Genomic DNA, 53,900 nt, shown 5'->3' on the forward strand with positions numbered 1-53,900 from the left:
ATTATCCACATGTACATTGAAATCACCTGTAATGACTAAACCATCAAAGTCTGTGCATACGACTGAAAGAATCTCAGTAAAATCATTTTAGGATTGCATTACCTGTGTTTTTGTCAAGCCTTGTTTTGGTTAAAAGTCAAGATTAATCAAAAATGACATAAAGATCTGACATTGAGCACAGCAAGTTTCAGATTCGTTTCAGTAGGACTGGATGTTATCTGCTTACAGGGAATGTGAACTAAATGTCTCTGATTGGACAGTTTAACTGTCCTTCTGTTAATCAGTCTACGTGGTGTAACTGCAGATATAGCTCCATCACAGGGCCTCCGGTGAGGGCCGAGGAGATCGAGCGGGGGGGAGTCTGGGTGAAAGACAAGGGGGTGTAGGTGGGTATGGGGAGAGTTCAACATAGTTGATGCCAGAACTCTTAATTGCACTATATTAGGTGTGACGGGAGCCATCTTAATTCCTGATCTGATGAGGCTTTCTAGATGGTTTGGAGGGGCAACAGGTGAAGGTGGGGAGGAAAAGGAGAGAGGAGAGTCCCTAGAGGGAGTAGATGTAGCAAAGGGGGCCCAGAGCTGGGCTGTGGGCAGGAGAGGTGATGGCGGCACTGCTGGGGCTGAAAACTCTGCTGGGCCTGGTTGTACTGCTGGTGAATCCTTCACTGGGGGAGATGGTTGTGGTGCTGGTGAATCCTTCACTGGGGGAGGTGGTTGTGCTGCTGGTGGTGGCTCCTTCGCTGGGGGAGGTGGTTGTGGTAGTTGTGGTGCTGCTGGTGGTGTTGACACATTGGTTCAGTCTCTGGCTGGTGCAGCAGGGATGCTTCTCTCATTCCTCTTTTCTCTCATTGGGCCAGGACCCTGTCCAGGCCGGTTTCTCAGACCATGGAGAAGGTTCTCCGTTAGCACTCTTACTCCACCTCTGCTCAGATGTGGGCCATTTCCCTTGAACAGATCCTCTCAAAGTTCTCAATGTAGTGCAGTCCTCTGACCGCACATGTGTTGAACAGCCACGTGTTCAGATGAAGCAGCCGGGTAAAATTGTTCATCTTCCTTCTGTCTATGCTGGGAAGAGGTCCACTGATGAAAGTCTTAACCTCCACTCTATCAAGCTTCTCGAAAAATTTCATGAAATCCTTTTTCCAGATTTCAGTCTGTTCTGTAATCTCAGAAACAGTGTGACTGGGGTAAGAGCATGTTTGGATTCCTCTGTGGGTCACATCTCTGATAGCACAGTCTCCTAACAGCAGTGTATCTCTGACCTTGACGTTTGGCACAGATCACCTGTCTGCCACTGATCTTTTGCCACCGTCATTGCTCGTGTTTTGTAACAAAAATCAATTTTCTGTTTGTATGTTAACATCAACATTAGTCTAAAACAGTGGTAAAAAGTACAAAGTTTTGGAAAAGACACAGTATCACTCACGTTTAAGTTGAAAGTAGCAGACAGATACACTTTTTCTTTCTTGCCATCTGGCATGAAATCAGGCTAAACATTTTCAATTTTAGGTCAATTAGGATTATCAAAATAATTTCTATTTGCTAAATGTCAGAATAATGAGAGACTTCCTTCAAAGTCAGATGTTTACTTAAATTTCATTGGTATTTGGTACCACCAAAAACTGAACCAAGTCCACATTTCTCTTCCTGATATCTTGGCTGATTTCTTTTGACTTTCCCATGATGTTACACAAATAAGCAGTGTGTTTCACGTATGCCTTAAAATACATCCACAGGTGTCTGTAATTAACTCAAATGTTGTCAATAAATCAATCAGAAGTTTCCAAAGACCTGACCACCTGATCATCATCTGGGTTTTCCCAAATACCGTAGCTTAAAGGCATAGTAATCTTGTAAACTTCTGACTTTGAAAAAAGTAATGATAAATGTCATTATTCCGGTATTTAGCAAATAGAAATAATTTTGGTAATTCTAACTGAACTACAACAGGAAAAGTTGAGTCTGATTTTGTGTCAGACAGTGAGAAATAAAAGTGTATATGTCTTTGTATATACTGTATGTACATTTCTGGATACAACTGTACAAGGCCACATGGTGATATAAAAGAAAGTACTATGATTTAATGTTGTAAATTACATTCTATTGTCTAAATAGAGTGTTTTTAAATTGAGTATTGCATCTGTTCCTTAGTATCGAAATTGAGATTGAAATGTTAGTATCATGACTACATTACTTACTTACTACTTGTCACGGTGTCAGATCTGCAGGACTTTTACACAGCTCACAGTACAGTACACGTCATGGTTTCAAAGTGCTGATAAATAAGTACGAATGTGAAAGTAGCACACTCATTTATCCTGGAAATTCAAGTCTGGAGAGACGTTCAAAATACTCATACAGCAACAAGAGTTTGACCCTGTGCTTTCCATCCTGAAGCAAACCCACAGAGCCAAGATTTTTACAGAGCCTTTTATAGTGTAAGTGCATATGCCAGGTGAAGTGAGGTAGTGACCATAATTAAATTTAACATTTAGTTTAAAGGTCCTGTATTACACAAAACTGACTTGTGAGCTTGAAGCCATGTTATAATGTTGTTACCTCCCAAAAGACATATCTGGAGTTGTGTTTTATTTCATTCACACATGTTTGTGTCATATTGTCTACATTTCCAAAGTTTCCAAAATGCTCTGTTCCACATTGTGATGTCATGTAGGAGTGGTTTTACCTTTAGTAAAGTAGAGATTGGCAATTCCAGATCTGAAATATTTCTAGTGAAGATGTATTGAGTTTAAAAACACAACAGAGCACTTCCTGTATTGCCACATGACATCACAAGGTGGAACAGAGTATTTGAGAGAAGAACTCAGCCTAAATATGGAGATATTTTGTGTTAAACATGTGTGAATGAAACAAAACACAACTCCAGGTCTGTTTGTGATGAGGAAACAACATTATAACATAGAACAGAAAGTATAGTAATACAGATTCTACAGTATACATTTGATTTTTTTTAATCCAAGGTAAACTGTCAAAACCAGACTTAGAGAGACTTATCCATTCATTTGTCTCCAGTAGGTTAGACGACTGTAACGTCCTACTCACTGGCCTCTCCAAACAAGCGTTAAGATAGAACAGTACACCCAGAACACTGCTGCTCAGGTCCTGACTAGAACCAGGAAGTACTTCACACATCTGTCCTGTGCTCAGGTCTCTGGCTCCTGTGGCTCAGAGAATAGACTTTAAAGCAGCTCTGTGTGAACACGTCTCTCCATGGACCTCCTCTACTTTGACAATTTTTAAATCCAGGCTCCAAACGGTTCTGTTTAGCTGTGCGTATGACTGCATATGTTAATTTTATGATGATTTTTTTTATTTGTTGTATTTTGATTTTAATGTCTTATTCTGTAAAGCACTTTGAATTACTTTGTGTATTTAAAGTAACTGAATATTTCCTATAAAAATAATCTTGTCTTGCCTTACAGTAAACCATCATTACAAGTTTAATTTAGAGGGCTATTCTTTACTGCCGACATAGGCCTATATAAAATCTTTTTTAAATCAAAACTGTCTTTATAATAATACAATAATGTGATCTATTTAAATACAGACTGTTGTTGTGTCTTCAGGCAAAACACCTGCCCCATGAATGAGATTAGTTTGAAAAGTCATGCATACATCTAAATACGTAAATATTTACTATTTAACTTTGGTTTGAAAGTGCTGACAGATGGCTTGTACTTATGAATATGAAAGTAGCACACTCATTTAGTCTGGAAATGCAAATGTTCACAGACTTTCACAATACAAGTTCACTGGAATTCAACCCTCCTCTTTCCAACCAATGCACCGTAAAAACTTAAAAGGCCCATATTACACTATTTTCTGATCTCTGTCCTAATGTTGTTTCCTCTTCACAAACAGACCTGGAGTTGTGTTTTGTTTCTTTCACACATGTTTAACACACAAACCTGCAGATTTATCCTGTGTTCTTATCTCAAACTGAAGACACTTAGTTCCTCCTTGTGATGTCATTAAGTGGTATTACAGTTGCTCCACTGTGTTTTTAAATGCCATAAACTTCCACTACAATTATTTGGATGATTTTAGCCAAACATTGTAACTACAGAGATCTGTTCTGTTGAGATCTGTTCAATTGAGGGTAAAAATAGTTCTTAATTTGAAAACTACCACTTCATGACATCACAAGTTGGAACAGAGCGTTTTGAGCTTTGGAAATGTAGACAGACTAATAATAAGCACAACTCCAGGTATGTTTTTTGAGGCGGTAACAGCATTGTAACATGGCTCAAAGCTCACATTGAAGCTCCATTTTGTATAAGATAGGATTTTGATGAAAAATAATACAAGAATAATAATTTGAGTTGTTTTAACTTATAAAGGGCCATTAAGTAACTTTTCTGGCAGAAGTTCTGTCACATGCTTGTTTGATGAAAATTGGTATGGAAAATTGTTATGGCTTTGCCTGAAATGTTTCAGTATTGTAGAAACTTCATTAAATTCAAATTATTTTTAATGCCAAAAAATAAATAAATAAATAAAAAAATAAAATAAAATAAAAAAAAACTTGGGCTGTGTCTAAAGTGTGCTAAACTCTGTTAACACTTGATCCCTGTAATAAATAATGATCAGACTGGACTCCCACACAAGTATTTATGGACTAATAATTAACCATGCACGTTTTTGTCAAGATCGATCTCACATAAATGGACTGGATTGTTTACTTTTTGTTTAAAATGTAGAAAGGATCTTTTAACAGTTCAAGCTAAGGTAAGCAGCTAACACTGGCAACTTTACACAGTAACAGTTTCTTCAGAATCAGGATCCACAGTGAGATAAACCAGCTCTTCTATCTGCTTCATTCATGTTGTGTCCAGTTAAAGACCTGTCACTGTCACTGTTGTTTTTCCAACTCTCCCAGTGCATTGTGGTCTACATTGACCGCTCTAGTGACCAGTGCAGGACAATACTTTACTAAATGCATTGTGGGAAATTGTAAGTGACTACTTATTCACTCTCTGGATATTCAGGCACAACTAAAAATTAAGTTTGAAATTTTAGTATGATAACAACACTACAAGCTGCTGTGTAAAGCAAGTGCATAAATGACAACTTTTACATCATGGTCTGAAAGTGCTGACAAACGCACCGCTCTGGCCAAGATGAAAGTAGCACACTCATTTAGTCTAGGGCTGCAAATGTCAACAGATGTTTAAACAAATATACAAAACAAGTTCTTCAGAATTTAACCCTGCACTTTCCACCCTGATGCAAAGCGAGAGGAGTCAGACCTGAGTCAGGTCTGCGGAGCAGCTGCAGCGGGGACACTTCTCAACATGAGTCACAAGGTTGTACTGAGGCTGTGAAAGCATAAACACGGGTGGGTGGAGTGAAATACCCCAGTAAAGTTTTCAAGAAAGAGTACCTCTAGTAATATTTGTGTTGTATAAATAAGATTTTTCAAGCTTTAACCGTGATATAATGGTGTTCTCTAGAGGTGGTCTTTGTTTTGCAAGTCCCAACTACGTCTAAACACTTTTGCCTCAAGTCTGAGTAAAAGACAGTCAAGTCCAAGTCGTGTCCAAGTCCTCTGCTTTGAGTCCTTTCAAGTCTTTAAACTGAACTACCAAAGTACAGCTTGTAAGTATATGGTTTTTGTCCAGGTTCAAGGCTTTTCTTAAAAAAAAATCTTAAACACAAATAGTTTGCTTCTTTAAAATTAAGTAGAGAAGAGTGTGAAGTAGAGAAGCATCAAGTCATCTCAAGTCACAGGGTCAAGTCCAAGTCAAGTCCCAAGTCACTAACCCACAGGTCCAAGTTGCGTTCCAAGTCTAAATCCATTTTATCAAGTCAAGTCTGAAGTCCTCAAATTAGTGTCGAGTCCAAGTCATGACTTGTAAGTCCCCACCTCTAATGTTCTCTCATCATCAGTTTACTTAAAGTTGGATTTCAAAAGATTCTTGCATGTTTGAGTAATCCTGTCTTGTCCCGATTTGAGGTTTGAGTAATTTCTGTTCATCTACTCCCATTTTCTGATCTGTACCTAGTTGTTAATGTGATTCTTGTTAAAGTGGAACTAAACACTAAATCCACTTTTTGCTACTAAACTGTGCATGTGGGGTTTGAAAAGCATTGTCTACTGTTTCTAGTTCTTTTTTGGTCATTTTTGTGCAAATTAGGTCAATTTGCCGCTTTCTGGTCAAAAACAAAAACGTCTAAACCTGCCTTCAGTGGCCTCTGCAATTCCAAGTAGTTGGTGACATTACACCAGACTGCCCTGATTGCAGCCAGGTGTTTCTGATTACACAGTGCAAGTGGATTAATTATGGTTTAAGTAAGTTTTTTTTTTTTTTTTTAAGTGACATGAACTGTTCATGAATCCAGTGACAGAGGAGAAGAAACCGGACCATCGCCTCCAGCCTGAGGGGAGGAGGTGATAAATAGGCAACACACGACAATACAAAGAAAAGTTACATTGGTAGAAGGTGGATTTTTTGCTGTTAGTGATATGACCTAATGGAGCTCAACAGTGACTGCTCATCCCCGGTTCTGAAAGAAAATTTCCCATTCAATTTTCTCATAGACTTTCTGAAAAAAATAATAATAAAAGTTTGAAAGCTTGCTCAGGGTTAATAGCTCTGTGGTAGCTAATGACCACAAGACCTATCGTTTCATTTAAAATCTGTTTCTGAAACTTTATAAACTGCCAAGTTATTAAAACATTTGGCAGAATCTTGTATTTTAAACAGACTTTTGGACTTAAAACAACTGCATTATGGATATTAGTTAGCATGTAGCTGGTTAGCCTCTGCGATGCCTTTGGACTCTTAGTCTATGGGAAAAATGAATGGAAAAGTGCGGACTTGGAAGTGGGCGGGACTGTGGAGCTCCATACCCGAATGAACACTGCAGCAGTAAACAGCAGTAAAAAAGTATCCATGGTGTACAACAGGAGGTTATCCAGTCATTAAACACTATTATTACACCTACAGACTTGTTCATGTGAGTCATTTAGAAGACCACGGCGCATAGCTCAGATTCCATGTAGGCTCCATCAACACGTAATACCACATGTCTGTTCTTCTTCTTTACGTCACAGTTTTGGCCTTTGCTAGCAAAGGTTTGCAAGTCTCAATGTAAGTGTCAAGTCTTTGGCCTCAATCCTGATTCAAGTCCTAAGTTAAAGATAGGCAAGTTGAGGTCAAGTCCCAAGTCAGTGGCCCCAAAGTCCAAGTGGAGTCCAAGTCCTCTGCTTAGAAGTAATTTCATTTCAAATAAAACACAGCTTGCATTTTTGTAATGTATATGTTTATAAACTAAATTGTGCTACTTCAAAAAGTCATGCAACAAATAGGGATGTGACAATATCCAGATATCACGGTATGATACTTATTGTGAAGAGGCAAATTCAATTATATATATATATATATATATATTCCCCCAGTTTGTGAGAGCCAAGAACTGCGTGTCTGACCTCATGACATGCAGTGTGGGGGTGCCCCAGGGCACTGTCCTCGCGCCCTTTCTTTTCACCCTCTACACTGCAGACTTCAGACACAACACGGATAGCTGAGTCCTGCAGAAGTTCTCTGATGACTCTGCCATCATTGGCCTCATCAAGGATGATGACGATGTGGAGTACAGAGGACTAACACAGGACTTTGTGGTCTGGTGTTGGCAGAACCACCTCATCATCAATGCAGAGAAGACCAAGGAGATGGTGGTGGACTTCCGCAGATGCCACTCTACTGCCCCCTCAGTGAACATCCAGGGAAGGGACATTGAGAGAGTGGAATCATACAAGTACCTGGGTGTTCATCTGAACAACAAACTGGACTGGACTCACAACACAGACGCACTGTACAGGAAGGGCCAGAGCAGGCTCTATCTCCTGAGGAGACTCAGGTCTTTTGGAGTGAGAGGGCCACTCCTGAAGACCTTCTATGACTCTGTGGTGGCATCAGCCATCCTGTACGGTGTGGTCTGCTGGAGCAGCAGCATCACAAAGAGGGAGAGGAAGAAGCTGGACAAGGTCATCAAGAAGTCCAGCTCCGTCCTGGGCTGTCCTCTGGACTCAGTGCAGGAGGTGGGGGATAGGAGGGTCCTGGCTAAGGTCATTTCTATGCTGGGCCATGAGTCTCACCCCCTGCAGGACGCTCTGTCTGCCCTGGAGAGCAGCTTCAGTGACAGACAGATTCACCTTCGCTGTGTGAAGGAGAGGTTTCGCAGGTCTTTCCTTCCTGCTGCTGTCAGACTGTACAATGAACACTGTTAACACTGAACATGTGTCATTCAAACACACCTATGTGCAATACTCAAGTCACTTTACGGAGATGTTACATTAGAGTCTATTTTTAGTTTATTTATAAGTCTATTTTTTAAATTATTTTAAGCTATTTATCTATTATCTTGTTTTATTGCATGTACCATTTTCCTTCTGTTCTTTAACTGTGCGGTGCAATACTGGAATTTCCCCACTGTGGGACTAATAAAGGTATATCTTATCTTTTATATATATATATATATATATATATATATATATATATATATATATATATATATATATATATATATATATATATATATATATATATATATATATATATATATATATATATATACACATATATACACACACACACATATATGTGTGTGTATTATATATATATAAATGTATATATATATATATATATATATATATATACACATATATGTGTGTGTGTATTATATATATAAATGTATATAATACATACATATATATATATATATATATATATATATATATATACACATATATACACACACACACATATATGTGTGTGTATTATATATATATATAAATGTATATATATATATATATATATATATATATATATATACACATATATGTGTGTGTGTATTATATATATAAATGTATATAATACATACATATATATATATATATATATATATATATATATATATATATATATATATATATATATATATATATATATATATATATATATATATATATATATATATATATATATATATATATATATACATATATATATATGTGTGTGTGTGTGTGTGTTTTATTTTTATTTTTTTCACAGCTTTACCATGTCAGGGTCAAGAAATGCCAAAAGTGCAAACTGATCAAAGCGTGACTATATGACTAAGTGGTTAAGAGTTTAAAACAAAATTATATATATGTGGATATTATAATTGGAAATTGGAAAAAAGTCCTCAAAATATTGCATAAAGGAAGCTGAAACTTACAACCGAAGGTTGGTTACTAAAGCATTAATTACCGCTGTCAGTTATGACACTAGTAAAACTCAAACTAAACAAACCTAAGCACATGTTCACACACACACACGCGCGCGCGCGCGCGCGCGGTCTGTCGCTTTAAGTTCCGTAGGTTCGTGACGTCATGGATGTGGAGCGGGCCAGGAGCGCGCGGAGGCGGGGGGCGGGCGCGCGTGAGCCGGAGTGATCCCGAGGAGGACACGGAGGAGAGGATGCCCTGGATGAGAGAGACACTACCCCCGCTGTCCCCTCCCTGCTCCCCGCTGTCCCCTCCCTGCTCCCCGCTCCTCCTGTGCGCGCTCCTCCGGTGAGCTCCATGATCCGGGCCGGGGCTGGGACGGTGGTGGTGGCGGCCCGCAGGATGCCCTCCTCGATGCGGCGGAGGAGCGGCTGCTGGATCGCCTGGTGCCAAGCGCTGCTGCTCGGCGTGTCGGGGCTGGTCATAGTGGCCGAACGGAGCGCTCGTAAGTGGGCATACCGGGCCATGACGGGGACTTACGGCCAGGACGGGGGCTAACGGCCAGGACGGGGGCTAACGGCCGCGCGGTTATAAGCGAGTACACGGCGCGCGCTCTGTGAAAGGCTGACATCATGCTAGCTCCAGAATGACAGTGCTAACGTGTTTTGGTGATGTTTAATGCTAGCTTACCTCGACAACACAGGCTAAAAGGTTAAACATCACAAAAATGTACCTAAAATACATAAAAACTCCCATATATAACCACTTTTCGTTTCATAAACCCAATTTATTTAATTTAGTCCCCAGAGAACAGGCTGCTGTTGTCATTATGGAGCGGGTAAAATGTGGCTGTTGATTCTCTAAAATCGGGTCCCTTCGTCCTTGACTTGGCTTATGTCACACACGGAGGGTCTGAGTGTCTTTCTTTTTTTCATAACATGTTTGATTATAATTGTACTTTAGTTGCACACATGATCCGCAGGCTACAGTGGTAAACACAGTGGAGCAGGTGCCACAGAGCTGAGTCAGCAGATCAATGATGGGACAAGACAAGGACAGAGAGGAGCAGGGCAGTGTCACCTTGTGTCCATCTAATGTGTGATGTAATAGGACTATACACACTATTTTTTATTTTAAGTTTTATTGCTCTATTTCTTATCTGTGTTGTTTCCTCATCACAAACATAGTATAAGGGTCAGTTAAATAAAATAAATTATGCAGGCGCTACAAGAATAAAGTTGTAGCATTTTGACATTAAAGACATAATATTACGAGAATAAAGTCATAGCCGTAATTTTATGAGAATATAGGCTGCTGTGCATGAATGAGTGACTAGTGCGTTATGAAGAATTTGGAGCTCTGCTGGTAAAGTACTTTACCAGTAGAGGTGGGCTCTGTGGTTCCTCTTCTCACTGTAAGTCTAAAAGTGATAAAAGCTTTATGTTCACGATATGAAGTTGACAGTTGCTCTTTAATGAACTCTTACTGGAGTAGTAGTTTTAGCAAATACTTACCAAAAGAAGTAGGAGAGTTAATATATTGTATTTGTGATAACATTTTTAAAAGGAGGGAAAGGGACAGTTTTGGACCAAAGATGAGGTGCTATTTATTTGGTGATGGGTTGTGGTGGTATAAAGTCTTGCTACTGATAAGCAATTACAATTACATTTTCTGAACAAAGAGGACATAAATGTGTATTTTTGTGTTCTATTGAATGGCCCAGTCCCGGTAATTACAGAGACACTAACCATAAGCCAATTCAAAACATCCTACCCTCTACCTCTAACGAAAGTCACTACATCATGTGCTGGCAGCCTTTTCATTGATTTTACCATTAACACGATCAAAATAGGTCAGACTGAACTCAACTGATGTCACACAGTGGAGTCACTCTCTCGTTATGGCAGAGATAAAGTCCACATGCAAACAAAGTGTTCAGTCCATCAGAAATGTGCTAAATCATGCCTGTAAATGTGCTAAATCTGTAAATGTATTCCATAAAGTGAATGGACTGTAAAATGGATCACGAAAGTGCAGGAATATAAATCACTTATATGTTTGTAAACTCACTCTGCAATTATCTTATCTTTTTGACTTTTTATTTTACTCGTCTTTGCAGGTTTTGACAAATTTCTTATTATAGACGATAGCTGATACATGCTATTCAAAATTTGCATATCTTTAAAACAGCAAATTTGATATTATTTTGTATTAGGGTTTTCAAAAGTTTGGAAAATTAGATACTAATTGATAAATGAAAAAATGAATATTGAAACTAGGTACTAATTTGAGCAAGTATCGATATTTAAAAAGCCACATTTACAGAAATGAACCTTTCCTGAATAGCTTTAGAATGATCTTCAACTGTATTAGCTCAAGTATTAGACACATAGACTAGTACACACACATGGACCACTATGAACCTATTGGATTACACAGATATAAGGACACATGGGAATAGAAAAGAAAGTACTACCATTTAATGTTTTTATTATCATTGTGCTATCTAAATAGGTATCGAGTATCAAGTCTGTTTTTTTCATAATCAAGTTTTTAGCACATTTCATCAATTCTTCATCTGACTGTTGTAATTGTGAGAATTAAAAAAGAGGATTAGTGATATTGTATTTCAAACTTCTAACCCTGACTGTTGCTCCTCTGCCCTGTCTTTGTGTACATGTTGTTAGTGATCTACTGCATGGGCTTCTACCTGTGGAACGAGGAAAGCCAGTGGGCCGGCCTGACCCTGGGCCTGTTCCTGCCCGGCACCGCGGTCCAACTGCTCAGTATGAAGTGGTACTACGACGATGGGGACAACCGCCGCTGCTACCTCTCCCTCATACACATACTGCATCTGGGTATATTCAAGAGGTAGGGCCCTTCATCGTAAAAAAGATAGGGGTCTACTGTCTTTTATTTTAGCACCGATGTTTCCAGTTTTGTATGTCCTTGAAATGTATTCCATTTTTGGGAAGCAAAATAATCTAAATCTTTTTTTCCCATTTCAGTTTTGGTGCAGCCAGTTGTTAGACGTAGACAATCATGAGATGTTGTATTAAAAGTTTCCATATCAAAGTTCAACAAACAAGTGAGACATTCAGGCAGTTTATCAAGTAGTCCCTCATAAATACATTTTATACAGTGTTGTTCTCTTCTGACAGGCCAACCTGCTTTTTCATAGAGTGAACAATGATGTGTTTAAATTCATCTCCTGTTATGAAACAAAGGGTTGAGTGAAAGAGTGAATCTAGAGGTTTCAAAGTAGAGGCTTAAGTCTGCATGTATATTATATCTCAAATAATCCAATACAGAAAGAAAGCCTTCTTGAACATTTTCTGTAATTCAATGGGATACAAGATATGTCTCTATAATAAAAAGACATTTTTTTAAACTGTTATATAATTAGATATGTTTTTAAAGGATACATTTTCCTCAAGCCAAAAAGATATTTAAAAGTGTTGATTCTTTTAAATAATTAAAAGTGTTGACTCTTTTAAATCAATATACCATTTAGTGTATAAAAATGTGCAGCTTTCATTTCACTTGAATGAAGAAAAAATCATATACTTTATTTTTTATATGTTTTATTTGCAGTGATAATTTAAGATGTTGTTTTTGACCCATTTGCCATTTTGAGATTGTTTGTCAAATCAGATCTTGCAAACGTTTGGAAATCTTATTTCATCTGTTTTGTTTCATTTAGTTAACATAAAAGTTTTGGTTTTATTGAGTTGACTGTTACACCTCTAAAAATAACAAAAATTCTGCAACATTTAACAATTTTCATAAGCTTAAAATACATAGAAGAACATTATGACCTTCTGGCTCGGTCTCTAGAGATAGCTCGATACAGGGATTTGTGGGTAATGTCATTATCAAAACAGATTACACTCATTGGAAAGATTATAATGAATGAAAGTCTTGTCGTGACTCTGCACCGCTTTTGTGTGTGTCTCCCTCTGGTGTCAGGCTGTGGGACTGCATGCGTTTGGTGTTGCACATGCAGGACTCTCTGGCTGACCTGGGAGCAGCGGTGATGCAGCAGGCCGACGTGGCTGCCCTCTGGCTCCTGGAGGCTCTGGTCCTGACCCTGCCCCAGAGTCTGCTGCAGGCCTATGTGGTGGTGTCTACTGATGTGGGCATCATGTCTCCAGGTAACAACACACAGCAGGTTTATAAGGTTTGTGACAGTTATCTGTTACAGTGGTGTAACTAGCGCTCAGCAGTTTGATAACCTAAAGCCACGGTATGTAACTTTTTAGCCATAAAATAGACAAAAATAATATATTTTTCATTTTTATTGCATGTGTCCTCACTTTGAGAGGGTTTGCACCACAAACTTTGTTCTTGTTTCCATGGAAATTATGTTCTTTTTACTATAATGTTCCACAGTTTGGCATAAAACGTCTCTATCTCCATGGAGAATGTTCAGAAGTATGGTTTTAACTTTCTATTTCTAACTCTTGCCGGTGGTGTGCTACCTCCAGAAAGTTACATACTATACCTTTAAAATACATTTGACATTCATTTAAGATTCGAGTTTGACTTACACAATAGTTATTATGTGACAAATAAAATGTAACAACAAATTAATATTTATAGTGTATAAATTGTTTCTGCGTTTTGGAAAGCAATTTGTGCAGTGATGACAGAGAGGGATTCCTTTTCAGAACTCAGCTCTACTTCCTGTAAGTTTGAAGTTTGAATTCCAGTAATTATCACAGGTTCTTTTGAACCAGATAAAGAAATAATAATCTCTTATCTCTTAGGGAAAAGAGTAACATAAAAAATGACATTGGTCGTATCAAAGAGTGGTCCTTGCTCGTCCCTCACACACCCTCTTTGTCTCCCTCCAGTGGCGCTGTGCTGTGGCCTGTGTGTGCTGTCCCTGTCCTGGGCTCTGGTCCTCTACAGTAGGGCCTGTTGTCTCATCAGACCTGGACACTTGGCTATGCCCCCGGCCGCTCTGCTCTGTCAGCTGCTCTGGAGGTTTGGCATGATCGCCTCCAGAGTCACCTGCCTCATGTTCTTCGCCCGCGTCTTCAGCTGGTGGGTCTGTGGAGTGGTAGGTGAGTTCAAAGGGCATCGTGGACATGACATTCCAGTGCATTTTATTATTCCACATTAGGAAAACATCATTTTAGTAGAGCTGGGAAAATGTGCACATTAATGCATTAAAATGAAATGACTCATGGATTAATTTAAGCCTCCTCCCTTCCTCTCCTCTCTGTATGCACACACAGGGGGAGAGAGGAAGTGAAACTTTGTCAAGTGAAACTTCTTTAGGACCGCTCTGCACGGCTGTTTGGATTTTGACTTGTGGTTTGTTATTATGCTGAAAAGTCTCACAGGCTGAGCAGCACCTGCTCGTGTTGGACAGGAACAGGACCAGTTTTTTTCAACATCATATGTGTAGAGCTTATTAAAAACAGTTAATGAAGAGGAATAACATAAAATATTATGTTTATTTATTCACAGGTGCGTGTCTTTGAAAGGACAAACATTATAAACAGCTTTGTGACCGAACACATGTTAAATTGTTGTTAACCTCTTATTCAGTGTCTTACAGTATGTAATCTGTCTAAAGACACAGTTTGGTGCATGATCATTTTATAATGTGATTAATCCACTGCAGTTAATCAGGGCCTGTTCTTAATTGTGATTAATTACAATTTTTTCCTTGGTTATTTTATTTAATTGATTCCCACCCCTAAATCTTAGTAAATTTTTGAAGCTTCTAATTTTTTGTGTATTATGGTAAGAAATGTATTGTGCAGTTCTACACCAGACTCATTCAACTTTGCTTCAGTTTGCAGCTCATCAACACACGTGTGGTCCACAGCATCCTGTTTATAGCTGATATTTTTAAGACTTTTTCCCATTCAAAAGATATATTTTGTGTTTAATTGTTAATTGCTATGGAAATTGTGCAAAATTTTCATCACTCTGACACCCAAGGTAACTTTATATAAAATAACTTCATTGCCATACTTTCTTTCTAACATTTATAACATTACATCACATGTTTTTAGGTTGTACAAAAGTATAAGAGCACTGCCAAGGTATCAAAACAAACAAACAAAACCAAACTTTGCCTAATATAGGACATGATCCCATGTAAAAACATACCTGTAATATTTGATTTCTTTCACATATATCTAACTGTTGTCTTCTCTTCTCTCTGGTGCAGGCTTCCACTGGCTGACAGCGTCCTTCTGGCTGGTGTCTCAGCAGCCGGACATCTGCACGGGCCCCTGGTGTTGGAGGACCTTCAACGCCGTGCTCGGCCTCGTGCACGTCTTCCTCTTCCTCAACGTGAAGGACGGCCCCTCGCGCTTCCGCATGGCCAGCTTTTACGCTGTATGGACGTGTTCATCTAGTTTAGTCATTCACATCTGACTTTTGATGCAATGTGTCAATCTTGCAAGCTTTACAATTTGAATTATTTTTGTTAAAGGGCCTATATTACAGTATCTTCTGATCTATATCATTATGTTGTTTCATCATCACAAACAGACCTGGAGTTGTGTTTTGTTTCACTCGAGTAACACACAAACCTGCATATTTGGGTTGAGTTCTTCTCTCAGATGGAAAACACCACCTTGTGATGTCATGTGGTAATACAGGAAGTGCTCCAGTGTGTTTTTAAACTCCACACACCTTCACTAGAATCATTTGGATAATATAAGATCTGAAATTGTCAATATTTTCGGAACAAAAGCTAAAAAGTAGCTGTTAACTTGAAAACCACTGCTTCATGACATCACAAGGTGGGACATAACATTTGGAGGTTTGAAGATGTGGACAGATTAATAATAAATGATTAGTCAAACATGTGTGAATGAAACAAAACACAACTCTGATTGTGTTTTTGATGTGGTAGCAACATTCTAATATGGCTTAAAGCTCACAAAGAGTCAATTTTGCACAATATAGGAGGCAAATTCTGAAATCTACATACAGGTCACAGTTTCATTACAATTCTTATAGACTTGCTAAAGCTTTAGTAATTTTGTTGTTATTGGTTAAATCCACTTGTCACTCATTCATGCATGATGAGGTTGACCAATAGGAGGAGTCAGAGGAGCTGTCTGTATTTGAACATAGAGAGAAGCGGTAAATAATCACCATGTGACTTTGTAAATGCTGAAGTAACACCAGGGCCAGGGCTGAGCCTGTTGGATGGGAGACCGCAGGGAATACCAAATATCACAGTGGAGGCAGCAGTGACTTTAGTGCAAAATGTTGTAGTGTCTTCAGGCAAGACACTTCACCCACATTGCCCAGTATGAATGTGATGTAGTGGCCCATGGCACAGATAGGCAGCCTTGCTTCCATCAGTTTATCCCAGGGCAGCTGTGGCCTCAATCATAGCTTACTAAGTGTTGAATTAAACTTTGAGCGTCTGCAAAACTTTACAAAACTTATTTATTTTTAACCATCACATTTTAATTTTGTTTTGGTACCTTTTAAAGCACATTTGACAGATAAACATATTTTTTGATGATATAGCACCTGTGGTAAATATTCACCATAGTTTTACACCAGTTAAGTGGCAGTTTGGGAAAAAGGTGAAAAGAAAAATACAAAAATGCAGGCAAGCATCTCAAACAGAATACCTGACAGATATTGATTTAACAAGACAAATGTGTTGTCATTTATTTTTAATATTCCAGTCATAACTATTGTGCAAGTTAAGTTTTGACCCATAACATTATGGTTGGTTATGGTTGCTAGGTAACAGGAATTACCTCTGCATATGTTATGTCTGCGGCCCATGTCCAACCAAGAAGTAAAATTATCACCTTCACCAAAATTTGAAAAAATTAGGGAAGATCATTTGTAAAATCTTAACTCTGGTTTTGTAAAATGAATAGTCCAGCCTCTCATATGTAGGTTAAAGCAATATAAAAAGAAGATATTGTAGGCTTTGGTACTGTGGCTTGTCTATCTAGACATACATTTTTGCTTGCTACTAGCTTTTCTGTTCCACATTTACTGTACTTTGTATTTTTGTACTGTGCAGAGGAACACTGTGTCTACATTCACAAAGTCACTGTGCCCTCCTCAGAATGCTGTGGTCTGATTGCTGCTGTGTGCTCGTGTGTTACAGTTTATGCTGGTGGAGAACGCTACTCTGGTGCTGGCTGCTTCCGATTTCCTCAGTGAAGCGTCCTGGGACAACATGACCCTGCCCACCACTGTGCTCTGCAGCTTCCTCCTGGGTGAGTCCTTCTGCGAGCACAAGCCGAGGACAGGACACATATCGATCAATGAATTCATTAAGGGGCAGTACCTGATTTCAAACCCAAACGTGTTTTAGTTGAAACTTTTTGCTCCGCACACTTAGTCCTTTCTGCCTGAAGTGGACTGAAGGAGTGTGACGTCACCCATAGCGTTCATTTGCAAACAAATGAAGCCAATAGAGGCTAGCAGTTATAGCAGTTAATCTGCAGACCAAGGACCATATTTGGAAAGCCAAATGGTGCCATGCTAAAGTGTGAAGCCAAACAGCCTATGAGGAGTGACGTAGTTGAAGGTACACTCCCCTTCCTGCCCACACACCTGGTTTTACAGAGGACGGCAGCGTCCTTGGGGAAAGAAGGCACCTTATTTGTCTGTTATTAATGTTCATATCTTTTATGGGCACAATAGAGATATAAAAACACCAGGATTATTTAGAGCGGATTAATACCAACATTTTAAGGTCAGAATGACGAGCCTGACAGCAGCAGTTGAAGTTGAAGGGTGAAGTCTTTTTTTTTTTTTTTCTTATTTAGGAGCTTTTACCATACAATGCATGTTGTAAAGAGCATTTATTTTGACAAGGTTAAATTCAAATCAGGTACAGGGCCTCTAATTAGCTCTGATACTTGGAATAACACAAATAACACAGGGGTGAGTGTGAATGGGCAGCTATAGTTAATCCCAAATACCCCATGCGACCTTCTTTAATAGCTTGACAAATTCCAGCAGCAATGAATCTTTAAAGGTCCTATATTACACAAAATTGACTGTTGTGAGCTTTAAGCCATGTTACAGTGTTATTACCTCCTCAAAAACAGACCTGGAGTTGTATTTTGTTTCATTCACACATGTTCGAGTAACACTTTATTATTAGTCTGCCTACATCTCCACAACTCAAAATGCTCTGTTCACCCTGTCATGAAGCAATAGTTTTCAAGATAACAGCTCCCTTTTACCTTTACGTCCTGTATTACCACATGACATCACAAAGTGGAACAGTGTTTTCTGTTTAAGAGAAGAACTCAGCCTAAATATGCAGGGTTTGTGTGTTAAACATGTGTGAATGAAACAAAACACAACTCCAGGTCTGTTTGTGGTGAGGAGACTGTAACATAGATCAGAATATAGCATAATATGAGTCCTTTAAAAAAATGTAAGAAATGCTTGGAACATGAGCAGAAAGAAATTAGATGGCTTTCAGTTTACAGGTAATTTTAATACAACAAAATAAAACAAATAACTAAACAAAATCTGTAATCTGTAATAATCCGGTTTTGTAAGCACAGCCAGTTACATTGAATAATGTGTTGATATGATCTATTGACACTACAGGACCATGAAAACTCGTATTGATCACTGCCTCCAGAAAATGTGTTTTTTAAATCCATTTTGTTTTTTTCATGAGTTTTTGCCATGTGTTCATTGTGTCACCATGGTAACTTCTGAACATTTTGTCATAAACATACATGTTGCTCCCCCCAGCAAGATGCCACCTCAAATTATCAATATTACACTACATCTATCTCCATGGAGACAAGCAAGTACCATTAATCTAATGTCCAAGTCAGATCTGTCAACAAAAATGTTAATCAAGTAATTAATTACATGCAATAAAGATAAATTCATTACCATACTGTGGAACAATTCAGGTGAAACATTTACTTCATCAGGACAGAGGATCCTCCACCAGAAAAGGTACATAGTTCACCTTTAAAGCAGAACTAGTCTGCAAAATCAACTTTTCAGATCTTTTAACCATACTTGTTTCCCCTCAACATTTACTTACTCAAAGTTGTATTTCTTTGAGTATTCATTAATTGCTTATTTTCAAGATACTGTACTGACCATTAACCTCCATTTTTTTTTCCATTTTTATTTTCTTAATCGTTGCATAGGATTCGGCAGTGTCGTGTAGGCATTTTGAAAATTCGCTACTAGCTAGCGTGATCTGTGGCCATCCATCGGAGGAGATGACAGACTGCAGATCTTTGCTGTGATGACATTTACACCGTCGTCGGCCCCCATTGTGCGCCACAGTTTTCTAACATGGACTTGTTTCTTTTATTAAGGCCTTTTAAAAGAATATTGTGATTTTAAATGTCCAAATTATAACATAAAGATCCACAGGTGTCATAGATTATAACTATAAAGCAGACACAAGCACAATACGTCGTCTTTAAGTAATTGTGAACAACTAAAGTACATTTCTCTGCTTACCAGGTCTCATTTGTCTGATCCTGTACTACTGCTTCCTCCACCCCAAGTCCACGGAGATCTCCCAGGGCCGACTGCGCCGCCATATGGGCAGCACGTGCATCGAGCAGGGGGACTCTTCCTTCTCTCTGGGGGACAAGAGCCTCCCAGCGCCCTCCTCCCTCCAGAACCACGGCAGCTTCTCCCTGTCTGGCGTAGCTGGCTCCCTCTTCCAGCACCCCGGCTCGTGTGGGGTCAAACCCAGCAGCTCCTGTCCGTGCTACCACCACCACTGGCTCCTCATCCGGCTCGCACTCAAGACCGGAGACCTGGGTAAGATCAACCGCGCGTACGGGGAAGGGGGAGCAGCCGCCATCTTGGATCTGGAAGAGTACAATGACTTCAAGAGCAACGAGGGGCTCACCATCACCGCAGGAGGGACGTGCGAGGGGGTGTCCATGTCAGATTCGCACGAGAAAGGCATCGCGCCGCTCTCGGATTGCAAAGACGAGTTCCAAAGCGTGAGCGAGCCATCTTCGACCGGACACGAGGACAGCTTGGAGATTGAGAGCCCGATGGAAACGCCCACTTCAGATTTCAAACGCAGCTCGCCAGAAGGGAAGTCGGTTTTCGGAGACAGCCCGGAGCCGTACTTTTGCCCGACGGAGTCCAGCTCTACTTTGTATTTTAGCGCTGATCCACAGTCCCCCAGCAGCGCCAGTAACCCACGCTTGGACAGAGGAGGGGGGAGCATGGAGGGGGTGCACCTGAACTCCATCCCCAGCGATCCGGCTCTCCACAGGGACATCCGGAGCTTGATGGGGAGAGGGGTGGGGCCGCGCTGTACCTCCACTCCCAAACTGGACTCGGGGGCGGGCATGGAGGCGGCGGCCAGTGTCCCTCACCTGTCTGGACCTCGCAGGCAGCTCATAATGTCCCGTAGAGACCCGGACGAGACCTTTTAGGCACAAAGGTTAGGACTTTAGGGCTGCACCGTATGAAATGTACATGTGATATTCAGCTATGGAGAAAATTGCGATGTATAGTTTTTGGGAAAAATTTGATGCAGGTTTCGTCAAAAAGGACCTATGCAAAACCTTTTGAAGGTTTTAGCCGTGTTATAATGCTGTTTCCTCATCAAAGTTGTGTGACTTCATTTGCACGTTTCAGTAATCTTCCGTTTGTACATGGTCTTGTTCTCTTGTACTTAAGGAAATACCAAGGCTAGAGTGTACAAACCAGTATAACAATGCATAATCCGTAACATAAACCCCTTAGAGGTACAGTCTGTAGTCTGCACTATTGCTGCTAAAAAAGGAAGTACAGTTATACCTGAACCTGGGTTGCCCCCAGCATTTTGTCATTTTTAGTCTATGGACCAGCCATGCCTCATGTGAAAGCTCAGAACCTCCAGAATTCACTCACTGAGCTGCAGAGGCTGCACTAGCACTGACTCATGATTGGCTGCAGGTGCTGGGGTTTTGGTAGAGACCATTCAAATCAGAGAGGTTTAAACCAACTGGATTCCAGCATTGAAAATGGCAACCCAAGTTCAATGCCCGATGTTTCTGTAATTAAGAATAAATCAGCATTACAGTTGTTATATGTAAGAGAAGATAAAAGTTTACTGAATCATATTGGAATGAAACAAAACACAACTTCAGGTATATTTTTGATGAGGACATTATAGACAGTACATTATAACATAGTTAAAAAAGTGGAAAACAAGGCACAATTATGACACGATTAAAGAACATATGAAAGAATGTGACTTCTTATCAAGTGAAAACACAAGAGCGGTAATGCTAATTTAGCCTCATATTGTGCAGCTCTAAGTGGGACGTGGCACGCCTCTCCTCTCATGTAAAGTATATGACTTAATCAGGGAACGACAGCAGCTTAATATCCAAACATGGCACCAGCTTTTTCTATCTGCTCATGTAGTAGGAGACACATAGAGGTGTGTCTATAAGGGCCAGGCCTATGGAGGCATTCAACCCTCATAATAAACATTACAGAGGGATTCATAGCATATCGACCTATCTACGAGCTATCTATTTTGTCTGATATTACACCTAATCTAATACAAGGATTTTAAAGGGCAGGTCCATGCCTTGCAGAGTGAAGCTCCACTACGTCAGATCCAGCTGCATCATTAAAGAGGCTGTACCTGATTTTTGTCATGTACCAAAGTCAAATGTGTCCTGTCCCAGTACAGATATATTGTAAAAGCAGCTCTTAGCATCAAAATGAGACCTCTGTGGGATGTCTTCATCTAGAGTGAACCACGAAGTGTGCTGTTTTTATGCTAATTGTTATTAACATTATTGTGAAACCAAAACTCTGCTCTGGTCCCTGAAAGTTGTGAAAAGCACTTATAAACTCATTGTGGTGAGTAATTAGGATTCTCTGAATGCATTAGGAAAGTGAGAAGTAAGGAGCACTGCACAAACTGTAAAATGACCTAGTGCTGTTTTTCATATTAAGAATGTACAACACTGTTGTAGCACCTTCAAGGTGCTGTAGTATAAAGGTTTGTGTTTGAAAAATCAAGTATTAAACCCCACCGGAAGTGGAGGCAGTGGAGCTCCAGTCTTCTCATGGCCTTTACCAAGACTCTCCTCCACGCTCTTGCATTTAAACACAAAGTAGGAGTGGCTGACTTTCCAGGCGACAGAAATAGGCCGATAACACAAACCTCTGAAAGAGAAATAATAAGTCATATCTAATCATCCTGAGTGAATCTAGTGCGTAGTTGAGTAGATCTGGCCCTTACTATTTCCTATACACTGTGGGCATATGCTAACTGAACCATTAGTGATAAGTTGCTCAAATGCTGGAACACACTTGTGTGATATTAAAGGCCATAAAGGTGTACAGAGCTATATAATGTATTTTCAGTTCATTTAGTAGCAGAGGTTTTACACTATACTGTGCAGATCTGGCTCTACCAGACTGGAATCAAATATTTAACAACCAGGAAGTGTTTTCTTTATGATCTACATAATGTGAATAATACATAAGACACTTATGAGTATAGAGAAGCTATTTCATAACATTTTGGACTTTTTATCATTGTGTTGCAAAGCAGAGTCCATAAAGCACAATGTGTACTGTACATTCGTTGCTGTGTTTTTGTTACTTTTATTGAAGAATAATGATAATTGTGTATTTTTTGTATGATGAGTGATTTCTTTGATTGCTGTGTGAAGCTACATACTGAATTTAAAGGTCCTATATTACATTGGAATTGACTCTTGTGAGCTTTAAGCCATGTTATAATGTTGCTACTTCCTCACATACTCTGAGTTGTGTTTGTTTCATTCACACATGTTTGAGTAACCTGTTATTATTAGTTTGTCTACATCTCTACAGCTCAAAATGCTCTGTTCCACCTTGTGATGCTATCAAGTGGTAGTTTTCAGTTAACAGCTCCTTTTACCATTTGTTCAGTAGAGACTGGAATTTCCAGGGTGAAATTATCCAATGATCCATGATTCTAATGAAGGTGTGTGGAGTTTAAAAACACAGTGGAGCACTTCCTGTGTCACCACATGACTTCACAAGTGTGTTAAATATGTGTGAATGAAACAAAACACAACTCCAGGTCTGTTTGTGATGAGGAAACAACATAACATAGACTGGAAAATAGTGTAATATGGGCCCTTTAACATCTTAATTTACATGTTGACCATGTAACTGATTAAGAAGAGCTTAGTGAAAACTCAGGCACTTGACGGACTTTGATTTTGAATTGAGAAATAAAATGTAATTATAAGCTGCAGTAGGCAATTTTAAACATCGACACAATTATCAATATACTAGCAGATTTGCAAGCCGCTTTCTGCACTTAAAGAAGCTGCACTCGGTAACTTTTCTGCTGGTAGAATATCTGCCACCTGCCTGTCTCCATGGAGATGTTATTGCTTTGCTGTTCCCCAGTATGGCATTAAACATATCTATCCAGCATTTATATCAGTATGAATGTTTTTATTGCTCAAACATAACCTTGAAAAACATTCAGCATTCTTACTGTGAGCTGGCTGGCCTCTCCACAGACCTGACATGTAACTTGGCCTAGTAGTGTCACCTGCTTGTCTCAGTAGATCATAGTTTGGATTAGGGCTGCAACAAGTTAATCGTTTAATCAGAACTAATTGATTTTTGAAATAATCCGCAACTCATTTAGTAGTCGAATTATCGTTAGCTGGTCTCTGAAGAGAAGAAGCACTTAGACATGAAAATACAGGAAATATGTTTACTCTGTGCTTTTGATTTTAAAAACTGCACCAGGCTGTGCTCAAGCGGTGTCACTTCAGCTTTGTTCTCGTCAAATATAGAACAAAACTTATATTCATGGCCTTTTGCTTTTTAAACAACTAATGGATTAACTAAAAGACATAACCAATAGGTTAATCGATTAGCAAAATAATCGTTAGCTGCAGCCCTGGTTTGGATCATTCTAGGCAAAACAGTATCATCTCTATGACGACAAGCAGGTTATGTGCCTTTCACCAGAAAAGTTATATAGGCCACATTGAAAAGAAAAGCTAAAACTAAAATGATACATTATGGACTGTGGAAAAAGCTCATAGCCTCCAGAGTTCACACAGAGGCTGCACTAGCACTGATTAATGATTGCTGGGTTTAGGTTGTAAGGATTGTTTTAATTGTTGTATTCATTTGATTTTACAGGCCTACATAAAACCAAATTGCCTACTGTAACTTGGTGTATTTTAGTGAGTTGTTTTGATTTTGTAGTGAAAGGGCTGGACTGTATGAGCAGATAAACAGTGTTGCTCTGTGCTGTGTAAAGGCCACCGATGGCTCCAACAAGCAATAAACTCACATACTGTTTTGATGTGACTAAACACTGTGGAGTCATTGTGCATTTTTATGACTGTTGGTGTTTGTGTCATTGCTCTGTTTATAACCAGACTAGGAAGTATGTACTTCTGTCCCACTAAATTTAGTACTTCAGAAGAAAATGTAAACCCCCAGTCTGACCGAAGTATTCAGCACTGACTTATCAGGTGTGGCTGACCAGACGAACGGGCAAAAAGACTGAAATATGAACTGACAAGCTAGTACAAGAATCACATTTCAGAACATATTTGGACTGATCTAAACTACAGGGTCAGACTTTTTTTTTTGCAGAATAAGATATTTTGTTGTTTGTGGATAGAATGATGGTACTTAAAATGTATCCATTCATTTGGTTGTGATTATTCTTGCAGCTCTATTATTAGGCTACTACTTTTGCACTTCTAATGTTACTATGGGCTATGGTCGACTATGGAGGTAAAGTAAATAACACACGGGACAAATCTCACTCTAGTGTTGTTGTGTCCTTGTGCAAGATATTTCACATGCATGCCTATGTGCAGCTCATTCTGGTGGAGGTCAGCCACCTGCTTGTCTCCACAGAGATGTTACTGAGTTGCTGGTGTCCCACAGTAAGGCATTAAACCACATGTGTCAAACTCAAGGCCCGCGGGCCAAATGTGGCCCTCCACATCTTTTTATGTGGCCCTCGACAGGGTAAATTAAAAAGGTATGCTGGTCTTAAAATGTAATTTTATCAGGAGATGCACAGTTACAGAGGCATATTTTTACATCTAGGCAAATGCGTTTACAATATTTGTAAGTTGAATAAGTAATAAATACAGAAACAGTTAATTAACAAGTTAAAAAAGTTGTTACATTTATTTTACATCTGGCCCTTTGAGAGCAGCCCTTTTGGTAATGTGGCCCTCGGTGAAAATGTGTTTGACGCCCCTGCATTAAACTAACAAATCTTGCTTTTTTCCCTGTTTTATTGCCAAAAGTAACTTGACAGACATGTATTCTTATTGTGAGTGGGATCAATGCTCCACAGATATGACTTGTAACTTGGTCTGTTGATGGCCTTGTCCCCATAGACCTACGTTTAAAGCCATATTGTGGAGCATGATCTGGCTGCAGACCTCCACCCAGAGGACCACCAGGAGGGCTCTCCTGCGACTCACCTCTGTACACAGGTCCCTAAAAGTAAACAAACAGAGGCCATGCCAAAAGTCCGCCAAAGTCCACTGTTTCCTGACTGCGTTACAAAAGTTGACATTGTTTTACAGTAAAGACAACCCCAAGCTCTTTTCCTAACCATAACTATTACAGATTTGTGCCTGATCTTTGCTACGGCAACACATTCACGGACAATCTACATCTACATTATTTGTATAGGGCCCGTGTTAGGCTATTTCTGATCTATGTTATGATTTTATATTATCTTATGTCCTCATCAAAAACATACCTGGAGTTGTGTTTAGTTTCATTCAGACATGTTTAAACCACAAACTCTGCATAATTAGGCTGCGTTCGGAAAGCACTCCACCTTGTGATGTCATCATGTGGTAATACAGGAAGTGCTCCACTGTGTTTTTAAACTCTGTACATTTTCATAAGAATCATTTGGATGACTTCAGCCCTGAAATTGCCAATCTCTACCGAACTAAAGGTAAAAGGAGCTGTGAACTTGAAAACTACCACTTCATGACATCACAAGGTGGAACAGAGCATTTTGAGCTTTAGAGATGTAGACAGACTAATAATAAAGGGTTAGTCAAACATGTGAATGAAACAAAACACAACTCCAAGGATGTTTTTGAGGAGGTAACAACATTATAACATAGCTCACAAGAATGAATTGTGAGCTATGTTATAATGTACGGGACCTTTAACAACTCCTTTCTTTTTATATGTATGAGTCCAAATTGTCAACCTCTCCATAGCTGTCATGTGAGCCTCCTAAAACATAATTTAAAGCGTAATCCCTGGGAGTAAAATGATTTCCATGAGCCACTGGAGCATCTCGTGTGCAAATGTCCCGCAGGAGGTATTTACTGCACTGGCCCTTTAAGACCTCGCGCATGCGCACCACACTGACAAAGTTACCTCCTGAACTTCGTAGATTGGAGAAAAAAAATCTCACACATTTACCCCAAATCAGGCTAGGGGAGCTTTAGTGCGGCCGCCCGGCGAAAATGGCATTCCGCCGAAGGAACAAGAGCTACCCCTTCTTCAGCCAGGAGTTCCTCATCCAGAACCACGCAGACATAGTGTTCACTTTGGTCATCTTTATCCTGATCGGGCTGATGTTTGAGGTGAGTGAGGAGGCGAGCGCAGCTTTTTCTTCCCTCTGGGCTCAGCTGTTTGGCGGACACGGGCTGGTGCAAAGTTAGCGAAAGTTTGGCATGAAAATCGATACAAAACTGCGGTTTATTTGACGAATGGGCGACTTTGGGCTGGCATTTACGGTTAAGCGTGTACAGTTGTAATAGTGTGATGGAAAGATTTCGGTTTTTTCAACTTTTGTCATAGTTTTAAGGAGTTTATGAAGTAGGAAAACGACAACAATGCAAAAGTGGTTTAAATGTATTCGATTTGCATGAGTAGTTACAATATTAACACTTATTTTGTAGGAGAATCTCTCATTTAGCTGATTTTTATGAGTAGAATATGCCCACTGTTACCTTTTGTAAAGGGTCCACGCTACAAGTCGATACAACTTCCGACTGTTACCACAATATTTTTACGTTCTATAACTTTTTTACTGCAAAAAAAACTCTACTTCAAATATTTACAACGAAAATATTTGTCCTCCAGCTACTAAACATGTAAATACCGGAACGCTGGATTTCAAAGTAAAGGTTGTGTATATGTTTTTCATAGCAGGGGTTTTACTGTGGCGGGCTCAAACGGAAGTGCGGTTGGTGTTTCCCGGGTGCTTCACGGTCTGTACGTACTTCATGGTACTGCCACGTCTCAATCTGTGTGAACCGCTGTAGCCTCTGGACTGCGGCTCCTAAACTCATTCCCTGCACCTTGGGGCCATGCAATTTCATACCACTGTATTTCTAAGTAATTATGTTGTGGTTTCATATTTTATTATTTTTATATTGCAGAAATGAACTAAAGTTGTGGTCAGAGGGAGTAGAGGAGCCACAAATTGTACTCAACTAAGAGCAACGTTACTTCAAAATAATATTACTTGGGTAGAAGTTCAAGTAGTGGTCCAAGAAGTAGTAAAAAAAAAAAAAATTGGGAAAAGTACTACCTGTCTGATTTATAATTTGAAGTAAATTTAATTGTAAAGCTAAAACATGACATAGTGCACCAGGCCTGGGTCTACAGGGGTCTACAGGGCTCCAAAAGGGGGCATTACAACCTCTGTTAAAAATGTTTGCACGTCATTTCAGGCGCCTAAAATAATGCCCCTTAATGTTTGCGTATTATGTTTGCACCCTTTTGAAACTCAAATGCATCCGCAGTCAGTTTGGTCTACACCCGAGACTGTAATGTATGAAATCTGGTACTTTCAAAAGACAGACACAATAATGAGACAAACTAAATCATATCTAAGTAAGATATGAACCAAACAGAAATGTACAAATCATTTCATATTAGCGACATAAAGCTTTTGTCACTTGAAGACTTACTCACAGTGGAAAGAGGAACCACAACTCAAGTAAGAGTACTTGAGTTGTGGTAAAAATGGTAAAAAATGGTAAAAAATGTTACTCATGTAGGAGTAAAATATGCTGCTTGAAAAGTACTTTGAAAAGTATAATTTCTTTAAAAAGTTACTCAAGTAAATGTAACTGTGCTGTCCTTCTGTGGCTATGGTCATTTACTGGGCCAAACACAGAAATTATTAAATACTGAGGTGTAGTATTTGATACCCATGTCCTGGTTTACTTTAAAATGGTTTAGTCTTTCTATGGTCCTGGTTTAGCCTCTGTTAAGCTCCAAATCAGATTTAGACTCTGAGACTAGGGCTGCAGCGATTAATCGAAAAACGATTCTGGCTCAATTCCAAATCGTCAAAGGCTTTTTTAAATGATGTTAATAAGGCCCCCTTTAAGTCTACCTGACTCTGTGTGGAGTTACACGCATGAGATGAACAGGACATCCGTGCTACTTTGAATATCTTTAGCTCCATGGTTTGCTTTGCTGTATTGTTGTTAACAGTGAAGGAAAGCTAAGCAGATTCTGACTTGAGTGTGGGGAAAAAAAAAAAAAAAAAAAAAATATATATATATATATATATATATATTTTTTTTTTTTTTTCTGAATGAAAAAATATCTTCAGAACTGAATTTAATCGTTTTAGAATCAAGAATCATTTTTGAATTGATTCGAAAAGATTCACACCACTACTAACTAGGCAACTGCCCTACTGGAGATGTTTTTCTTTTGAGTCCTAGTGTAGATCTGGCTTAGACCTGGACCTTCAGTCCATCTTTAGAACTGATATCATTTAGGTTTCATTTTGGTCTCCCTTAGTCCTGCTTACTTATACCTGCATGTTTAATGCTCCTCTTTAGGCGAATTTTAGTCTTGAAAGTGTCAACCAGGAACCAGGCTTTAGCCATACAGTACAGCTGTGTGACTGAAGCCTGTTCTGACCTGGTGCAAAAATAAAAAGGGGATTTCCTTTTGGTTTGGAGGTTGCAGGTGTTGCATTCAACATTTTGTCTAATATCCTTAGCGTTAAATTAGACTGTAGTAGGAAGGCACCTTAGTACAGATGCCTTTTTTTTTTTTTTTTTTACTATTTAACTGCTGCATCAAATTCTGTTAGAAATATAAAAAACACAAAATGTTAGCCTTTATGTTTTTAATATTGTGCTGTTTTATTTAAATAATATTACAATTTTATGTTTTAATATTTTGCTTTGTCGGTATAAGATCACCACAAAATTATGGGATTAATAAAATCAATATACCTGCTGCACTGGTGTCATCTGACTCATGAGAGAAAATGTCATGTTAAAGGCTCTGTACCTGATATTTACAACTTTAAAAACATGAAAAGCAGAACTAGTTCAGTTTAAAGGGTTTGTGGTGGTCCAAAGTTGTTTCTCACTTACCTTATGCATTCTGAGCATAGTAGCAGTTAGCACCGTAATGCACAACTAGCATGCTAACACACAAATCCTAGAAATCAGGCACAGGACCTTTTTAAAGTGGCAAAACCTTCCCAATGCTCAATTTAAAAGATAATTCAAATGGTATAATTATTCAAGAGACATTTTTAGTGCCAAGTCTTTTTCTATGTTTGTTTGTTTTAGTGGTCTTAGTTGACCAGAATTTGTATTATTAAATAATTGTATTATTATAACCAATTGAAAGGAGAAAGTATATTGTTTAAGCCATCTGAAGATTTGGAAGTCAATCATGAGTTTGATATGCCTTTTTACATTAAGATACATTTAAATACAGTTTTTTCTTTTCTGTAGAGTTGTTTTGCATTGGTTGTGAGTGACTATTATGAAATCACTAACCTTTATTTTCTTTCTATGTTGTTTTTAGGCTACGGCTAAGACGGCCATTCTGTTCATCCAGCCTCAGTACAACGTGACCACACTATCACCAGGTACAGCTTTAGGTTTCAAATGTTACAAATAGAAGATGCCACATCACATTTTAGTTTGGCCTATTATTTAAAAAAACTAAAACAAACATAATAATTTTTCTTTTTCCACATTGTCAAAATTGATTCATGTTCGTTAAAGTGTTGTTGTTCCGATACCTGTACTGCTATCTGCAAAAGCTTTGATACCACACATTTTTCAAGTATCAATATTGGCGAGTACTCAGACCAAATGACTGATCTGATTCCACTCTATATTTTCCAGAATGAGGACACATGGATGCTGTCATGTCTATAGCTAACGCTAACGCTCAGAGCAGGTTAAATGCAGATTGTGGCGACTCTACACAGACTTAAAACATGCTAATAATGAGAAAAAGACATTTGTGTTAGCTCTTTGATACCTTCCTTTAGCCTTTGGTGTGGACGCTGAACTTTGTAAAATAACCACATTGCATAACAGTGCTAACATGTACTTTTTTACTCTGCATAATTAGCCATGTGCTCCAAGATTTGGCCTTTTTCCAGGCCTCACTACTGTATTAATCCTCGCTCTTTGGTACAAAGTGAACAAGGCGAAAAGTAAAAGTGCTTAAATCAGCACAACTCATCATCAAGATCTTTATACATTGGACTCTTAATACTTAATCTACCTCATAATATCCAGTATCGGACTGATGTAGGTATCGGCGAGTACACTAAGTTCTAGTATTGGTGTTGGACTGGATTTAAAAACAAAAAACCACTAAGTAAGGTATAAAGTACTTTTTTGTCTCATATGACCATATTTTATAGATATTCAGCCATGAACTATTTTATTCATATTAATGCTTTTAATTATAGTGTTCATTAGCATTTTTAGCAGTTGGTGTTTTTTTGTACATTATAATCTAATAATAATACGTTTTTTTAATATAAATGCCAATTAAAGTAAATGCCAAAAGTTAAACCTGTGAACTGGATAAATCATTGTAGGAGTGAAGACGTTTCGCTGCTCATCTAAGCCGCTTCTTCAGTTCTGGTCAGCTACTGCTGGACACTGCCTTGTATCTGTCTGAAGGGAGGGGCTAACTACACTGAAACTGGAAAAAGCTTTTGTTTACAGTTTCTGTATGTAGGCTAGGTCTGTTAAGCTAAGTGTGCACTGTGCCTGAGTCAAACTTGGCATATTCATTCAGCTCTTAATGGGTGATTTCACACCTATTGGCATCCTGGCTAGCTCAAATGTTCTCTTTGTTTCCTTTGTTTGCTTTGGGTCTGATGATGGAGTTATAGATCCATCCTAATATTTTGTTAGGTGGCACAGTGCACACTGAGTGTAGCTCAATAGACCTAGCCTACATACAGAAACTGTAAACAAAAGCTTTTTTACAGTTTCAGTGTATTTAGCTCCTCCCGTCAGACAGATACAAGGTAGTGTCCTGCCCAGAACTGAAGAAGCAACTTGGATGAGCAGCGAAACGTCTTCACTCCTACAACTTTTTGTCCAGTCGACAGATTTTACTTTTTGCATTTACTATGGATCAGACCGGGGCACCACAGACATCGTCTAAATGCCATCTAGTAACTAATAAAACCACTAACTAGCATAAAATTTAGTTAGCGATGAATGTGTGGTTGCTAAACTTTACTTTTTGGAGAACACGTTTGCTTAAATTCTTGTGATTTTATTGTGTCTTCTTTTATTTGCAGAGGGAGAAGTGACCCTGTACCACTACGGCTGGAAGGACGCAGCCACAGTGCTCTTCTACTTCTTCATCGTCATCATCCTCCATGCAGTGGTCCAGGAGTACCTGCTGGATGTGAGTATCCCAGTCCACTACACACGCAGACCATGGCCGTGAGTACCTGCTGGACATAAGTACCGTAAATTCAGACTATAAGCCGCTCCTTTTTTCCCACACTTTGAACCCTGCGGCTTATACAACAGTGCGGCTAATTTATAGATTTTTACTGCCTAATGGCCACTGGGAGGCACTCTAACAGTAAATGCATATATGAGACATGGGGAAAGATTGATGCTTTTCAGACACACACGCACACACACAAAAAAAAAGAAAATAAGCGTTTCCTAAATTAAAACTAAAAAAACTTCAGTGTACCATCTTTCTGTGTAAATATCTCATGTTACAACACAAAAACCTGCGGCTTATATTCAGGTGCGGCTTATATATGTACAAAATTGATTTTCTTTTCAAATTCAGCTGGTGCAGGTTATATTCAGGTGTGCTCTATAGTCCGAAATTTACGGTACCCATACCACTACACACTAGGGTTGTCAAAAATATCGAAAATACCCATATGCAGTGGGTATTCCTGGCAGTAAAAGATCCTATCAGTACCTCTTAGCTACATGGACTAATCATAGAAACCGGCCAAGAGCTGGATGAGTCCCACTGGCTCAGGTGATATATGTCTATAACCTGAAACGGCACTGTACATATCTCATTAGAAATGTAAACCAAAATCAAAGTCAAAATATTGTTACCAAATTTTTATATTATTTAAATGTTCTTTTATTTAAGTATTTGCCATCTGGTATTAGTCCAAGAGTGTGGCAACCCAAAGAAGGAAAATAAACATGACCTTCACGTAATGTAGATCATGTAATTAAATTTTTATTGAAATGTACTTATAATAATATGTAATTACATGTACATCATAATTTTGTCAATAAATCAATTCAATTATTAAGTGAATTGATGGGTTTTTCTTCATGGGAACGCACATAAGTCCACATACAACTTCCAGTTCAGTATTTCCCAGCAGAAAAGCCTGTTTGATAAACCGGTACAGCAGACCAGTGGCAGTTTACAGTAACGATACAGGTCCAAGTTCATTTACAGTAAGGCCTTTTCCTTGTTGTGTAAAAGCCTTTGTGAACTACTCGTCTAACTGACAATAATGCCTCCCTCTGGGGCTTTCTGAGCACATGTAAACCACTCCTCTAATAAGGTGTGGTACAGTGAAACATATTGGCTTTCAGTGTCTGTATACTGTACAGGGTCAGATGGGTCAGACGGAGCAGATGATGCAGAGGAGAGGGTCAGACGGAGCAGATGATGCGGAGGAGAGGGTCAGACGGAGCAGATGATGCAGAGGAGAGGGTCAGACGGAGCAGAGGATGCAGAGGAGAGGGTCAGACGGAGCAGATGATGCAGAGGAGAGGGTCAGACGGAGCAGATGATGCAGAGGAGAGGGTCAGACGGAGCAGATGATGCAGAGGAGAGGGTCAGACGGAGCAGAAGATGCAGAGGAGAGGGTCAGACGGCGCAGAAGATGCAGAGGAGAGGGTCAGACGGAGCAGAAGATGCAGAGGAGAGGGTCAGACGGAGCAGATGATGCAGAGGAGAGGGTCAGAGGAGCAGAGGATGCAGAGGAGAGGGTCAGACGGAGCAGAAGATGCAGAGGAGAGGGTCAGATGGAGCAGATGATGCAGAGGAGAGGGTCAGAGGAGCAGAGGATGCAGAGGAGAGGGTCAGAGGATGCAGAGGAGAGGGTCAGACGGAGCAGAAGATGCAGAGTAGAGGGTCAGACGGAGCAGATGATGCAGAGGAGAGGGTCAGAGGAGCAGAGGATGCACACATATCTTCCACATGCTAAAATTACCTTGTTGCAACTCCAGGAAGCTACTGTTTTTAACCCTGATTGAACTGCTTCACTTTGACATCATATTTCCCTTTTGTAATGTTCCAAACTTTACATTGTGAAATGTCACTGCTATAGTGTCTAAGTATTGCATAAACCAGGCTCTAATCTGTACACACACATTGTCAGAACACCTGCAGGGCGGGGCATCTGATACTTTGATCATTGTTCAGAAATGGGTCATGCTTGTGTTTGTGTACATTCTCCACAGCGTCTTTAAAAGCACGTCTCAGGGAATGGTTTAAGCTAACAACACTTAAGTTACTGTCTATTCTGGTCCTCCTCACTGACACTGGCCCAAGAATCTCAATGACAACATGCCATTCACACACTCAAGGTCTGAGGCTTTCCGGGCTCATAAGGAAAACATGGGAACGTCAAGGAATGATAAATAAGCTGTACTCCTAAAAATAGCCCTTAAAACACAGCTGTCTATCTTGATGAACAGGTGGAGGTGTGACTGCAGAAGAGATGGAAATTGGAAGTCAGAATTCAAGTGCAGGATTACTCGTATTAACGAGACACATTCTGATCAATGCTCAACAAGGACCAGGGGACGCTTTGAAAAAATATCACTGTTAAATATTGTGGAACATTTTGTTTTATTTTATTGAAAAGAAAAAAACTTTTAGTTCAGTAGAGATTGGAAATTCCAGAGCTGAAATTGTCCAAATGATTCTACTGAAGGTTTGTGGAGTTTAAAAACACAATGGAGCACTTCCTGTATTACCACATGACATCACAAGGTGGAACAGAGTGTTTTCAGTTTGACATAAGAACTCATTCTAAATATGCAGAGTTTGTGTGTTAAACGTGTGAATGAAACAAAACACAACTCCAGGTCTGTTTATGATTTGTGTAAAAATAATTTGGTTGCAGAGCAGTGCATTTATTATATAGATGGTAACTGAGTTGCAAGTAATTTATTTTGGGGAGAATGATCTGATTTGTTCCTATATATCAGCCCAAAAATATCAGATCTTAACTGTAATCGGCTTGTCTGGATTCAGCCATGAAAACTTCACGTTGGTTCATTTCTAGATTCTGTTACATCTGTAATAATTTTGCCTTTTGTATTGTTTTGCAGAAAGTGAACCGGCGCCTCCATCTATCCAAAAGTAAAAACACCAAGTTCAATGAGTCTGGTCAGCTGTGTGTGTTCCACCTGGTGTCCAGTGTGTGGAGCCTCTACGTCCTGCTCACGGTGAGAGAGAGGGGGGGAGAGGGTGAGGATAGACAAACAGAGAGGGAGAGAGAGAGAGAGAGGGTCTGGTCAGCTGTGTGCGTTCCACCTGGTGTCCTCTGTGTGGAGGCTCCATGTCCTGCTCACGGTGAGAGAGGGGGGGGGGGGGGATTCGTAAACTATTTCTGGAGCTTGTGAACATTCAAGATGAAGCATCTTGAAGCACTCCTCTCACTGCACCTGTCATTTTAACAGACCTTTAGGGCGGGCTTGGGCTTTACTAATCAGCTGAACTTTACATTGAACTTCAAAGTTAAACCTACATGATGTGTGATGATGCCTCAGTGTGTAACACATTGCCCCCATTGTGTTGACACAATGTTGACACGGTGTTGATGTGTCCTATAACTCCATCTAGTGGTTCAAAAATGCACTGCTTCCTATGCACAGGCTCGTTCATTCACAAATGTGAACACTACATTGTACTAGATACGCTCTGATATCCAACTTAAACAGGAGAACTGAACCTCATCTCATTAAAGCAAATGATCTATTGTACAATACTCTGGACTCTGAGTGATTCAGTGACTCGAGGTGAATTAATATGACAGTGAAATAATCCAGTGCTTTTGAGCAGATCTGTAGTGAGCTCCTCTTGGGACTGATCAAAATCAGAGATCCAACTTTTTCAGTTACGATTCCGATACTATAACTCTAAGACCTGTTTTACTTGTATCTGCTCTATAGATAAAAATCAATGATACCTGTGGATTATTATGATATAATTTTCAAATTTTAAATCACAATTATTCATCTAAAACAACTTAATAAAAGAAACAAGGCCACTGACTTCGTAATGAAAAATGTAGGTACCCAATGGGAGCTGGCGTCACTTCATCACATCAAAACGCCTTGGCACGTTACATGTCTACTCATTTGGCACATCATAAGACAAAAAAATGCTACATTTAATTTCTCTTATTTTGTAATTATGTCTGTTTTTGTTTCCTTATTGCAGGAGGGGTATCTGTTACATCCGAGCAGTCTTTGGGAAAACTATCCTCATGTAAATTTAAGGTAATGACACAAACAACTGAAGTCTACACTGCATCAAACAGTAAATAAAATCTCATATTTATGACATTCTAGTCTAGTGTATTTATTATCTGCCTTTGTGGCTTACCTGAATATAAATACTCATTTATTATCTTATTTAATAGGAAATCACTTAAAAGGCTCATTTTTAATGTCTTTAAAATGAACAGGTAGTTTTTTCACTTTTCGGTAGTGGTCCAGAGTTTTTCCTCACTTTCCTAACGCATTCAGAGCATTGTAAGTATTTATAAACTCTTTTCACAACTTTCAAAGACCAGAGCAAAGTCACAATAATGCTAAGCACAACTGGCATGCTACTGTGCACTTGCTGGTTTGCAGACAATGAAACACTTATAATATATAATTATATATAGACAGTACACAGTGGGCTTTTTTGACCTCAAGAGCGTTTACTGTCTGTCTGTACTGGGGCAAATTTGACTTCATTAAGTAAATCAAGTACAGCCTTTAAACATTTTGTAAAATAGTTTCTATTTGCCTCAAAACTCTCTGCTGTGAGATCCCTGTTGAACTGCTCCGTCTCTTCTCTTGTAGGTTCCAGGTGAAGTTCTTCTACCTGACCCAGCTGGCCTACTGGCTCCACGCGCTGCCAGAGCTCTACTTCCAGAAGGTTCGCAAGGTGAGAGGGGGGCCTGGGAACCGCCGCGCAGCACACTGGGGTCTGTGTGTGTGATATCTGTGTGTATTTACCACAATGTGGGTTGGTGTTGTACTAAAATTTCAATCTCGATTTCGAAAGAGGTGATATTTTACTTCCATGGGGTATTCATTGATGGTGACATTTATATCCCCATATTACCTTTAAATGTTTTGAAAATTGGAAATTTGCCAAAAACATGTTAACATGTTTAATAAGTTTCACTTTCGTTCTTGATGCTCTTGAGGCAAAAGCCACTCCCCCTTCAGAGCGCTATCACTTTACAATCGACGTGCGTTCTTCTAATGAAACTACTGCACATTGCATCAGTGTATTGTGTCATGCTTTGATATGTTTGTGGAGAACTGTCACCTACATGGATGACGTGGATGGATGTGGGCGGAGCATTGGACAAATTTTACAGCTAACTGTAAGGAGGGTTAGAATAGGGCTTGAGAGAGATCGCTATACTGGAACATGCATCGATGACATCTAAAACCTCTTCAGGCATTAATATAGAACGTTATAACATGGGAAAAAGCTAAAAAAACAAACAGGTTTGTATAATATCATTGAATTATAGTGAGTTATACGATCTAGTCTAGAAATGATCAGGTTCAACTATTGTGAATTTTGGATATTTCATGGTAAAGTGCAATGTGATCGATAGGAAAGCCAATAAGTATGATCCATGGGTGTTGTAGATTATAACTATAGCAGACGCAAGCACAGTCTCAGTGCCTTCAGTCAGGCAAGTAGTAACTATGTTTAGTGTTAGGATCAGTCTAAGAAATGAATGTAAGTCAATGTAATGTCTCCAAAAAGCGTGCGTCCAGGGAATTGTGGGTATGGTACTGGCTGGAGGTTGCCAGGTCTGAAGGCGTATTCTCTTTTTCACATAAAGGCTTTTTGTTTTGCAGGAGGAGATCCCCCGGCAGCTCCAGTACATCAGCCTGTACCTGCTCCACATCGCAGCTGCCTATTTGTTGAAGTGAGGTCCTTTACTTTGTGCATCTGACAGGTTTTCATTTTTGTCTAATTTTGACTTGTTTTGGTGGGATAATACCTGCGCTAAATATTTATCATAGGTTTATGTCAGGAAGTGTCAGTTTGTGGGGAAAGTGTCAAGGAAAAGTAGAAAAATACAGGAAGTAGCACTGAGTTCTGAGACAGAATCCCTCTACCTATATCATCAACACAGAAAACGCCATCCAAAATGCTGGCAATTTATGCACAAAAAAATACATTTTTCTGACAGTTTAAACTTAAACTAACAAAATAAATATGAACAACTTTTTGCCCTTGTTTACATTAAAGTTGCTAGGTAACCATAATGGAATTATTACGTGACCAGGAAGTAAAATTATAAACTTCACACCAAAATGTAAAAACGAGTTAAGATTTTAGTCAAATCTTAAATATAATTACTCTAAATATAATTTCACTAAATATAGTCTAACCTGTCATTATTTTATGCACTTGTTGAACATATGCATTGTACTACACATTGTTTTCATGACTCACAGGTAATATATTTTAGTTTTTGTGTTGAATAATCCTGCATAATAAGCAGAGTAGTTGCTTTAAGTGACAGTTAATGACCTCATATGTGGACACCAGGACCTTGTAGACAAAAAAAATTGTATTGTGGCCTATATCCATTATATCCATCCATTATACTAGTATCGGATCAGCGTATCCCTAGTCTATATAGTACAAATAATTGAAATGATCAAAATCCTATCATTTTATTCATTCTGGTCCATCGGTGCAGCCCTAATTTAAACTGCTTCATGTCTCAGTGTCCCAGCAGGTGGCATTCTTGCATTTATAAGTGTATCCTAAACTGTGCGTGACGCTGTGCTCATAATGTGTTGTGTTTTGTGTGTGTCCAGTCTGAGCCGTGTGGGGGTAGTGCTGCTGTTCCTCCAGTACACATCAGAGCTGGCCTTCCACATCGCCAGACTCTTCTACTTCACCGATGAGAATCACCAGAAAATGTACGGACGTCACTCTACAAGCTGTTTCACATGGAACAAGTCTGCCTAATGCTGTGCTGTTTTGTTACACTTAGGGATTCAATTTCAATCAGTTTATTTTTGTAGAGCCCAAAATTACAACAGCACAAATCACTACCATGCAGGGCTTAACAAAACTTGACTGAACCAACAGAAGGTCAAAAACTAAATAAACAATTTCCGAGTCATGATTGTCTGCAGGTGCTGGTGTTTAAGTAGTGATCATTCAGAGTTATTTCCAACTGCTTTTAGTACGGCTGGGCGTTTTTTGTTTTTTTTTCCCTTATATTGATTAATTTGTTTCCAATTCAGTTTGATTTAGTCTTTTCATATTTAAATTTCTTTAAAATAGCCATTTAACACAAAAATGCGTAAATTCTCCAAAGTCTTGCATCTGCGCCAAACCTCATGCTTTTACAGACAGAGGACTGGCTGTGGACTTCCCCATCCAAAAAGACCCAACCATATCACTGACTATTAGACACAACTGTTTCACTATTTCTTGATCTTTTGATGAATTGCCGGGCCCTAGGTTTTAGGAATAAGATCTGGCATTTGCATTGTGATTGGATAATAATCTTGAGAACCAAAACGGCAAATGAAGGTTTAGGCACTGGTAATCCAGGTTCATTAGCTAAATAATTATGTCACCCTTACAATTGCATCGCTAATTTTCCTCACTTGGTATTCTTCATGTTCATGTGGTCCGTGTTGTGTCAGGTTCGACTTGTGGGCAGTGAGTTTTGTGTTCACGCGGATGGCTACTCTGACCCTCATGTTCCTGGCTGTGGGCTTTGGTCTGGCACGCTCCGAGAACCAGGGCCTGGACTGGGACTCTGGGAACTTCAACACCGTACTCATAAGGTCAGTTTACAACACAAATGTTATACACAAACCTTGATTTAGATGTTTAAAGTGTGTGTGTGTGTGTATAAATAAAATGTATATGGATATATACTTAAATACTCACACTTTTTTGATCATAGTTTATACATCAGTTAAGTAGTAGTTTGTAGAGGAAACGTTGAGAAGAAAGGTACAAAAATAGAGGAAATAGTAGTGACCTTTACCTATGGCATCAACACAGAAAGCTCCATCTAAAACGCCGGAACAATTTCAGCGCAAGATACACAAAAAGTAAAGATTACTCAAACATGTACGAATCACTCCAAATACAACTTAGACAGGGTAAATGAGAAGGAGACAACTATAACATGGTTAAAAATCTGGTCTAACCTATGCACTTTAAATCTGCGTTTGGGTGTTAGGATGACGGTGCTGCTCCTGGTGTGCGTCACTCAGTCCTGGCTCTTGTGGAAGTTTATCCGCTTCCAGCTGCGCAGATGGAGAGAGTTCCGACATGAACAGGCCCTGCGCAAGAAGACGGCAGCCAAGCAAGCACTGCGGCCAGTCAAGAGGGACTCCTGTGAGTAACACTGGACTGTAAAAAGAGAACAAAAACATACAACTTTCTTAATTTGGACTGAAAAGTAAAGGGTTAAGTCATCTCTCAATACAGATTGGTTGCATTGAAAATTCTCAAAATAAACTATAAAACAAAACAAAAAAGATAAAAATAAAATTTGGTTTGGTAAAAAAAACATTTAATATTTCAACTTGAATTTTACATTTTAGTCTTTTTTTGTTTTGGTTATGTTCTGATATCAACATTATGATTAAAAAGGGGATGTAGTGTGATATTGTTCGGCCATAACTCTTAAATGTCTCTAAAAACTCCTCTTGTCTTCTCCAGTGAGCCACCATGAAAACGGCGTTCTCAAAGCAGAGAACGGAGCCTCTCCTCGGACCAAAAAGCTCAAATCTCCCTGAAGAGCGCCCCCTCATGGACTCAACCTAACCCCGGGACTGTCCCAGCTGCAGTTCTCCATCAGCCCAGCGGGGGGAGCCTGGACGACGCGTTGAGAAGCCTGTGCGCGCCGACGTCCTGGGTCAAACCTGCCGATCCGGGCCGAACTTGCTCCCCGACGGACCTCGCATGGAAATCTCATTTTATCAGTATTCTCGAAGAGGAGCGCCAGTTTATGAACAATATGAACTTTAAATGTGATTGAAATCAAACTTCCACCGTGATAAAGGAATAACTATAATACTGAAGTTAAAATGACTTGAATTCAGACTGTAAGGCTAGTTTAGTTTGGTCGATGTTGATTATATTGTATTCATGGGTTTCAAGGTATGATCGTGAGTAGAAAGTGTTTTACAATTATTCACAATTATTGACACCACGATCAAACAGGAAATTCTTTATTTTCTTTTGTTTTGGGGTTATGCAAAATTTACTTTTTCCAGCTTTCTACCATGATATAATGTTCTCATGAAAAATATGCCCAAAGAGGTTTGAGACGCCGTTCATGCATGTTTGGGTAATCTAGCGATCTCACTTGGGCCTTGTTCGAACCCTTCTTATGGTTAACAGTATGATCCTGTACAAGCCAACGTCACCCATGGTCGTGTGCAATTTTTAAAACAGCAGGATTCAAAACAATGTACAACAACTTGACAAACCTGATGCGATGTGCAGTAGTTTCATTAGTGGGATGCAGCTGATTGTGATATCATTCTGACTACACAATTGCTCTGAGCAAAAGGAGGGGGGGACTCAGAGTGTCTAAAAGGAACTTTAAACTAATTGAAACATTTGAAGCTGAGCCTGGAGCATGGAGGCACAACTCTGGTAGAGGATCCTCCACTAAACTGACCTGCGCCGAGGTGGCCCCGGGCACCATGTCAGTGGAAAAGGGGTAACTTGTCTGGTAGAGGGTCCGACACCTGCTTGTTTCTTGCTGCCTTGTTGTTGTTGTTAAAAAAAATACAGATAAGTTGAATGCCAATTACAGGTGTTCAAAAATACATTTTAAAATGCAGTCTGATTGCAGCATTATAGCAAGCAGGTGACCTCTCCACAGATCTGACCTGCACATATCCACTCTCCATGGATACGGGTTCGTAGACCCTCCACCAGAAAGTTACATATTTCATCTTTTAAACCAATCAGAAAATATGTTTGAAACTAGTGAAAGAATCTAGTCAAAAATCACATTTTCTGAATTCATGTCATTGTAACTTGTGTAGCTGGCCCTTTTTGCAGGGTGGATTGCAATAATATATGTATTATTTGTAAGTACTGTAATGGTAAAGTCGGTGAGCTGGCTTTGTCCATCCTTTCGGTCCATTGAAGCAGGAATTTCAGCGGGAAGACACAACTGCCAACATTCTAGATTTAAGCCCCATTCACACATGCAACCCGACCCGATTTACCTGCATTTTGCCTGAACGGGGTCATGTGTGAACAAAGCCAGAACTCATATCCCTGCATTTTTGACCAGAAATTACTGAGAATATGCAGGGAAGGCTTATGTGTAAATAAAGCCATAAAATTGCCAGTACCATTGCTTATTTGCTTGGTGTCCTTGGTTACGAGCTTGATTTCCTGGTTACCCTACATAGTCTCTGGAGCACAGAGACCCAGATGCCAAGATGTATGCGAAAAGAGCAAACCCGGCAATGTTCTGGGACTGTCAATAGGGTCATGGCTGGGTTTTCTGGCATTTTGTACTGGGATCTGTGTGAATGGGGCTTTAGAATAGATTTATTCATTTTTATGCATTTTCTACAGTTACTGATTAGCAGTTTTGGAATTCCAATATTTTCCTAATATCTTAAACTTTTCCATACATATGTTGGGAATTACAGCATGGCATTCCATATTTTCATACATTTTATTTTGTTAATTTCTTTATTAAAATGCCATTTTCAGAAATGTCTCGAGTCTTGTCTTTATTTAAAATGCATCTAACAGGTTTGCAGGTTTTTAGGCCCGAGCACATACAGGGCGTAGGCACAGACTCCTGTGTCCTAGCAACCCATGCCGTAGGCATGGGACATGCATATTTGTTCTTGCTAGCATATCAGCATGTCTAACATTGAGTCAAGCACTTCCGATGTCTTTTCACTTGTTTGGTGCCAAACGGAGTCCAAAGCTGCAATAAAACAGGCAAGTGGCGAGGGCCGTTCGATGCCGCTTGCGGCTTTAATTTGATTTCTTCTGCTCTTTGAGCAGGAATTTGACCCCTGAACATACAGTGATTCTTCAGGTCATCACCGACAAAAAAGTCCAGGGGGCCAAGTTTGTATTTTGCACGGTGTTGCCGTGGCGATGCCTGGAAAACCCATGTTTTTGCATTTTGTGCATCAGCACTTCCAATGTGTTTTGACTTGTTTGGGGACAAGTGCAACCTAAAGCCGCAATAAACAAGGGACAAGTGGCGCGTTAGGGCCACCCACTGGGAGTGCCGGGTCGGCCGAGTGCGAAGCACGGCCCGCGAGGGCCGTTCGATGCCGCTTGCGGCTTTAATGTTATAGTTGTTAATTCTTAAAGCATACATGTTTTTGTGATTCTTGTGAAATGCCAATTGAGTGTTTTTGTCCTTTGTGTTCAATGCACTTTGTTCAGTGGAATAGTTCTTGTGAAATATATGTAACAGTTACAAACTAATAACACATTAACTTCCAGTACCTGGTTTTCATGATTAAGAGGTCACTATTGTAGCATTTGTGTACACTGCACTGCTTTTATGTGTGGAGTTTGCATGTTTCTGCCTGTGTCTCAGTGGGTTTCAATGAGCAGCACACTAAACTTTGAGGTGAGAGAATTTTCCTTGTGTTCAAATTGATAGGTGACAGCACGGCCTGACAAACTGTAGTGTGTCATGGTGGCTGAGTGGCTCGCACTCATGCCTCACAACAAGAAGGTTATGGGTTTGATTCTGGTTTCCACTATCAACACAGAGCACACACATGCACAGCTAAGGCCCTGACGAAAACTAACTCTGGAGATCTGGAAATGGCTCACCAAGTGCTGCACTGTGCGCCCACTGCTCCTGGAAGCTTGCATAAGAGGTGTAGATGGATGGGTTAGAGGTAGAGGACAAATTTCTCTATGGGGACAATAAAGTGTTCTTTAAAGTAGACCTATTCTGCAAAATAGTTTTTTCAGAGCTTCTAATCATGTTATAGTTGTTTCTCCTTCTCATTTCCCCTCTCAAATTTGTTTTTGAAGTGGTTTGTGCATGTCTTTAATCTCTTACTTTCATTATTTATTGTCACCATCTTGCCAATCAACTCTCGTTTTCACCGCTACTGGCTTACACCCACTGCTCTGTACTTACTTCAACCTTCAATTTTATTTTCTTAATCAGTGATACACATAGTAATTTTGATACAAACAAAAAATAAAATAAAAATCTACTACTATATAGATTGTACATGGTTTCTTTGTGTATTTTCTCAAATTTAAATGAAATGTATTTGTTTTCTAAAATGGTCTTTTGTCATTTTCTAATGAAAATGAAAGTTAATGAAAGGTGCAGTTAATGAAGGAAAAACTCACAATGGTCACAAAAATAACTTGAATCTGACAAAAGTAATAATAAATAAAAATTCTATGAAATTTAACCAATGAAAGTCAGACATTACTTTTCAGCCATGCTTCAACAGAACTATTTTAAAAATAAACGTATATAAGAAGTCTGGACAACCTTCCTTATCGAAGGGAACCAACAACTTTGTCCACATGTTCATCTGCACAGGTGTCCACAGCACAGAGGACATCAGAGCAGGTATCTGCACAGCTGTCACCTCTACTGGAGCAAAGTACAATCCGTCAGTAGTATTAACAGGGAACTTGGATTATTTTAGTTTGGGAAACAAAGATGAACAGGCCACATTAGAAATCTGACACATTTATTAATTTCAGCCTGGATATTTTAAGCTAGTGGACTTTGAACAGAGAGGGACATTCAGCAAATTGTCAAAGAGAGTCTGCTGTCCCGACATCGAGACAGGTCGGCCTATGATGCCATGTAATAGGAGCTATTGATCATATTTAACAGGCTTTGGGTTATATACACTGGTGGAAAATAAGTAAGTAAAGTTTAAAGTAGATAGTTTTTACCTGTACTTCACTTTGAGAGCAGGTATCTGTACTTTCTACTCTACTACATTTTTGAACTGAGCTGAAAAGTAAAAGTATGCTTACTATTGTTTGAGCCCTGCTGAAAAGGTTGAGGGTTTATTTTTAACACGTTCATAATTTGAGCAAACAAAAATATACAAATAAAAACAACTAGATGGAGTCGTTCTTATTGAACAAAATTCAGCACAAATCTTTATTAATCAAAATCAATACATTTGAAGACTTACAGGACCTCAACATATGCGCAAAATGACTTCTTACTCTTTAAGTATATCTTGAACAGTGTTATGTTCAAGACTCAGGAGGCTTGACGAGTGATCATTTTGAGAACAGGTTTTTATTCTTGTGGTCCCCGAGCATGTCACACAACTCCCGCTCACTATACACACGTGTCTTCCTGTCTACGGGTGCCTGTCTGTTCTAACTTCAATACATCACAAACAGGTACTTTCTTTGCTCCTATATGTGGACTTTTACTTAACAAAACTGAGCGTTTCATCCTCTCCTGGTTATAGATGACGCAAAGACGCGCGCGTGGTGACGTCAGTGCGCACCTGCGTCCTCTTGTTGCCAAGCGCGTGTTTCAAACACTCCCGTATCCCTGCAAATTTTGCAAACCTCGGCTGCGACAAAAATCTGCATTTGTTGACTTCATTTGACGATTTCTTCGGAAAGGAGACCTAACTTTGGACTCAGACTTCACCCAGACGTCTACTGACCGCCTCCTGACTCGGAATAGAGACGTTTGTGAGGAAAACAGGTGAGGTTTGTCACTTTTCATGTTCACGTTATGGGGTTTTACACAGAATACAACCAATATATCAAAATGTCATTTTAACAAAACCCAGATCAAGCTTACAGTGAGTTTATTCAAAGAAATGTGTGCCCTTCTGTGTTTGATTTCCTTTTCATAGAAAATGAAAACGATTAGTCTGTGTACAGGCCACAGGCAGAGGCTGTAGTGCTCAGTAGTCAAATACAGCAGATAATAATACTGTATTTACTTGAGTAATTATTTATGTATCTTTACAACAACTTGAGTAATTTAGTTTTAATGTAAAACGTACTTGGCCTACTCATAAGTTGAATTCACTTTTGGGCTAATCCATTCTCAGTGCAGTGGCTATAATGCACATGTACTGTTACCATGGCTACATACACTGTTAGCTTGGTACATACACTGTTAGCTTGGTACATACACTGTTAGCTATCAGCAGATGAACGCACTTGGCTCTTTTTGGGAGAGGGCCTGACCCCGTGAGTCACAGCTCTAATCCTCTTATCTATTCACTGTATGGTACTATTATTCCTGATTTATGTTTATTTATTATCCTGATCATATTTATTCCATTCTGGGGCATGTATCTGCGCCACTTTCACCTGGGCCTACTGGAGCAAAGAGCAGTAGTCTGGATGAAAGTGGACTAAAAGCAGTTAGTAGTGACAGTAATCCTGTGATAACTAAATGTAATCTTAGTTTGCTTAAAAAAAACAAAAAACTGCTAAATCGTTATAGATCATATTTTACAGGCTGTTATAGATGACGCAATAGCACAACTCACTAATGAGCTGCATCTAAAATTTAATTTTATTCTGTTGCTATTTTTTTAATCACCCTTGCATTTATATAGATTTCAAAATGACAATATCTTAAACATATGTTCATTATACGTGAAGTTTAGATAAGTTAAGGTGAACTTTGACCTACTCACTTCAAAGGTCAGTATTGTGCACGTGACAAAACCAGTGCTCCGCTCGCGAGCGCTGTGAGGATGCGCTGAATGCAGTTTCTTTGCAGGTACTGGGTACCTCTGTGCATAAAAGCACTGTAACATGTCTTCACTCTGCAAATATAGTTGACCTAAAACATGACAAATTCACTATATTAGTTCAGGGTAATACATTAGAGTTAGATAAATAATCAAAATACTGTTGATCAAAATCACTGTTGATCTAGTACTGCAGACATGTTAGACACTGAGAGGCCAGAATAACTGGGTTAAGCCAACTACCAATGTATTATTTCAAAACATTCACATGCATTTGGGTTTATTAAAACATAACAAAACAGTATCTTCTAATTTAACATGTATGCAAAGAGCTCAACAATTGCTGTTTTGCCATGTGCGTTCAGCTTTTGGCATAAACTGAAATTTTAGAAACGAACATGAGAAGCGTTTTGGTCTCTACAGTTTTGTCATTTTGGTTCCTTCTGTTGGGTTTGCTGTATTCTTGTATGTTTGTAGCATCAGTGTCTGACACAAATGTTTCTCTCCACAGATCTGTGTGAGACAAAGCCCAGCTCTGCTCCGGACGTCCAGACCTCCTGCACACGTCCTCACATCAGGAGCTAAGTCCTCACACACTCTTGCACATACAGACATACACATTTACACAAATACACACACACGCCTCCGCCTTGCCTACCCCCGCCGTGTCCCTCCTTGCTACCCTCGCTATGCCCCTACCCGCCACTTCCGCTATGACCCTCCCCGCTACCCCCGCCATGCCCACCTCTGCTGCCCCCGCCATGCCCCTTCCCACCGCTACGGCTACGCCCCTCCGTGCTGCTCGTGCTATGCGCCTCTCTACTCGTGCTAAGCTGCGCCGTATATGTCTTGCTGAGGCCCGCGTTGCTCCACATGCTAAGATCCACCCTGCTCCTTCTGCGATGCCCCTCCCTGCTCATCTTGCTAAGCTGCTCCATATTCGTCTTGCTAAGGCCCCTGTTGCTCCTCCTGCTAAGGTCCTCCCTGCTCATCGTGCTAAGATATTCTCTGCTCATTGTGCTAAGGTCCTCTCTGCTCATCATGATATGGTCCTCTCTGCTCATTGTGCTATGCCCCTCCCTGCTGCTCAGGTGATCCGTATTCATGTTGCTAAACCCCGTGTTGCTCCCCCTCCTGAGGTCTTCCCTGTTAGTCCTGCTATGCTCCTCCCCGCTGCTCCCGCCATGCCCACCCCGTCCGCTCCCGCCATGCCCACCCCGTCCGCTCCCGCCATACCCACCCCGTCCGCTTCCGCCATGCCCACCCCCATTGCCCCTGCCATGCCCTTCCCTGCTGCCCCCTCCATTCCCCTCCCTGCTCCTCCCTCTAAGCCCCTCCGTATTCGTCTTTGTAAGGCCCGCCCTGTTCCTTATGCTAAACCCCGTGTTGCTCCTCCTGCTAAAGTCCTCCTTGCACCTCCCGCTATGTCCCTTCCTGGTGCTCGTGCCATGCCCCTCCCCGCTACTCATGCTATGCCCCTCCCCGCCACCACCGCCTTGCCCACCCCCTCCGCCCCCACCATGCCCCTCCCTGCTGCCCCCTCCATGCCCCTCCGTCCTCCTCCCGCTAAGCGACTCCGTATTCGTGTTGCTAAGGCCCGCCCTGTTCCTTATGCTAAACCCCGCGTTGCTCCTCCTGCTAAGGCCCTCTCTGCTCCTCCTGCTAAGGCTCTCCTTGCTCCCTTTGCTACGCTTGCGGCTGCTATTGCAGGGGCCCTCAGATCATCCATGTCCCGTTTTCTGTCATTTCTGACTCCACAGATGCCAACTAACTATGACATATGACTGACTAACTATGACACTGTATCATAATATACATAAGTGTTTTGTTGTAAATAGTGTGATTCTTGTGTTTTAGTGTGAAATAAAAAACAAAAAAAACCAAAAAAAAAAACAATTAAGAAATATGCCAAAATATGCCTGATGTTAAGTATAGTGCTGTGTGTATTAGTGATCATTCTGTGATTTCTGTTGTAAATAGCATGTAAATAGTGTGGTTCTTGTGTTTTAGTGTGAAGCAAGCAAACAAAAAAACATATATAAAATGTTAGGGATCAGATATTTTGTTTTCTGCTCCCCCTCTTCTTGTGTCGTGTGTTTGTTCCCACAGAGCTGGTGGTGACGAGGGCTCCTCCTGGAGCAGACCAGACCAACCCCTCTTCTCTGTTTTTGTGTTTTTGTGTTTGGGCAGCACGGTGGCAACTCTCATGCCTCACAGGAAGGCCTGTGTGGAGTTTGTCATGTTTCTCCCCGTGTCTGGATGGGTTTCCTCCGGGTACTCCGGTTTCCCCCATCAACTAAAACATGACACCCCCCCACCCCCCCCACCCCCCTTTCAAATCTTTCAAATAATATAATATTCTTAAAGCATACATGTTGTTTTTGTGATTCTTGTCAAATGCCAATTGAGTGTTTTTGTCCTTTGTGTTCAATGCACTTTGTTCAGTGGAATAGTTCTTGTGAAATATATATAACAGTTACAAACTAATAATACATTAACTTCCAGTACCTGGTTTTCATGATTAAGAGGTCACTATTGTAGCATTTGTGTACACTGCACATAGAGCTTTTATGTGTGGAGTTTGCATGTTTCTGCCTGTGTCTCGGTGGGTTTCAATGAGCAACACACTACATTTTGAGGTGAGAGAATTTTCCTTGTGTTCAAATTGATAGGTGACCAATGAGCAACTTTGTTTCAAGCATCACTAAAATAAACAAATCTGATTGCACAGTAGCCTACTGTTTGGCTCGAGACATAACAAGGGAGTGGTGCCAGGTAGAGACCGATATCCTGTTTAAAAATACAAAGGTATTTAGTGTGGATTTGCCAGGTGACTAGTTAATAGTAATTCCATAGTTTCCATAGTCCCCCCCTGTGTGTGTGTGTGTGTGTTTGTTTGGGTGTGTGGGTGTGTGTGTGTGGGTGGGAGGTCTGCACAACATCTTCATGAGTTCAGGTGCATTCCATAGGTGTGCGCCCCCTGGTGGCATGTGTCATTTACCTTCACATTAGTAAATCAAGCTTGATTTACTAAGTTTGATGTAGTGCTGTACTGCTAGAAAATACCTTACAAAAATAAAATAAAATAAACTGGCACGGCATAGAAGGTAAACAGCGCCCGCTACTGGTATTAAAGTGGTTTAGCCACAGATCAAATTGAACCTTCCCAAATACCGAATCATAAACTACAATATCCCACTTTATGTACAACTAAGCAGTGTTTATAGACTATCTGGTTTATAGACTATGAATGTAAAAATGACATTGTTACCTCTGTCTCTGTTATTACGTTTTCACAAGGTATATTTTGTTGAAGTTATGAAGTAGCTACAATTGAGAAAAACTCACCTCGAATGTTATATTTGCCTATTGATATTCAATCTAAACAGAAATAAACAGCTGCGACGAAATAATAATAAAAAAAAAAAACGTATGTAATGCACGTAACGTACGCGCAAAGACACCGATGGAAGTATGGTCCGTGGTGTAGGCATGTCCCATTTCGACAAGATGGCGGCTACAGTGAGGAGTACACATTTTCGACCGGGTACTTCGATCGGTACTTAGGGGAGTACTTCGAATGGTACCTTCGAACGGTGCATTTGGCGAATTGAGACACAGCCCTAGAGTCATAGATCACATACATCAGCTCCCAGGAGTCCAATGGGAGCTCTCTTAACAGCATCACAACAAAGTGTCTATGCTGTCAGAATAGCTGCAGACCACGTTAGCGAACAGGCTTTTTTAATTTGACGAATCTTATGTGTATCACTGATTAAGAAAATAAAAGTAGCTCATTCCTCCTCTGTAGTCTGCAGCAGAGGACCATCCCGTCTGCACAAAGAGTGAAAGTGTGGGAACGTTTAGGATGTGTCCAAACCGGTTCTGGTTTGAGCCCTGTTTCGTTCCAGGATGTAGACTTGGTTTAGTCCTGGTTTGGAATTAACTCTGCAGCCTGCGCATCCATGAGTGTGGAGCTCTCCTTCGCTGTGGTTTTCCTACAGATTTTACTTTTTCACACTTTTTTTGTTTTCTTGCTGAGGGGGAGGTTCTGAGGACTGGGGATGCTCTGGGACAGTTTACAAAAATACACTGGATTGAATTAAAGGTTAGGGTATTTAGCCTGAACTCTTGCTGGTTTAAGTACTACAATCACAACTGAACCTGTGTGTCCAGAGTCTTAACCTGCAGAGAGAGACACATACAACTGTTTCTCATTCTCAGTATATGCAAAACTCAGAACCTCCAGAATTCAGTCACTGGACCAACTGGATTTCAGCATTGAAACTGGCAACCCAAAGGAGAGACTCTTGTGAGGCTCATTCTCCTTTCTGATTGAATAATCGTCTTGAGAACCTAAACATCAAATTATAACAGAACGTAGCTATCACATGTTTCTGGTAAGTATAAATCAGCATTATAATTGTTATCAGTAAAAACTATATCTTATATATCATGTTTATCTTGTTTTGATATTTGAAAACAAAAAAATGTCATATTCTTCCTTCAATCAAATAAATAAATCATATCTAAGTATGTTACATTCACAATGGTCTCAAATCACTATTACTATGTTACTAACCATTACTGAATCGAATGTCACTGCTAATATACAACACTATAAAATTCAAACCAAGACAACGTATAAGTTCTAGTGTTATTTTTATGTTATATTTATTGCATAGTGGAAAATAGTTTGGTTCAGCATTACAGGCAGGTAGTGAAATACTTTGACGTAATCTGCTTAGAGGTATACATGGGAGTCGTGAACTAAAGCGATAAGGCATTAAAGTGACGTGTGTCTATAGAAAAGAAGCTTGAGCATCAATACATTACACGGTCGTTAGATTGTGCTTTGAAAATAATTACAGCTAAATCAGAGATGAAAAAAGACATTCAGGGATAAAAATATTTAAAATGCATTTGAGTTTAAAATCTTTAGCACCATAGCAGCACAGAAGTCAAAGTCTGTCATACAAATGCATAAGGATAATAAAATAGCACTTTTGATTTAAGCTTCTTTATGTGTACATTCAGTCTAGGTTTATCAAGTTTTGTGGGTGGATTTTCGAGATGGTGAACTGAGGCGTTTCTTCAGGCCATTTTGTTCTTGATTGTGAAGTTGAGACGCGCACTGCAGTACCCAGAACAGCAGAGAGAGGGAGACAAAGGCCTGCCAAATGAAGACAAGATACAGTTACACAGGGCACAGCATTTACAGTTTAAAAAAGCAATAAAACAAAACTAAAAATTAATTGAAAACGTATCTAAATGTTTGATACAGTTCTGCTCGTCCCTAATTTGCAGATATAGGCAGAACTCATTTACATTGACTTGAGTAACCTTTTTGAGTCATATTTTTTATTGAAGTAACAGTACTCTTACTTGAGTAAAAGTGTTGGTTACTCTTCCCACTGTGAGTAAATCTACAAGTGACGAAAAGTTTATGTCGACAATATGTGTAGTATGTTAATGCTATTGGAAGTATAAATATTTCATTTTAACTATAGCAAAACATGAGCTCCCAACCAAACCAAGACAACTGTAAACTCCAATGTTGAAAACACACTTAACATTTTTATTATAAAGCTCTGACTTGTTTTATGAGTATAAGCCATTGTGTGAAGCTTTTGCTGTGACTGAGTGAGATTGTCCTACTGTGTCTGAGCGACAGTCCGGTAACTCTTTTTCAGTATATGACACGATCATTTGATTTTTACAACTCATAAACTAGTGACAGTATCAATGACCAACACACACTGAGAGGAATCTGTATCTGCACAGCTGCTCTATTACTGTACATTTACATAACATATCAAAACACAATATAAAATGTGTATTTGTATATTTGGATATAAAATATAGTCAAAACGAGTGGTATGGGTCAAAATAAATATATATTTACAAACCACACACTGCAAACAGTGAACAAACACACACACACTTCAAAATGTGTGCTAATGATTACGCGTGATATATTTGACCCACAATTAAGTCAATAGCAGAATAAACCACACTTACCGATCAGGAACAGCATCCAGTCCATCAGCACATAAGGTCCTCTGCTCCTGAGTCCACCATGAGATCTTCACTCGGTTCCACGAACCGCTCCGGGTCCGAGATGCCTCTAGTTTAACTTGTATAAACATCCACAGTGTCCTCGGTCGCGTACTTCTTTTGTTTTGTCCGTTTCGTCATATTTAAAACGCAAAACTGCTGCAAAACAGTGCGTAACAGTGCGCCCGAGGGCGGGCCGTCGGAACGTTAAGGGGATAAACACTTAGCATCATTAGCATCATTAGCATCATTAGCGAGTCTTCACTCCACATCGGCTAAAACTCTGGTAGCGGGACATGAGGAGCCTGTCAATGACGTGGATAAGCTGCGCAAATACGTATGTGAATCACATAATTGGCTGGAGCAGCTCGTCCCCGGTCACACTCACTGAATCACATTTAAAAATAGCGCAGAATGAATCGTTGTGTGTTTATTTTATTTTCAATTCCGGTTCGATTTGTTTGTGCGCAGCACAGATTTTCTGTGCGAGGAGACCGTGTCAGCAGTGCGCCATTGCGCACGCGCGCAGTTTAGAGGGAACAGTGGTCACAGCTCTAATCCTCTTATCATTCACTCTATGGTACTATTATTCCTGATTTATGTTTATTTATTATCCTTATTATATTTATTCCATTCTAGGGCATGTATCTGCGCCACTTTCACTTGGGCCTACTGGAGCAAAGAGCAGTAGTCTAGATGAAAGTGGACTAGAAGCAGTTAGTAGTGACAGTAATCCTGTGATAACTAAATGAAATCTTAGTTTGGTTAAAAAAACAAAAACCGCTAAATCGCTAGATCATATTTTACAGGCTGTTATAGATGACGCAAAGATGCGCGCGTGCTGACGTCAGTGCGCACATGCGTGTTGTTGTTGCCAAGCACGCGTTTCTAACACTCTCGTATCTATGCAAACATTGCAAACCGGCTGCGACCAGAAAACTGTTTTTACGAACTTTTTCGACATTTTCTTCGGAAAGAGAGATAACTTTTGAACATTTTCACCTACACTTCTGAACATTTTCACCTACACTTCTGAACATTTTCACCTAGACTTCTAGACTACAAGACTTCTGGGAGAAAAAAACGTGAGGTTTGTGACTTTCCACATTCACGTTCGGGGTAGTTATTTCACAGTGCTTTTCTAGTAGCATACTTTTACTTTTACTTTACCTATTATTGAAGTAACAGTACTCTTACTTGAGTGAAAGTTTTGGCTACTTTATCTTCTCACTGTGAGTAAGATTACAAGCTTTTGTTGACAGTACTACATTATTTGAACATTTGTGTTTCTTGCAGTACTCTTTAAGATATGATTTCGTTGTGCTATTTTTGTGGTCTGTCATTTGAAAATACCACTTTTTATGCATTATTCAATATTTTATCTTTTAA

General features: G+C 39.7%; 2 protein-coding genes across 2 annotated transcripts; both read left to right on the forward strand.

Annotated features, from left to right (window-relative positions):
- The first annotated feature begins 9,470 nt into the window (after positions 1-9,470).
- Positions 9,471-24,547, forward strand: xkr5a (XK related 5a). Its single transcript, XM_033991324.2, has 7 exons — positions 9,471-9,739; positions 11,922-12,105; positions 13,204-13,388; positions 14,091-14,303; positions 15,425-15,594; positions 17,348-17,459; positions 19,702-24,547. Exons 1-7 carry the CDS (start codon positions 9,592-9,594, stop codon positions 20,637-20,639), a joined length of 1,950 nt encoding a protein of 649 aa, XP_033847215.1. The 5' UTR covers positions 9,471-9,591; the 3' UTR covers positions 20,640-24,547.
- Positions 24,548-26,598: 2,051 nt separating this feature from the next.
- tram2 (translocation associated membrane protein 2) lies at positions 26,599-42,468 on the forward strand. Its single transcript, XM_033991257.2, has 11 exons — positions 26,599-26,816; positions 30,028-30,091; positions 31,781-31,890; positions 34,824-34,940; positions 35,938-35,996; positions 36,570-36,654; positions 37,593-37,663; positions 38,568-38,672; positions 39,411-39,554; positions 39,959-40,116; positions 40,444-42,468. Exons 1-11 carry the CDS (start codon positions 26,697-26,699, stop codon positions 40,518-40,520), a joined length of 1,110 nt encoding a protein of 369 aa, XP_033847148.1. The 5' UTR covers positions 26,599-26,696; the 3' UTR covers positions 40,521-42,468.
- The last annotated feature ends 11,432 nt before the right edge of the window (positions 42,469-53,900 follow it).

Source organism: Periophthalmus magnuspinnatus, chromosome 24 (assembly GCF_009829125.3).
Source record: "Periophthalmus magnuspinnatus isolate fPerMag1 chromosome 24, fPerMag1.2.pri, whole genome shotgun sequence".
Taxonomy (NCBI): domain Eukaryota; kingdom Metazoa; phylum Chordata; class Actinopteri; order Gobiiformes; family Gobiidae; genus Periophthalmus; species Periophthalmus magnuspinnatus.

What these genes read in the sequence shown, in the direction of transcription:
- xkr5a (XM_033991324.2), top strand. Translation starts at nt 9,592, where the DNA reads ATGATCCGGGCCGGGGCTGGGACGGTGGTGGTGGCGGCCCGCAGGATG. An exon ending in GTGGGTCTGTGGAGTGGTAG is followed by an intron (nt 14,304 to 15,424) that starts GTGAGTTCAAAG and finishes TCTCTGGTGCAG; the next exon opens with GCTTCCACTGGCTGACAGCG. An exon ending in GCTCTGCAGCTTCCTCCTGG is followed by an intron (nt 17,460 to 19,701) that starts GTGAGTCCTTCT and finishes TCTGCTTACCAG; the next exon opens with GTCTCATTTGTCTGATCCTG.
- tram2 (XM_033991257.2), top strand. Translation starts at nt 26,697, where the DNA reads ATGGCATTCCGCCGAAGGAACAAGAGCTACCCCTTCTTCAGCCAGGAG. An exon ending in ACTTCCAGAAGGTTCGCAAG is followed by an intron (nt 36,655 to 37,592) that starts GTGAGAGGGGGG and finishes TTTGTTTTGCAG; the next exon opens with GAGGAGATCCCCCGGCAGCT. An exon ending in GCAGCTGCCTATTTGTTGAA is followed by an intron (nt 37,664 to 38,567) that starts GTGAGGTCCTTT and finishes GTGTGTGTCCAG; the next exon opens with TCTGAGCCGTGTGGGGGTAG.